We start from the raw sequence: 72,089 nt of genomic DNA, 5'->3' as shown, positions 1-72,089 counted from the left end.
TTCTGGTCGCTACTAGTAAGCCTGCTCATGTATTGGCTGTACGGGGTCAAGGATTGTTGAAGCTGCTGGAAGTGTGCCCCTTCTATTAAGAGGAAGAATCGGCAAGGTGTGCCAAAGTCCTCAACAAAGGTTGTTAGAAAGATTTAGTTTTAAACAAATATCTTATATCTAATGTTTTTACATTTTGAAAATAGGCCAGATTAGGTTAAAATTTGGATTCAGATTCAGATACGAATACAAAAATCAAATTCGGATAGGATTCAAATTGCAAAATCGATGATTTTTCGTTGTTCTAATTTGAATCCAAGTATGTGAATATCCAATCCAGTTCACTTCTATCCCTATCCGCCACTGCCAGCAAAGGTCTTTGTTTGATATTTTTCAAGAAAATTTGCTGGCATTTGACTAAGGAAAAGAAAAAAACTTGCATCATATATTGAACTTGAAAAGCTTAAGCAAGCTCACTTGGCCAGGCATCTGAAGGTCTTTCCATTTCGTTCTTATTCCAAAAGATTTCAGTATTGAACTCTTGTAAGAGTAAGAGCAATGATGAAAGCTACATTGAACTCTTATTAGAAAGATCTTTCCATCGTATAAGACCTAATATAAGACCAGGGAAAGCTGGCTCACGTCTTAGATTTCATCTTAACAACTGAAATGGTTGGTTGGAGGTTGTCCTGCAAACCTTGTTTACATCTCCTTTAGTTGGTGTCACGAGCTGGATGCCATCGATGGAAAGAGTATATATATATATATATATATATAAAAGAGAGAGAGAGAAATTTTCAGATATCTGACGCTGAAATGCTGGATGTCGATATTTTTCAAAAGAGGTGCTTGAGAGAAAAACCAGAAAAAAAAATTGATTAACGTTAGATGACTAAAATACCTTATCTATTTTGATTCTTTATTTTTCTCTCAATTATCCATCATCAAAAGTTAAATATTAATGGCTAATATGGTTAATCCTTACAAATTTAGTACGTAAAGGTGTGTTAGATAGCTTCAGATCTCAGATCCGAAGCTGATCTAAGACCTCTTTTACGTGGTACAGCAGATTTTACCACTATGTGAAAAAGAAGATTGGAGATATTTGGTGTATGGGCTAAGCCTCATCTTTGAGGTCAGATATATATATATATATATAAAGAAGAGAGAGAGAGAGAGAGGATGAAACCGTACAGCAGATTTACCACTATGTGAAAAAGTAGATCCGAGATATTTGGTGTATGGGTTAAGCCTCACCATTGAGGTCAGATATATATATACATATATATAAAGAAGAGAGAGAGAGAGAGAGGATGAAACTGTGAGTGAGAGAGAGGTTTCAAGGGAAAAAGATATAATAGTTTGGCAGATTAATTATTTGGCATATAATCAACTGCAAATCTTGATCATTCGTTTCTTTTGCCGGTTTACAACAGGTGGTAGGCGATTTCCTTCTTATCCGTGTTGTGGAAATCAGTTTACATGCTTTAAACAATTACATAAAAAATTATGTTAATTCTAAATTAGTTTTTATAAATTTATTGGGCCGTATCAGCTGATATGCGCTACTATGTATGGGCGGATCGACCGATTGTAGAAGAGGCCTGCAACAGGGCTCCGTTATGGTAGTTGAACTTGAAAACAAAAGTTACTGGCTTTTCCTTTTTCCTTGGGATGAAAGCAAAAGCAGAAAAATCTTTCTCTTATTCACAGAGTTGTCAGTTGTTCCAAAGAAAAACTTTCCTTGTTCAAGATATTGTAGTTAGGTTTGATTCTTGCAGATGCCAATAACTTCTCAAAGTGAAGAGTATTTTATTATACCGCCTCGCTGAAAGCTGAAGTCTCTGCTTCCTCCTCCCCCCATTCCTTCAAGAGTTGTTTGGTACCCATTACAAATTATTACTGTCTGTAATGGTTCTGTCCTGAAATTTGGAGTATGTTAATAATACACTATGTTAAAGGCTTACATGAATCTATCTCAATTTTTTAAGCAGTTTCATTGGACAATAACAATTTGTTACTAGTGACAAACAGCTTCTTATAATTCTGAAGCTGTTTTTGGTTCTTCGGATATGTCTCTATTATGTTTCAACTTGCATGTTCGTGTTCCCTTTTTGTGATAATATGAAAACTCGAGACAGAAGCTAGCCACTTACCATTTCGCACCTCATTCATTGCAAAGGCCAATAACTTGTACTATACTGCTGTGCCCAAGTTATTTTTTTTTTTTCTAACCACTTTACCATGTAAAATCGATGTATATATATATATATATATATATATATATTGAAATCAACCGGCTTCCCTTGTGATCAAATGGCTTACCATTGTAGAAGATACATTTCATTGCTAAAAACTGTGGCTAAACAGTTGGTTGTCATTAATGCATCTTTTGCAATAATTTTTAGTGATACAAAATTAAAAATTCCAAAGCTTCGTCCAATCACAACCATTGGATGCATTGCATGGAATGGATGTGATTAATCGGGCCCTACACGCTGGCATATGTAATCATTGTTGAAATACAATTTGATGAATTTGTAGGTCCCACTAAGAGTACATCTTCAAATTTTGTGAAGAAAATCTTCTTTTTTCATTGAAAGAAAAAAGATCAGGTGCGACTGTAGATCTCTTTCAAGATAATATGCAATCTTCTTATCCACTCCAAATCTAGCTCAAGTTATGCATATCTCCATGTAAATTTATATGAGACTGTATTTTTCATCCTCTAAATTTCATTGTTTAAAGTACGTTGTTTAAGCCAAATCTAATTATATAGATGATTTGCATTACCCACTTGATAATATTTGATCCTCAAATTCGTTTACGATCAACATGCTTATTGAATCTCTGTGTTTCTGAAACTGAAAACTATAATAACATTTTCCGTAGAATATATAATTACACCTCTAGTAAAAAGTAAGAAAATTATGATTTTCCTATTGAACGTGTGCATTTTTGTCTCAAATAGTATTCAGAAACTAATGGCTCTTATGACACCATAAATTTCAAAAATTCTACTTCTTACGAAAACAACTTGAATGAAAACAAGTTTTGTACTAAATAAAATGGAGTAATAGATGTTGAGCTTACGTCTAAACTGATCTTTAACATGCATTTTAAGTGGTTCTTATATCTCAAGTAATTTGGGATATAACTTATTCATATAGACGCTTCAAGGACATGATTAAAAAAGTACTTTGACATATATATATATATATATATATATATATATATATATATATATATATATATATATATATATATATATATATATATATATATACCCTTCCATAAGCATAAACAAAATCAATGTAATTAGCTAAATGGGGAGCACAGACTGGGTTCGTTCATTCAGGCCCCCTATCATGTGAGCTCAAGCTTGAGTACTGTTTTATCTAAGCATGTTATATGAATGAATCTTAGAGTTTACCGAGGCTAAAACCATTTATGCCCCATGAGTTGGTTTTAGTGAAGGCTTCGGCCTTATTAGAAGGCAAAGAAGCTTGAAGCTTCAAGAGAAGGCTTAAGCCTTTTGATAAAGGCTTATACCTGAAAAATATGAGCTAAATCAAGATTTTCTGAACTTTCGACTCAAACTTTTCAGTCCTTGACAAAATGGACAGTAGTATTACAAAAAAGAGCCTTCCTATGGATTCCAAATTAACAGTTAGAAAAAAAAAATCATGCCATTAAGTTTATTAATCTATGACCATTAACAGTCCATATTCGATAAGGAATTCAGCTCCATAACTAAAATAAAAATGATGACATAACCCTATAAATTATTTGTTTCATTTAGAGGGAATGAGTTTCTCTGCAGTTTTCTCCATGACTACGTGTCCAGGTTACGATTCTGAACTTTCCATGATTTCATGATTACATGTCCAGGTTACGATTCTGAACTTTTCATAATTTCACAATTCGAAAGAGAGCTGCGCTGCACATTGAGTTGAGCCAGCTCGTTAAACCTCAATTTGCTTATAAACCAGTCGAGCTCGAGTTCAAATGTATGCTCAAAATGTTACTTGAGACAAGTTCGAGTTGTAAGAACTCGATTTGTTTAAACTCAACTCAGCTCGACTATACAATAAATATTGAATTATAATAAAAAAATAACTAAACGACTAGCAACTAAATGAATTAATCTAGTTAATTAAGTTAAAAGAAACGATACATGCTTAACATAAGCGAGTTAAACAAGTCAAGTTTGAACTCAAGAACTCAACGTTGTATCGTCAAGTCAAGCTCAAGCTTGTGCTCTCGAGATGGACTTGAGTTCAAGCTTGAGTTTAGTTGAGCTCGAGCTGGCCCAACTCAAGCTCGACTAGACTTGTGTGTAGACCTAGTTGAAAGGGTACTAGACGTCTTACTTAAGCTCAAAAAAGACTTCGATCTTATTCACCAGCTTGCCACAACGTCCCAGATGTGCCGATAGAAACCAATTTTTTGTCTTGGGTTTCTCATATTTAATTGTTCACGTCTTATATGTAGAAGCTATACTCTAATATTTCAAACCTTATTACTTTAGAAGAAATTGAGGATTACACCTATTTATATTTTAACAAACTGACTTTACGCTTTCAAAAACATCGGTCACATGAATCAAGCAGCTTATGAGCCAACCTCAAACAAGCCATATTCATGACAAACACGAAGTCAAGTTCGAGTTTCTCAAATGGATTAACGAACTGAAGCAAATATTCTGTTTGGCTTGTCCAGCTATTTTACTGCCTATATACAGGTGCAACAATTGCTACATGCTAGTTAGCAATTTCATAGATCTTAATATGAAGTAACAGAACATAATAACAGAAATTAATATACAATCACCACACAAATAAAGATAATATAAATTACTAATATAGCTTGTATCTAAATACACTCATTGTGGCACATACTCCCCAAGCACACGGACAAACACACACACCCCACCTGCAGGGCAAACTAAGGAGACTAACAAACAAGAGCAGCAGAAAATCAAGCTCTTCTCTGAATGAAAGAATGACAACTATCTTCACAGACCTTGCTTACATACAAGACGCAAATGCCCTAAGCTAAGAAGCTCATGGAAAGTAAAGAAGTATTTTCTGTCATTTCCGCTCAGTGGACTACCATCACCACCACCACTATGAAGAACTTCTCATGCAAAAATTAATGGTAAGAACAGCAACCAACTCGTTTGGCATACAACCCATTAGAAGAGATCAACCTTCTTCTTTTGCATGTCTTGCTTCCACTTTGGCTGTTGATAGAATGCTTCTTTCTTCATCCCAAGGACTGACTCAAATTCCTCATCTGATAAGTAAGACTGCAAGGCAAACAAATTTCCACATTCAGCAACAAAAAATAAAAGGATGGACATGGATTGGTATCAGCCCTTATTGGGACCACAGTACACGTCCAGCAACTTGAGTTTGGCTCGAGCTCGATTGATTAAACAAGTCGAATTCAAGCCTAAAAGTGACCTCATGTAGTTAACTGGTCTGAGCTTGAGCTAGGTAAGCTCCACTTTATACTCATTGAATGTGGATTCCTAGTATTGCCACAAAAAGATGTTATTAGGTTCAACTGGTGCCTGTTTGGTGTTGTGAAAAGATGTTCCCATGTTCATACTTTGTTCCCTATGCACCGTGAGGCCAATGCTCAAGCTTCCTTAAGCTCAACCATAGCAAGCTCAAACTAACAGCTTTGAGATTGAACTGGGCCTGATAAGTCTCAAGCTGACTTCGATTTGCCTCAGCTAGGCTCAATATCAGCTTGTCAAGAGTTCTAGCCATTACAGAATTTAAGTAAAAAACCTTTCACAATGTTAAAATCACAAAGTGCAATCATAGCCACCTTCTCTTTCAATATCCAAGCAAAAACGTTTGGACCTTGTGCATGAAAATATCAGTTCAATTTAACTAACCTCTCTTCTTTTATAGTCAATTCCAGTAACTGGATTAGTTGACTTTGCCTTAAGACGCTCATAACTGAAAATGCTCCTGTCGGCCTCATTCTCCTCTACTGGATCTTCATGTTTCACCTCTGCATCTTCACCATTGCTCTCAGAAGGACATTCATTTGTTTCTGCAGTTCCCTTTGCACCCACTGCTTCTTGTTGATCCTCTGCTGTAGGACTACCACTTTGGCTCTTGCCTTCTGCACTTTGGAAATGCAATTGAGTCGCAAAATGTGGGAAAACAGAAGTGCACACTAGAAAACTAATTTCCCAATAGATGGGGACATTATAGGCCACTATAATATGTCAGGAATAATTGAATTTGAGAACAGCAATCACAAATTTGAATGTTTCGTTCAGTTAGGCAATATGAACATGACTTGGGATGTTGCAAAAAATATTTTCACAACGAGCTATAAATTAGGGGGATGTTTTCTGGGAGGAATAATCTTCCATGCGGTTGAAGAATGCCCCTTCAATACAATATCCTTTCAAACACAAACATTATTATCTCGGACATCTTCACCCTATTTGCCCCTTGTTAGGTAAAAAAAGTGAAGAAAACGATGGACCTTTAATAGCCTGTTTGGTTAACCTAAATATCCAGACATTAGCCTAAATAATCTTTTAGTCTATGTGATAATTATCATGTGTTCCAGAACAGGAGCCACCCATCTTATCAAATTACAGAAGCAGTTTGCAGACCCTATTGCTGCTGGGAACACAATCTTGGTAACCTGGCCTTTTTTCCTTTTTCTATCATGAACATTTTTATCTTTGTAAGTTCATTGTTCACTATGTCTACCAGACAGACTTCGTCTTAATCGCTTCTCTAGATTTAATTTTTTTATTATATGTTCATATTGCAGAAGTCAAAAGCTTCAGATGCTTTTCAATCAGAGAACTCGACACTCAACTTTGGATTTTTAAACTTCTAATCTGATACACCATGAGAAAGCTTATTAGTACCGGTAATTTCCAGGTGATTACCAACTGCCTTCTGTCCTCTATTATTGAGTATGTGTCTTATTCTGTAATACAATAATAGAAAATGTCATGCTTCTGAGTAGAATGTCTTAATTTTTCTCTCAGCCTGAAAGGCTGAAACTATTGTTTATAGCTTCGACTCTTAATTTTGGGCCTGTTTAGACAGAGGACACATGATTACACATAACTTGCACTTGCTTTTGCACAATATAGTTTCCAGATGTATTCAGGATATGACAAAGGGGTCAATATGACATAATAATTTCATAAATGGAATGCAGGATGCATGCCAAATATTTGCTGAAATGCTTTGATTACTAGTTGTTTGAAAATGTACAAAATTATGGCTGCCAACTTATCAATGAACATAAATATTGAAAAGAAAAAATTCTGAAATTTCATAAAATTTTCAAGCTTTTCCAAACGCTGCATTTTTTCCAGTTTAAAAAACTAGTTTTTAAAAACTTGGAATGTACAAGACCAGAAAAATGAATTTTGTTTTTACAAGCAAAACGCCCTAAGGGTTCAAACTTTTACTGTGAAGTCATCCACACCTCCACGGTACCCTGGATGATTCCTCCCACCATAAAAAATGCCCTTAAACATTTAATTTAATGAAGTAAACATGTTTAGATAACCAAGAACAACTAAGTGAAATACCAGACTCAGTAGTGTCCTGTGAAGTCTTGAACCGGGGTGGACTAGCTTCAGCAGCTGCCTTTTGTTCAGCAGTAAGAACAGATGATAATGCAGCTACAGCAGCTGCTCTTTGAGAACCTTGTCCCGGAGAATACCCAGCAGCTTTTGCAGACGAACCTTTGGTGCCACCGGATGGGTTAAATGCAGAATTGAGTGCAGCCAAAGCAGAGGCTCTTTGTGTTGGCCCCCCTTGATTGGTGTTGGATCTGTTAGCACCATCAGCTTTCTGCATGCAGGAGATAATTCTGTCAAGATACAGAATTGTTATACCGTAAGAGGAATTGGCACAAGAATACACGTTCATGTATACTGATAATAAGAAGTTAAGCCAATGAATCACTAAAAAGTATAAAAATCATCCACATCATTATTGCATACAATTTAGGATCTAAACACAAGTTGAACCAACAACATGATTGCCAGCCATAGAAAGGGTCATAATGAACGATTCCTCTATCTTGAAAAATGGAGCGAAAAGAATAAATAGAAAACCGTACAGGCATTTTTTGTGCATTGCATACGGCTCCACAATGGAATCTTCTCTTCTTTTACATCAAAGAAAGACACAAATAGATCTATCAGATCCAAATTATTGGACGATCCATTGACTACCCATCTCCTCGTAGGAACCAAAAAAAAAAAAAAAAACTATGATGGTGGGTTACAAAAGTCGGTTTTAGAAATTAAATTGGCCAAGCTGCCAATTCATTAAATTCAGTTGGTTGTGGATTGGCAAAATACGAAAATTTTGTTTCTTTTTTCATATAAAAAATGAATTCAAAATGCTTCAAATTATTACAAAATTGAAATGTAGCACTCTTGAATCGGCCAACTGAATCAGATCATTTTGTCAACGATTCGATAATGATTAAAAAAGGAAGATATGAATGGCTCGTAAGGTTGAAGCTAAATTTTCATCCTTATATAAACTACAATAGAGACATTTAGATACCGTTTGGTTGCAGGAACAAATGTTCCTGGAACACGTCCTTAAAACATGTGTTCTAAGAACAATGAGTTCTTGTCCATATGAACAAGTTGTAATTTTGTTTGCCGTTTGTTTGCTCGGATTTAAAGACCAATAGACAATATGTCCATATCTTACCTGACATTTGTTTAAACTTTAAACCATGAGACAGACACATTTAATACGTACTTTGCATATCACCCTCTCTCTCTTGCATAAATGAAATAAAAGACATGAAAAAGCATTTAAAAAACAAGTGAGCCAATAAAAATACAAAATTTTCACTTTTTCTCTCTCTACACATACAGATGGCCTAAAACCCACATAAGGAAGAAAAGAACTAATAAAAATATATAGAAACTGGATGACTCAATAAAAGTACACAATATATACATCTCTATCTCCTTTTTCTTTCCTTTTTTGTTTTCTCTCTCTTTACACATGCAAAACAACTTACAATATTCCACATGGTGAAGAAGAACCTAATAAGTTATTTAAAAAAACAGAATCAGAAGATAAAAATACACACACTCTCTCACTCCCTACATATAAAACCACCTAAAATCGACATCGTTAAACAAAAACCTATAAAATATGAATAAAAAATGAAACAATAAAAACACACCCACCTTCTCTCTCTCTCTCTCTCTCCACCTACAAAAGGCCCAAAGTATTTTAAAACATATAAAAAGCATAAAAGGCAATGACACGCAGAGCTCTTAGACATAGGTTGTTAGATGCATGTCATCTGTGCAGAAAGTATCAATTGGCAGTCTTTTCTCATCATGAAAATAGAAAAGGAGGAAAAGTGAAACAGGTGTGAAAGAAAAAAAGGAAATAACAACCAGAGAATAGCAACAACATAGATCTGGTGAGTTCCAAGCCTTCGTGACTTCTGTTTCAAGATGAAAGTTAAGGGAAAAGAGAAACAGGTGAGAACTTAGGATAGGAATGGACAGTCGCAGGGCAGAAGGAAATAGTCTTTATACCTTCACCAATGACCTCCGCTGGTGGATGAGTAACAACAGGCAGTAGCAGATGCCGATGAGGAAAACGGTGAAACCATTGACCACAAAACATTGCAAAATACACAGAAAAAACAGATATTGAAGAGGAGAAGGGTGAATGAGGAAGAAGAAGAAATTGACGATGAAAGAGACAAAAAGGAACAGCAAAAGAGAGAAGAAAGCTGTTCTCCACAGGAGGCAACCACAAAAAGAAGGGCAAGCGAATAACGAATATGAAAACTGCGATGAAGAAAAAAAGAAAGTGCTGATCTCCACAGCAGGGAACCGCAATGCATGAGAGAGACAAGTGGTTACCTCTGGCCCTAGAGTATAGTGACTACAGTGAGGGAGAAAGAAAGTGCGATTGAGGGTTTCGAAAAAGGGAAGCCCCACCACTGTTCCATGGGTGGGGTGGATTCAATGAAGAACGAAAAAATGAGCTCTTACCAATTTAAGCTTTTAATTATGTCCCATTGTGCTGACCAAAGTCTTTACCGGCCCTTATTCTTCCCTTGTCATTGACCTATGCTATCAACTTTTGCCTATTCTTCAGTTCTAAAGCAATAAGGTCCTCGTATTATGATCCTCATGAATTAGTTCACTAAATGTGGTATATCTGGTCTATCAATAAACTACTAGGAGGAACACTAGGAGGACATACAAGAATTCGCACAAGTAGCAAATGTGGGAAAAAAGAATCCATTGTATGGACATGGAGAATGTGAAATATATGTCAAGACGTCATAAGAAACAAATGTTATGATGTTCTTGGTTACATGAAGGTAATATGATTATGATTTAATGCATTTAAATATGAGCAAACCTAACACATAGTGGATTCTATTAGGGCAAAACACAAACACACACACACACACACATGGATGCACTTTTTAAAACTAAAAATTAGTTGATGGGCCATCAGTTGGTTTATTTCACTGAAAGACACTAGTCGAATCCCTTTAGCAATGCTAAACTCAATAACCTTTTTTTTCTATTTAGACCTAGATTGCAGCCTGTGCAATAATCCCAGGCTCGAATACCCTTCAATGAAGGGTACCTATACCTAACCAATACTGGTTAATAGGCAGAGAATACCTAAGCACATGAGAAAATTCTAACAAGGTGAAATAGACATGTAATTGTTCATTTATATTCTTACAATGGGCTTGAAATTTTTTTGAAAGACATGTTTATTATGGCCTTGATTGCATCATACACTACACCTAGTTTAGCCGCTGAATTTATTGCTAACATTATCCTGACACTATAACTTAGTATTAAATGTATTTATGTCATAATACTTCTTTCCATCAGGCTTCTTCAATGTGGAGCTTGGCAAATGTTATTAAATTAAAAGAAACAATTACCAAAATATTTAACAGATCAGTTTTTCCAAAACAAACTGTCATACCAAGTTCCCAAATAACTCATCTATCTGTTAATAAAACTGTCCATAATTTGTAGAAGAAAGAAAATTTACCTTTTTATGTTCAATCATCTAAACATAGCATGCAGGTTTCCCAGAGACAGCAAAAAGAAACAGCCAGGCGTGGGATAATGGCATATAATAACATCTGCTACTTTTGAAAATGGGATGCAAAAGATGCCAATAACCAATAGATAGCAAAGCATATGCATGCACAAAGACTCCACCACTATGTCACAAAAGTTTAGAAAAGAAAAAAGACAAACTACCTGCTAAGTGCTAAACCCAGCATTTAAAAGCTCATTTAATACATCAACAAATTTTCTGATGCTTTGGAGACAATTTAGGTCATCAAAAGCACAAAAAGATACAACCTAGTTTACCTCTGACCCATGGGCTCCAAGCAGTGTCAGCAGCTTTTTTTGAAATGAATTCCCTGAAACCTGCAGTATTATTAAAAAATATTAGGAAGGTGAACCGAATAACTAAGTTAAGTGTGTACACTAACATACGATTGTGCAAACATAATCACACATATTTATTTGTCCCCAAGGGAATGAATAGTGAGGAATTTAACAAAACATTATCTTGTCATATGACAAAAAATCAACATGGTGCTATAGATGAATATTACAAAATTGCAAATATTTATTTATCCCTGAAATCAGAAAACCTGACCAGAAATGAAATCAAGAGAACCAAATAGACACCTACGCAAGCTCTGGCAGGATCCCATGAGAAATATGCAGTAAAGAAGGATGGTTCATTCCCTTCTGTGACCCTGTAAAGTGGAACATGTGGATGTAACCCCTCATAAGCAGTTGCCAGCTCTATGTACTTCTGAAATGGTTTAAAGTCTTGTCAGTTGTCAGTAACATCATTAAAATGTCAAATTATACAATATTCAACTAATATCCAATGGCACACCTCGCCAGTTTCAAAGGCCTTCTGCTTGTCTTTAGAATCTACAGATTGGCCAACCCAAACAAAGACTTCCGCATGAGTGTCAAGTATCATCATATCTTCTGTCAAGAGATCATCTTGGGAAAAGTTGTAAACCTCTGAGACCTTCAGGTAGCCATGGATATAAAATGATAAGGACACCCTTAAAATTCTAAGCACATTCTAAACAAAGAATTATTAAATAAATTTCTTACCTCCATTTTCCCTGAAATGAAATCAAAACAAAAATTAAGAAAGAAAAAAGTGAAGTCAGGCCTGAATGTTCAATAACTTCACCACAGAAAGAGATGAAAATAAGAAAAGAGAAAGGCCTTCAGATATCACCATTTTAATAAATGAAGCTAGCAGGCAGAGAAGAAGGCTTTGACATTAAAAGAAGCATTTTTAGAAGTAGCAGCTACCTTTATTAAAAGAAAATGCATACAGGTGAGGATGTCTCCCAGTCTCTTGTGGGGGTTTCTTGCTTGTGTAGCTTTGCTTTCCACCGAGGGGATTCCAAAAGGTTGATGGTTCAGTTCCTTCTTTTGCATGCTTCAAAGTCACCCCTGGCTGCAAGTGAAAGGATAAATAGAAGGTTTATTGGAATGGACAGATTGAACTGGTAGGACATTAATATATTTATCCTCAAAATAGGCAATTAAAATTTGCACAAAACATGCATAAATTCATGCACCATATATGATGACAAGGAAACTCATATTTATGAATTACAATGCCAGTAGATTCAAAAAGAATAAATAAAGTTGCCACAATTCTCCAGATATACCACATCAAGTCAATCAGAATTAACACAAAAAAATCATAACAGCACAATATATTTATGATAAGTTGATAACACACCTTCAAGAATTCAGCAACCTTCACTCCTAATTGTTGCTGTTCAATAGTGCTTCCGTTTCCATTCCAGGTAAAAGCTGAAGACCCCGTTTGCAGCACAAAACAATCAGTGGTGCTTAAAGATGAAGCTGCCTGATCACGGAGTAGTAAACTAATGAGCATACAGAAACATTGAAATTCTATGCATATAATACGAGTCTAAAACTAATGTTTTCTTGCTTAAGGATCCATCCTGCGCACAAGTGAAAGGCTGGTTTTTGAAATCATCCAACTATAAGAAGGTCATCTCAGGTTTCTATGACAACATGGGAGACCACTTAGCATGTTGAAATGAAGAGGAAACAAATAACATCAGCCAGAAATGTAAGTATGATATGAAAGACAATGAAAGTGATCACAGCAAAAGTGATGAGTACATCATTCTTCACTGAGAAGCACCAAACAGGAACAAACGGATCCCATTTCAATAATAAGAATGTTATGTTCATGTTGCTGGACAAAACTGAAGTTACAACCAACTGAACCTTGTTTTATATGATAACGCAACCTATTTGAATGCCAGAGTGTGTGTGTGCATATATATGTATAGCCAACAACCTAGTTGAATTTTAGGTTGATTTTTTTTCTTTTTGTAAATCACCTGTTCAGCCAGTTTCTTGAAGAGAACAACTGCCTGCATGTCTGAGCAGCAGCACCAAGATTCAACATTGTACAACCTTGCAGATGTGATTCATGTGGTTGGTTTAACGGAGTTCAACTTTTGAATCACCCAAATTCAAAGTTTCTCAAAGTTTTCTCATGACGAAAAACAATGACTGAAATGCATCAAATGTCGTAAGCACAACAATTTTTTTTTTTTGGGTAAGAAAACATCAATAAAGACTGATTTATTTCATACACACATATACAGGACGTGGATTTCTCTGGCCATCCCAATGCTTCGGCCTCTCAAACACACAGCATCAGGCTGTGTGTGTAAGAGGCTGGATGGACAGATGGCTGAAGGATTTCAGTTCATATATATATATATATATATACATACATATATATATATATATATATATATATATATATATAGATGTTCCATTTACCAACTTTCCACAGCTCTAGTTCTAACCTGATTGATGCTTAACTGTCTTTCTCCACCAACAATAGTCATGAAATATGACAATAAAACTAGGTAAGAAGTTAAGATTATGACTAGTGCTTATTACCAAACTACATGTATGGTGAACCCAAGGACCATAATAGAGTTCATGCACAGGGTGCTGTCTTCAATTTCTTTTTTCCTTATTGCCACTTGTTTCTTGTCCTGCAACTGAAGATTTACAATGCAGTTCTTTTCATTGGTTTACTTCTAAGTCCTCACAGGGTTTTTCTAGCACACATGTTTTCCAATGACAAAAAACAAGGTGAAAGCAAGGACCAAGGAATTCTCTCACAGTATGTAAAAGTATGTACACACCGTATCAACTTGAACTGCCTTATTATTATGTGGCAACACTCCAGAAATTCGTATCAGTGCAATGCCGTCAGCAGTATATGTTTCATCACTCAAACCTTTATCTGCAATGAACTTTTTGTAGCCAGAACTAAGTCCACCCTGGCCACAAAAAAAAAAAGTGAAACAACTTCAACAGTAAGCAACTAGGAGTCTAGGAATATTGTACAGAGTTACTACAGACTAAACTACAAATGACAAAGGAAAAATCAAATACATAGATAGTACAAATAAAATGTGCAGGAATTAAAAACTAAAATGGGTAAAATATTGCCACACCTTCAAAACAACCATCGGTTGAAAAAGTGCAATGAACTGTGGTGGCTCTTTTCCTTGGAATATGCGTCCCTGAAAGAAGATGGTGTGATCAGCAAGTTGATGCCATAAGTCTTTGAGTGGTTCCAAGATTTACTTCAAGATAATACCTGAACAGGTCTTCCTTTCAGAGAGGTAGCCATTGTATTCGCCAATCGACTTGCAGTAACCTGATCCTCCTGTGAACATACCCAAATATTCTATTTATGTCCCATGCAAAGGGAATATACATGTTTGTGCTTATAGGTAATGTCCAAGACTCCAAAGTGGCAATTGACACAATTGGACTCATTTACCGAATCACGACAACAGTAAAACATCAAACTAGCAGAATAAGATACGAAAATTATGCTGCAGAAGATCCATAATACATAAAATATAACAACCCGACCCACCCCGCCTCCTACCAGTTTTGGTTCCAACCTCAAAAAGGCTAGGAACCAGGACACTTAACCATGTAGCTGACCTCCTTATATGTCTCCGAAGATTCCTCACAATCGATTAAACTTCTCAACGTAGGGCATTACAGAAAACGTCAAAAAATGTTGTGCGGCTTATTTTTTGGGAAGAGACCAAGCCAAGAATCATCTTATGGATTTAAAAATTTTCAATTTATCAACCTAGAAATTCCATAAATCTTGCAGCCATGCTGACAGAAACCAATGTTGAAATAAAGGATTGAAGCAGAATGCACACTCAAGTTTTAGCACATCCAAATTTATCACTGTTTTTTGAAAAGGACTGCCAGGATCTCCCAGAAATTTTAGTCACATCAAAACTATGTTCAAAACAGTATACTCACAAGAGAGAACAACTAGAAAAGAATAGGCAATTACAATACATTTTTTCAGACCATTAGGACTTCCTAATCCGAAGGTCTCCATCCCCATGATAATAGGCAATTCAAATTCATGAATTGATAATAGAAGAAATAGATAAAACAAAAATATTACCGAAATGCTGCCCTTTCCAAACCAACAGCATAAAAAGTATTCTTCCTTTTTGTCACCAGAGTGGTAGGTATAAAGCACAACATAACAGTCGCCACTGTAAAATTTACCAATCTCCTCTTTTGGAATTACAGTCTTGGCATTGCCATTTATCCTCCAAACCTGAAAGAAATTACAATGTCTGTATGACATTCAGAGGGAAAAAAAATAAAAGACGCAACAGCATAATGTTGCATAGGGTAATCAATGAAATATTTCAGAATCTCTATGCAATCAAATATGAATAGGTTGGGCAAATATATATGCCACCCAAAAACAATAATAAATGAGATGACAAGAATGAACCATGAGATTAGAACCTCTATTTTTCCATCCTTCTCAAGCAAAGGAGGGATTTCCTCATTTGCGGGAGCTCCCTTTGCTACACCCTTGACATCAACACCTTGCTGCTTCAGTAATGCTAAAAGAATTCAATCCAAAAATTAGCTAACATTGTCAACATTGCCAGGAAAAAAGCAGTTAATAAACAACAATTCATTCCTACCAGCCACTTTGCCTCTTCCATCCTCAGCAACTGCAGTGCTGGTTCCTGATGGCCATGATTCAAAATTACATTTAAATTCATGTGGCTCGTATCCTTGAATAACCCGAACTATGTGTGTAGCCTTTGGTAGTTTTCGGCTGGAGATGAATTCCTGAGTAGTTGGACAAACATTTCAGATGCATGGCCTACAGCTGTACAGCATAAAGATATAGTTTGTAGATAGGATGAGGCTCCAAAATGACAATAGCATAAGAATGAAGCTTTCACCTCAGCAACTTCACACCATGCCTTGGTTCTTTCTTTAAGCTGTGTCGCTCTCCCTACCCAAACATATATTTCTGCTCCACAGTCTAGTAGATAACACTTGTGATTTTCAAGCATTGACTTAGATGGTACACCTTCAATAAGCTCCAACTGGTCATCAGAAATGCTACACAAGACGATGTAGATTTCAGGATGGAACTAGTACAGTAGCAATTACATGACAATGAAGGGAAAAATTGTTCCAGAAAGCAACTGCAGATGGCAAGATGCTCATTTAATGCAGCATAATTCATGCTAGGCATCAGTGCCAGATATCTCTTTTCCTTATTATGTTCAAAAGATTAATGATTGATGCTTGTGAAATCAAACCCCTTTTCTGTACAAAAGGGCCAGCCTTTGAAATGAAGAATGCTGAAGGACCTCAAAGCATTGCTATATTTAATGCACCAGGTAATAACTATAGTAACTGGATGCTTCTCAGACATATCATGCTCTAAATAATTCTGGACCCTTGTTGGCTTATAAAACGTATGGTGTTACCTGTAAAGTTTTCCAGGTGTGGTCTCTGGAACATAATCATCATCACTGGCAACTTTCCTGCTAATTGGTGCGAAGCCACCAAAGAGAACCCAAAATTCACCTGAGTCTCCTTCAGCTTGAAGCTTTCCATCATCTATAGCAATCAATAGCATACCAGTTTAATGGAATTGTATACCAAAAGTCCAGGAAACATATGAACAAGACATAAAGGCTGACAAACTCACCAATAATTGCAACATCACACTTCCCTTCATGATATTTGTCTTTAAAATACTGGATTGCTTCCAAAGCCTTGGCTCTTTCTTGAATATTGGAGTTTGCGCCATTGAATTGATAGATCTTATTCTCTGTGTCTAGGATGAACACATCATCATGATTTAGAGATGAACGGGCAAAAGGTACCTGCAAGAACAACCAAACGCATTTATCTTGTGAAGTCCAAAGACTCAAAACTAAGGAGATGATCCATGGAACTTCAGAACAAGCCTTTCTTTACCTGCTTTAGTCGCACAACTCGCTTTCCCTTACAAATGTATAACCTTGTTTCAAATTGCTCAACCTCAGGCGGTTTAAAACCAGAGGCAACACCACCCTCCAAAGGAATAATACATGGTTTAAAGTATGATAAAAACTTTTCTGATTCATGGCCTTGCAATTCTCTGTGTTGCACAGCACGGCCTCCAAGAGCAGCATCAAGCTCCACCGTCTTTATTGCTGCAGTTCCAGCTTCATCCTAGTATGGTTTTGAGTGTAACAATAAGAAACAAGCATGAAAACTTTGGCAATGCAAGTCAGGAAGAACATACCTGACTTGTATCCTTTCCAAGCCAAAAGTGAATGTCATATACATAACTGCCTCCTTTGCCAGCACTAGTCTGCAAATGTTGTTAGACTGATATTAGCAAGGGTGTTTAGCCTTTAGGAAGAACTACCGGAAGAATGAAACTGTAAGCAACTTGAGGAAACATCAATTAAACTATAATTGGTCAAAAATGACATTAACTAGAATTGAACAAAAAAAGAGCCATGCAAAAGCTTGAAAAGCAGAAACGAAGTGATAAAAGCATATTATCCCAATAGAGGAGACCAATTGCGAGTCAAATTCTTCAATTATGTGCTAAGAGCAATATGGGACGGCATGTAAGTATATGCCCACCACAGCCTCAAAAAGGATAGCCACCAATGCCATTCTCGGCAAGGGTTTTTACAGGAGATTTTTTTCCAATTGGTTTTTTCCAGGAAAATATCAGGAGAACCTAGAAGGGGACAAACAGAGGTAGAATCAGATTGATTCCCAAAAAGCTCCTCGGATAATACCACAAGAAAGCATAAAAAACAAAAGACAGGCTATGAGATAACATGTTTGCTAGTTATTTTCATGTAAAAAATAGAAAAAAGAACTTTTGAAAACATAAAAAAAAAATCTCATACTTAAAAATATGAAGAAAGGTACTTCGCAGAAATCCTTCAGAAAATATCAACTATGTCTCGGTATATTACCATGTATAGTCACAAATATCGTTAATGGGTTCTAGACTGCAAGATTTTTCTACGGCATTAAACTGAAAATCTCAGGAAAATCTCGGAAAAAATTCGGCAATTTTCTTAGAAAAGAAAAAATCCAAAAAAATAGGAAAAAGGTAAATAAATAAATAACTAACAAGAAAACATAAAAGATATCTTGATAAAATAATAAAAATGATGTTTTAGCAATGATAGAAATGAAGAATTGAAACTAAATAATTTAACTTAAGTCTTAAACTTTAAAACAAAAATAATATAAAAATATGAAAAAATGTGAAAAAAAATGGAAAATTTAGGAAATTTTCATTTTCAAGTTCTTTCCAAGAAAAGGGGAAGAAACGGGTTTTTTTTGTTTTCATTGTTTTCAACATTTTAATCGGATCTTTTTCAAAAATACAGGTTTTCTACCACTATGCTATCATGATATCCTTTCTCTTTTGTGATATTTTGGAAACATCATATTTTGCTGAAATATCAGCTCACTTCGAAATGCAAAAATATTGAGACTTTTTCAGAATATTAGAAATGATTGTGCTACTCTAAAAAATAAGACGGCATAAGAGACCAGAGCTTTCATTTTCCAAGAGAAAGAATCATGGTGCACCATTGCCCTGAATGGTTCAGTAGTATATTGCATTTTCACATTGCTGTGGCAGTGGCTTTACAGGTCTTACAAGAGCAAACAAGAAATTTTAAAATATTTAAGAATTCCTCATTTGAAATACATAACGTAATGCAGCAAGCATTATGATCAAGAGATGGAACATAGTTTAAGCATATCACCTGCAAAATGATATAAGAGTCTCCTGTGTAGAATTTACCATATTCAGATTTTGGCACTGGAACTGGTTGGAAATTCTCAATTCTCCATATTTCCATACCACTTTAAGGTTTTTAAGGTACAGCAAAAATACATAGGAAACACATCATATGCAATATTCATTCTTTAAAATCAGTAGCATGCAAAAATGATAATCCTAAGCATAATGCTATAAAGTGTAAAAGGATACATCTTTTGACCAACAGATTGGAATGCAGGATCCAGATTCTTGGCAGAGACAGCCATTGCCCTTTATTTTGTTTGTGATATGTAGAGGTACTGTAGCTAGTGCAAAATGCAAATTTATCCCTGTCCAAAATGCAGAAGACCAGCTGCTGATGTCGCAACTGCTACAGCCAATACAAACCTTGCATGTTCACTGCAAAAGATGGTGCAACACGAAAATAATCAAATTAATCCATGTGAGTGAGTGTGCATGTGTTATGATTCTTAACTGCTGTTTATTTGTCATCTGGTGAACTTAAGTTCCTTTTTCGAAAATCTAAATACATAGATCATAGATGAGTGTGAAATGTGTTAACAAAGATTTTTGTCAGCTAATGAAGCTATGAAAGCTAATTTAAAACCATTACAATGTCAAATTTATACAACATCTTCATTTTTTCTCATATTTTAGTGTCTGTCAACAATAAGACCCTATGTTTGACCTAATAAATAAAAAACCTCAAATTTTATGACCATTAAGTTGCTTAAAGACTGAAAGGAGTAAGTCATATACAATGAAAAAAGTTATTTACTTTGATACCCATTTAAGCATTGGAATCAATTTAAGTTGTTAATTGTGATTATTTCCAATAGAAGTGTGCATAACAGAATATTGCAGTAGAATATGCTTATAATTTTCTTATGTTTATCCAATTTTTTTCACAAAGATATCCAACTCTTTTTTCACAAAGAGCCTTTTCTCCACTTTTCCTTTTTTTTCTCATCATTTAGCATTTTTTACCTTTTTTGTTAAATTTTTATGTTAAAAGATAAATTTGTGATTTTTGTGTTATGTCCCAACCTCTGAGTTATGCTACAGATTCCACAATTATATATATAAAAGTGAAAGAGGTGGGGAATCCAGGACCACTTAGGTTAGGGATAAAACAAGACGCTTAAAATAAATATTCAAGGTATTTTGTAAAATATAACTTTATATATTTGATCTTAAGAGTAATTTGATAGGAAATATATATTAATTCAATTACTTTACAAGTATAAATGTGCTTGCTTAATAATAAAAATTTAATGTCTTTTACAACATCAAAGTTTTGATAGTAGAAAACTCAACAGTTCTCATGAAAACATACTAAAATTAGCATTTGTTAACATGTTAGCATTCCATATTTTGTCTAAGTTACTTTTTAATAAGAATTTAACATAACATTGCCAGCATGTTTATATTTTCCTAAATACTTTTAGTAAGAATTTAAGTGGTCTGTGCCTTTTCCAACCTTAGTAGTCTGGGATAATACCCCTCTTCACATAGACGCACACCCACACACATAGAGAGATGCATATGCAACAACCCTTACCAGGAAGATGATTCCCATATAGGAATAACCAATATCCCATATCAGAAGTAATCTCACAACTTAACCTGTAACACTAACTATCACTTTACCTCCTAAATTCATAAACCTAAGATTCACATGAACTGGTCGCACATTGTGACAGGTGAATAACAGTCTATTACTCGAGATAGCAGCCCAAGGATTTGGTAACAAATAAAGAAGATTAGATTATGTGCAACATTAAAATTTCTTCTCAAAATATTATTAGCTTGTTATGCTAGAATTAACAATACAGTTTCTTTCAACAATCTTGATAATAAGTGCTCTATGATCACCAAGCAACAGAGGATATGGGACTAACATAAATGTCTTTTTTGTCTAGCACAAATAGGTATAGAACCAAGGCAGTATTATATAGATCTAGGCAACCCTATTAGAAGCCTACTGCTTAATGTCATCCTTATTCTACTTTCAGGTCAGCCACCCATTTGTTAAAGTGTCATGCTTTTGACTTTGTGAGTTTTAGCATTTGATGTATCTTCAATTGGGCTTGTCAAATTTCTGCAATATCATTGTAGGTTCTTTTAGGTAGTAACATCCATGTAGTCAGAAGTGCTGGGAACGGCCAAAGAAGTAAGTAGTGGCTAGAGCGTAGGCAGGACTACGTATTAGGCAATCCAAGGGGAGGGGAGAAAAAAAAATAATACAATTTAAGTTATTAACATGAATGCATTTCTCAAATAAAAGATGCATGACTATCAACCTATAATAATGAATGAACTAAACCAATCATACACATTAAACATGCCATTACATGAAAAAGACTTAATAAAGATTAAAGGTTATATGAACTAAAACTGTCAAATACACAAATATACAAATGCATATTAAAATAAAAAGCAATATAAAGAAGAATGAGGAAAAGAAAATCTGCCTGAAAACAAAAGAGATAGAAGTTCGGACAACAGCAGCAGCAGCAGAATAAAAAGGGAATCAAAAAGAAAAACAGAGTTTCACTCCTTCTTTTCATTTCCAATGCCCAATTCGGTTAGTGCTTCAGCATCCCAGACAATGGCCTGGGTTACATCATGTGGCAGGTTGCCTAGGAAGGAGACCTTGGCAGATGACCCAAGCCTGGCATGCCTATACGCACCCTTAAAACATACGTTCACACAACATATTCACTTTCATTCAAAAGGGAAGGGAAAGAGTTGGATAGCACCAGCCGAGCACATAAACAGGTTGCATATTATCTGGTTACCAGGGAATATTTTAAGTCCTTAACCACTATCCTGAACCCTTTTCTTCAAAATCCAATCATATCAGCACCGTATAACTGACATTTTACACTGCACAAGGGCTAGCAAATTTTTAAATATTTTATCGCAAGAGATTCTTAGTGAAAAAATAAAATCAAGTGCGGTAGTTTTTAAGAATTGCTTGAAAAATAAAGAAGAAATATCATATTTCCCGGTCATGTGAAACAAGGTCGTGCCGCTAGTCCTCAACAGACAAGAAGCCAGAAATGACACCTAGGAATGCCCATAAACACTTTCACGTCGTTTCTTTATCAATAAAGACAACATGCAATTCCCAGTGCACGTAGCATTATAACTGCAGCATTGCCTGCAATATGCATGTCTGAACGTTCGGCCAGGTTTGCCGACAACCACAGCGGCAAACAGTAGGCGCATTGCCCTATGATCTAGTCACCTACAAACCCATCAAGAATCAACTGTACGTTCAATGCATTCCCCAAAAAAATTATAAACCCACCCATTCCAATTGAAGAATCAACCCACAGACAATCCTCAACAAGAAAGTAAGAATCCACATCCATCAGACACCCGAATGCTATCGAATTCAGCCAGTGTCGTCAACTCGATCACGCTTGGAACTCCCAAAGAGATCCATCCGAAAGCTCCAAGAGAAAACAAGAAACCAGTGAAACTCCGCTAGGAAAATAAACTCCATTCATGACAAAAGAACCGCCAAATGGAAACCAGAAACCGCGTTTCTAGATGACGTCCCGAAGACCCGCAAACAGATCAGAAGGTCAGAAACAGAAAATCGCAATATCGACCGACAAAATTCACCAAAAGAGAAATCAACCAAATAAATCAAAAAAAGTTTCGGAAATTCTCACCGCGATCGACCATTTCAATACCCGAACACTAAGGAGAAGGTCGGGCCACCTAGATTTTCAAAGCGCCTGAAATCCCAAGAATTCTCTAGCTAAAGGTAGATAAAGTGAGTAAGAAAGAGACAGAGAGAGGGAGAGAGAGAGAGAAAGAGAGACCTGATCAGAGCAGCATCCGGACAGCGCAAGAAGGAACGGAGAGAGAGAGCGAGAGCGAGACTTTACGACAAAAGGGATGGGAAACGGTAAGTATATATATTTTTCCTTTATTATTTTTTTCCAAATTATTTTTAAATTTTACCTTAATTTCACGTCGCTGTTCAGTGAGACGACATTTGCTCGCAGGCGGTCACCTCAATACAGCATTTCCAGATTGGATATTCTACTTAACCCGAATCTTCGGGTTAAATGGGGCACCTAAGTTTAGATCCGAACAAACCCGATATTTTTTTATCCGAACATCCTGATTCAATTTAGCTGCCAAAGTTGTCATTTTTTCCTTCTCGACTTTCCATACACTGAACTTTTCGTATTACATTTTTTCTAAAATAATCATCAATTGTTAAAAAACAATAACTCTATTAACAAAAACAAAGTTAACCATAATTTTTGAAGACATAAATGTTTTTGCATTAACTTTTTTTTGTTTTAAATAAGGAGCCAAATAAACATACAACCTTTAAGACATTAAGGTACCTGGATCCAAACCCTTCTTAACCGATCCATCTGGCTCCAGAACCGGGGGTTGAATGCAATTGAACCATATCTAATTGAGTTATAGTTATCTAAGCCTGGGCCTAGACCCGAGCCGTTCAAATCATGAAGCGATTGGATAATTTGTATAAGTGATTGCCATCAAATTATAATAATGAGAAGTTATATAGGATCAAAAGTGAGAATTACTTTGGAGGAGGGGAAGCTCCGATGGATCCGGTCAGACACGCCACCGCCCATGAAGGATGAGGAACGGACGAAAGAGAACGTTGCCCCTATCTATTCTGTTGAATGGCATGAAACCGCACATATATCTGTTATTGGACAAATAGGGCCTCAAACTTTTTAACTTTACACAAAAAAGCAAGAAATTGGAAACTTCCTCCGTTTTAATGTTGCGTTACTATAATTACTGAACAGTTAAAATGCCAACTAAAAAATAATTTGAAAATATAGGCTACGTATTGACGAGATTCATGCACAACAATGATACCATAAAATTTCGGCCAATTTTTAGCTCGCCCGATATTTTTCCGTTCGAAACGAAAACCGAAAGGAACGGTCAAAAGAATTAGTAAATAATTGTGGGGGGGGGGGGGATTTGAAAATGGCAATGAAAGGGTCCCAGTCTTCCGTAATTTTATTTCTCCAAGGACAGAGGGTCCAATCACGATACTTCCAAATGAAATCTGCTTCTGAAAAATGGATCGGGTCTGGGATAGAATTGTGAACGAGTGGATCCGGTTTAGAGGATTTTATCAATTTTTATTCCGATCCTGAGTTTGCCTGACCCTGACCGAAACATAACCAGAATAATGTCCATACCCATAACAAATTGAATCTTAAACTGCTGGATCCAGATCTGAAACACCATATCCAGTAGGAAGTTATATATGGATCTGCTATTGATTTTGAAGTTTCCATCTATGTGTCAGTCATCTCTGGATATGGATCCAGAGGTCAGATAGGATAACATAGGAGCTAATTAATGAGAGGTGGTCCTAGATTTGGGGCATTGGGAAAGACCGAATTCAACAACAGGAAGTTAGGTGTTGCCACCGTAACGTCGCTGGCCCGATTAATGGATGCAGTCGTTGTGAGGAAACTTTCATGTTCCATGCTCAAAATAATCCAATTCAATCCTCGAGTTAGGTGCGAGTAGAGCTGCACAACAAGTCGAATTAACTCAAGCTCGACTCAAACTCGGCTTTGTGCTCGACTCATTTATAAACAAGCCAAGTTCTAGCTTGCAAAGATACTCTAAACGATAAATTAGTCGACTTTGAGTTTCAGGAGCTCGACTTGACTCGCAAACCGGTATTCTATATAATATTATCAAAACCAATTTCACAAGTTATACGAACTAAACCAGTTACATAAGTTAAATGAGTTAACGCTTAAAATGAGTTGAATGGGTTAAACGAGTAAAGTTCGAGCTCGATTTCATGTAATCGAGTCGAGCTCGAGCTTGTTATAAGGAGCTCGACTTGAATTCGAGTTTTTTGAGCCGAGTCAAGCTCGAGTTGGCCGTGTGCAGCCCTAGGTGTGAGGGACTGGAAATAACTATCTGCTTGTAATTAGTCATTTCATTAATATTCACCAATCTGAAGAATAGGTGCGTAGAATAAATAAATAAAATGAGCAGAGAATAATATATAAAATAGTTAAATATCAGAAAATAAATGATGTGAAAACCCAGTTTTTTTAAATAGTTAAAAGAAAAATATAAGATTTTTTTAGTAAACAAAAAGGGAAAAAGGAGGTCAAAAGACTAGTTTGAAAATGGGACTAGTTAAACACATTCTTCATATGTGCATGCATGCGAATGCGAAAGGAAAGTGATGACGCCCTACTACTATTGCTGATGCCAATGCAATTAGGACCCCAGAAACAAGAGAAAGTAAATGAAGCATTTGGAACTCCTTTTTCGGGTTGTGGTGACCGGTGAGTTGTTAACCTCCTGTTCACCGAAAACAAAATATTGCGGTTGATGAATGCTTGGATATGGCCCTTTTTTTTAAAAGAATTTATCCTTTTACTTTTCATGCAATACAATCAAGTCGACGAACTACAAAACTTGAAAAATAAGGAAAAATTGTTATATCAGGATCATATTAGATTTGACATGCTTGCATATTTTTGCTGAAATAGTTTATCTTGTCATGAAATTATTTTGGTAGCGTTTGTATGATACCCTACAAAAGATCATTTTATAAAATGAGGGTTTATCAAAACTTGTTTTTTTACTCGAAGTTTGAAACTTTTGGTGTTTGCTCATTTTGCGAAAAATCTAGGTGCTGTTGTTCACTTCCTTTTGTAAAATGTCATTTTATTAATAAACTCAGTTTTGACCAACACTCAAATACGCCACCAGTTTTAGGGTGTCATTCAAAGGTTTCCTTAAATTTCAAGGTTAATGCATCAACTTATCTTGAAGATTGGGACAAATTGAGATATTCTTGTGCATGACACCGTGTAGTGGCCCAACATATAAAAGAAATTATTATTATTATTTTTTAAGGCAGTGATACTTAGTTTTCTACGCATAAACAATTTTCACCACTATGCAAAAAAAAAAAAAAAAAAAAAAAGATTTGATGTCCTTAATATATGGCCAAAAGCTCATATTTTTTCGTATTTGAGATCCCCGGTAATCTCAAATCCCATCGGATCTCGGGTCCAAAGGGAGAAGTTGCTTCAATTGTAAAGAAATAGCACTTTGCTTCCAAAGTTTGGATTGTTAGGCTCATTAGCAAAGAAAGTCGCGTGTAGACAACGGGGGAATTTGTTTCCACCGAAAGCAGGTCTTTTTGTTGATTATAAAATTGTCCAAAGCCATCTTTGACATACAAAAATTCCTCAAATTCGTCCCCTAGCGCTTTGCTATTGTGTTTTAAACCAGACTTGTTGGCTGTTTCGAACAGAATCAACGCCAGTTTTCAAGTGCCATGCATATGTAAAGCCTTCCCTGTTTTTTAGTATTTTTTATTTTTAATTTTTAATTAATTTTATTACATGCATCGTTTAGTATGAGAAAATGGGTAACTTTTAATTATGACAAAAAAGGAAAATGTCGTGAGGACTTCGGCTTTTATGGGTGAGTAAAATGAACATTTCATCGTGCTTAAAAAGAAAGCCCAGGCTTTTATCAGAGTGTCATTGGATTCATTCATGTTTCGCTTTAACATGTGCTTCAGTGGTTTTCTTTATTCAAATTTAAAATGAAAACTGACCGCCTACCAACACTCTGGTCTATGATTATTTCAATTCTCGAAATATGCATGATAGGTTGTGACACGTTCTCGTTCCGCGTGCCTTGCCCATTGAGTTGAATGAATGACTGCCTTTACAACACTAATGTTTTAAAAGTGGTAGTTGAAATTGAATTTGGGAGTATGAATTGCTTTCCTTTCAACAGAATGACGTGCCCTTGGCCAAAGGGAATGGATGAGTCAATAGACGACATGACATGCACTGATAGAGCCACCAACGGTCAAAAACTTTATTTTTTTTATAGGAAAATTTCATCAGGTCGAAATTTCTTGTGGCTGATTGTTAGGGGCCGGAAAGGATAAAAATACTATTGGTGATATAAGAGAACTTCACAAAATTTGAATATGAAAAAATGACATTTTATAAATGAACAGAACATTGAGCCAAGATTGCCTTGAAAAGTATCAACATCTCTGTAAAATTTTGCGCCCCTTTATTTCAAATAACTTTTTACAAAATAGCTATCAGCCGTTGGTGATTTTACAAATGCATGCTTGATCCAATTATCTTAGATCCATTCGCCTCTATTGAAAATACTCTGGGTTTTTAATCATATCAACTCAAGCCGAAGTTGGTAATTACATAAGGTCATGAATTGGCTATTGATTGCTTCTGATTAATTGTGCAAAATTTAGGTGCATTTTTTATTATTAATTCTTTATACATGCCTTTCACATTTTGTGAGACTGTGTTCTTCTCTTTTTCACATTTATTATTCATCTATAAATGAGAATATACTTATGTGCTAAATTAATAAAAAATGACATGAACTATTGAAAGTATTAAACCTTATTGCTAAGGTGGTAAAAAATGATAAGGACTATTGAAGCTATCCACATTGGCAATTCGGACAAAAAAAGAAAAAGCCATTGAACATTATTTTAATTACATTTTTGCCCTTGTTTTAATTTGTTTAAAGTGCATTATTGGATAATAAGCATCATGCCTCTGGGTTGCCATATAAAGTAGGGGTGTTATATTAGTCTAAAACATATGTTGGAAACCAGCCTTGAACCTTAAAGGGTAGGGGGAGGTTTTTGACACTCACTCGATCTGTAATTTGGTGACTTACAAAGTCCCCCAATACAATTGCAATTTATTCGAGTGATAAACTAAAACTATACCCAAAAAAAATGGCGGTCGAGGGCATCCGATGGCCGGCAACCGAGGTATCTCCGGTGAGGTGCCATCGCGGTGACACCATGTCCAGGCGACTCTCTCTCTCCCTCTCATTTTATCTCTCTATCTCTCTTTGAGAACTGGAAAAATGAAACCCTTCTTTTTGTTCGGACATGAAGGCTTGGGTGCCCTATTTTCCGGCCAGAAGAAGAGGGATTCATTCAAATTCTCGGCCGTTGCCAGGGGTTTCAAGATCGGAACCCTTGGCCATGACCGTGTTTTTCTCAAATCCTCGGCCATTGCCAAGGATAATTCATTTTTCTTCTTAAACCCTCGGTAATAGCCGAGGGTTCTCAAAACCTCAGCCATTGTCGCGAGTTTTTTCTTTTGCCCAAACTCTTGCAGTGACCACCCTCGGCAACAGCCGAGGTTTTTTTTTTTTTTGTGGGCCATAGAAGAGAGAGAGGACAGACGACACCAGCAGGCATCGTCTGACACAGAAGGAGGTTTGCAAGGGTGATTGTGCGGCTCATGTGGGATAGCCCCCTTCTTTTATTTCAACAAAATCAAAATGGAGTGATATTTACAACAAAAATGTGGGTTCCACAAAACCTCAACTCATAGTGTTGGTTTTTTTTAATGGATCCCACATGTTATCCATTTCCTATACAAATCATTGGCTGGAATAGTAGTCAGGTGAGCAGAGGAAGCCATCCCTTGCAAATGGAAAGCAAGGTAGTTGTTAATCATCAAAAAGTTGTTTGAAATTTCTGCTTCCAATATCAATCGTTGGCCAAAACGTAGATGCACTCGAGGTTATTATCAATGTTCATCAAGTGCCCAATACATTCCAAAAGAACCTATATTACCAGCAAGCCAAACCAAATCAAAAGCAACCAAAGATGTCTCTTATGAGACCGGCCACTCCTCTTCTGCCATCCTTGAACCAGGCGGCAACGCTCATTTCCACCCATCTATCATCATAACTGACACCATTACTCCACGGAAGGCCAGAGCGAATCCAATTATGAATTTTGTTCAGTTCGGTTCATTTCCATTGGAGATTCCACCAGTACTCACTGCAGTGCTTCTAAAACTGAGTTGGCAAGTTGCTAATAGATGTATCGCCTTTATGCTTAATATGGTTGCGAGTTTTTCATATGAACTATATCGCCGTATGGAAACTGTCTTTCCAACATTTATCAAAAATTTTGTCTTTGAAACCTTTCTTGTGCCACTAAATTAGACCTTGCATTATGTTTTGAGGACACCTGTGTCAATGTTTAGCCCTCCCAAATTTGCCAAAAATACTAGTCCATATAGACCATGCTCCCTTGCAACTGAAGAAAAGATATTTGACATCTTCTATCTCGTGCTTGCAGATTTGGCACCTAGAAGCAAGAGATTGATCCTGCTTTTGCACAAAACCATCCGTAGGAAGACGACCAGAAACATCTAAATAAACAATACAGGTGGCTCTAATAAGTCATCTCTCTTTCCATACGAGCATATTGTCGTTGTTCTCAGGACATTTCTTTCTAACCCATTGCCAAAATTCATGCCGATTGAATTCCCTTTGGTCTCCATTTCTCCAAACCATAATAACATCTGATTGCACAGTCTCTAAGTGTAGGACAAGAAAAAGGAATGTGTAAGTTAGCAAGGAAGTGAGTAATGTAATCCTCATTCTCTTCCATGATTTCTTTAAGTGTGCTCCCAAGTGTGTGGAAATGAGATAAAGGGATCTTATCTATGAGACACTCTGGTCCCTACTGGTCAGTCCAAAATTTTGCCAAAGCGCCATTGCCAATCTTCTAGCCGACATTTCTATTGATCCTACTCCAAGCCTGCGGAACCCTACGCCAAGCCTTAGACACCCTTTTCCCCCTCATACTGTTGTCGATGAAACCTTTCCGCTCACAGTAACGTCCTTTAACAAGAACCGCCCAAGTTGGTCAGGTTAGTTTCATTAATGTTTCTGAGTCCTATACCTCCCCCTAATTTAGGGAGACATAGAGTTGCCCACTTGATACGATGATAGTTTTTGTGGTCTGCCGTAGCTCCCCATAAAAAATCAGCTGCCATTTTGTTTAGTTGTTTGCATATGGTAGCAGGAAGTTTAATCACCGTGCTCCAGTAGGATGGCAACATGGAAAGAACATGCTTAATTAAGTTGAGTCTCTTAACAAATGAGAGACATTTCTGTTTCCAGGGGGTTAGCTTTTGAGAAGAACGAAGAACTAAATCTCTACATTGCTCCTCTGTCACGTCAATCGTTTGGAGGGGAATGCCAAGATGCTTAGAGGGGAGCTGGCCTTGACGCCAACCTAGTTCCTGCTCTATTTGAGTTAGAACATGACTGTCTAAATTAAATGGGATAACTGAACTCTTGACATTATTCATGACAAGGCCAGAGCAAGAAGAGAAATCATCAATACATGCTTTCAAATTTCGAAAATTCTTGAGCATTCCTTGTATAAAGAGAATGATGTCATCTGCACATAACGTGGAGAAAGAGAGGGGGAGGGGGGGGGGGGGGGGTACTTCCATCCCCCATCATGGAAGGAATCCTGATTTGATTGATATCAACTTGTGGTTGCACACTGCGAGTGAGCATTTCCGTAACGGTGATAAATAGATAGGGGGAGAGCGGTCCCCTTGCCTGAGTCCTTTCTTGTTCTCAAACCACATTCCTTCCTTGCCATTGATAAGAAGCGCTGATTTGACAGTAGTAACAATTGTCATAATTTTATTAACTCACAAATCATGAAATCCTAAGTAGCACAAGGTAGCTTGTAAGAACTCCCAATTCACTCTGTCATAAGCCTTAAATCAATTTTAACACAAGCTGCTTTCTTCTTGCTGAAAAATGTGAACAATTTCTTGACTGAGAAGAAAGCTATCCAGAATGCATCTTCCTGGGAGGAACGCACTTTGGTTCCTGGAGATGATCCTATTTAAGATAGGCCGCATACGCTTGACCATAATCCGGGTGATGAATTTCAACATGCTAGAGCAAAGGGAGATGGGCCGAAATTGGTCCACCTGTGTTGCATCTTGCTCCTTGGACAAAAGAAAAATATGGGTCCTATTAACTGATTTGACCAATTTGTCGAAATTGAAAAACCCACGTATGGCCCCTGCTATTGCCTCCTACACAACACTCCATTGCTTTGGAAAAAATTATTTCCAAACCTATCTGGTCCTGGTGCGGAGTCCCTTTCAGCATCCATTACAGCCCACTTGATTTCATTCTCAGTAGTAACTGGTGTCAATAACTCATCATTTTCCTCAAACGTGATAGTAGGACTAGGCGCGATAGATTGAGGGAGGCATCCTGAGGCATGAGTGGTCCCTAACAAGTAAGCCAAATACTCAGTACAAGCTGTAAAAATGTCAAGAGTGTCCATTGCAAGACGACCCTCATGAGAGATAGTCTCAATCTTGTTCCGGCGTCTTCTCCCATTCGCAATCCCTTGAAAGAATTTTGTGTTCATGTCTTTATCCCTCATCCATTTTATTCTTGATTCTTGCCTTCAAAGTCATTCTTTTAACCATAATAGCCTAGAAAGATCATGCTTCAGTCTGCATTCTTCGTCTATCGCCTCAGGCATGCCACATTCACTTTGGGTTTGGAGGCGCTTGATTTTGATTTTCATCTCCATGATTTGGTTAGGGAGATTATTGGCTCCACTTTTGCACCAGACCTTTAACTTGTCTCTAGTGGCATCCAATTTATGTATAAGCTTGATCATGGCACAACCCCTAGTATCCATTGCCCAGACTGAAAGTATTAGATCACTATAACCTGCCATGTCCTGCCAATACTGAAAGTGGCGAAAAGGGGTACGTCCCCAAGTGCTGTACCTGCGCTTGGAGATGTGAAGCAAGATAGAGTTGTGATCCGAAATAGTCCTCGACTGCACTTCCAAGTGTAGAGTCAGTTCTAGATCATCCACCAATTCCTTAGATACATAGTACCTATCAATCATGGACATGACATTCTCTTGGCCCAAACTGTTGTTAGTTCAAGTGAATTTCATTTTAGGACAGGAAATTTCATATAAGGCTGAATGTGAAACAAAATTGAAAAGAGCAATACATGCTTGGAGAGTCAGGCTCCTCCCAGTTTTTTCATTGTTGTTTAAAACATCATTGAAATCACCCGTACAAATTACAAGCGCACTACAGTGGTTCACTACAGAGCATAGGCTCAAAAACAAATCCTTTCTGATTCTATAATCAGTATGCATATAAACACTGATAGCCACAAAATGTAAACCAAACTGAATTTTAGTGAAATTTAAAACAGTCCAATGCGGATGTGCATACCAATTTTGAAGGGTCACTTCATAAGGATCCCATAAAGCGATGATGCACACCCACAGTCCAAAAACATGACTGTTAGATACTAATTGCATCTCTGGAATATTGAATTGGAACTTCTGAAATTGTTCCATGTTAAGTTTGGTGTCGATTGCGAAAGCAATGGTTGTATTCGTATTCCGTAGAGTTCGTATGAACTCATGCTGAGCTGGAGGAGCTGCCAACCCACGAACATTCCATGCAAGGAGTTTCATGAGCAAGGGTGACCAAACCCCCTCCCTTCCCAGCTAACCATTTGGTCTTCAGATAAGTCATCATCATTCTCATCTTCCATAGCATCTGAAAATGGCCTAGCCTCAATATTGCCTACATCCATCTCATCTAAAGTTGGTCCTTCCTAAAACGCCCAGTGTAACCATGGAAAGATCTCGGCTTTCTTGCAGATACCCACCTGCCTTCTCGGTGCGGTCGCTCTTTTTTGGTGGGCTGGTTTGCTTTTTGATGCCATTCACCTCCCTATGCTTAAGAGTTCGTTTCTTAACCTTTTCTGTCATGTGGGAATTCTTGGACTCTATCAACATGTTAATGATGCTTGGATTTGCCCCAGGAGGCACTAAGGCTACTTGTGAGGCCTGGATATCTTTGCTTCCTTGCTGCGTGGAAAGCACAACTGGAATAGCTCCACCCTCTGCCCTGTTTTCATCCCCCAACTTATGTAAACCCTGCACCTTCCCTTCTATACAACCCATATCCCTCTCATCAAGTCGTTTGGCAGAACTTTCCCCATTTGCTTTCGTCTCAACCAGAAGCGTAAGCGCTTGAAATTTGTTTTGTTTGGTGGGAGTCTTTTTTTCCTTGTTGTATGGTGGACGTCTTCTTGGGGTTTTGACCGTTTGCCAGCCATTGGAGATGACCTTCTCCCCTTTCATGGGTGCCTCTCTCGCAGTGCAAGAACCATCAAAATAGACTGTGATCCACATTTTTGACAATATTCCCTGAGATCTCCAACTCAATCTCTGATGTCAGGCTGAACCCGAGTAGTATTTCGATTTTTATGTGAGCGAAGCCAAAAACACTGAAGATGCCTTGTATAATCATCTGCTTCATCCACATTTTTGACAATATTCCCTGAGATCTCCAACTCAATCTCTGATGTCAGGCTGAACCCGAGTAGTATTTCGATTTTTATGTGAGCGAAGCCAAAAACACTGAAGATGCCTTGTATAATCATCTGCTTCCACAAATGAGCCACCTATTAGGTCTACAATGTCAGTGAAGATCTGAGGATTCCACCATTCCGGTGGAGTTGAGATTCTATCGCCATGATATCTCTCATGGAGTTGAGATTCTATTGCCATGACATCTTCCCTAGAGTTGAGATTTTATCGCCATGACATCTCCCCTGGAGTTGAGATTTTATCGCCATGACATCTCCCCTGGAGTTGAGATTCTATCGCCATGACATTGAGATTCTAAATCGCCATGACATCTCTCCTGGAGTTGAGATTTTATTGCCATGACATCTCCCCTGGAGTTGAGATTCTATCGCCATGACATCTCCCCTGGAGTTGAGATTCTATCGCCATGACATCTCCCCTGGAGTTGAGATTCTATCGCCATGACATTGAGATTCTAAATCGCCATGACATCTCCCCTGGAGTTGAGATTCTACCGCCATGACATTGAGATTCTAAATCGCCATGACATCTCCCCTGGAGTTGAGATTCTATCGCCATGACATTGAGATTCTAAATCGCCATGACATCTACCCTGGAGTTGAGATTCTACCGCCATGACATTGAGATTCTAAATCGCCATGACATGTCCCTGGAGTTGAGATTCTACAGCCAAGAACATCTCCCCTAGAGTTGAGATACACGAGAGAGGTCGGATCCTCCCCCGACCTGAAAAGATGTTGAGGCCTTCGTGAACCTGAAATTTATGAATTTCAGAACCGTCGTTTATTAATACGGCGGATGTCTTAGTACATCCGAGATCGGATCCGAGAAATGTGGCCATCAAACGCGCCGTCATAAAAAAAAAAAAGTGTTTGAGAATTAGTAGTGAGAGTCAGACCCTTGAAATGTAAAAAACCAAATACGTGGTGCGCTTAAGTAAAACACTCAATCGTTAAGCGGCTCAGTTGAATGAAAAATTCCCCTTCGTTCTCTCCCTTCCGGCGTGTCCGTCTCGCTTCTTCCCTCCGTGTCCACCACTCTCCTCGTATCCCATCCCTTCCTCCTTCTAGTTCCTCTCGATCTCTCCCGTTCTCGTTCTCCATTATCTTTCCCTCCATCACCCTCCCTGTCTCTCTCCCTCTTTCTCTCTCATTGTCGAAGGGCCGGCCAGACGCAGCGCAGCGGCTGCCACGGTGAGCCGCCTGCCCCATCTCCGTCTTCTTTCTCTCTTTTTCCGTAATCTTCTTTTACTAGTAACCATTTTTCTTTTCAATTATCAACTTTGTTATGCTAAATTGCCAATTCGATCATTAGAGGTTTTTTTTTTATTAGTTTCACTTTTTCTTGTTTCTTTCGTCACTCGGCTGCGGTGAAGAGTGTGATCTCTCTCTCTCTCTCTCTCTCTGTCTCTCTGCTGGTTTGGATCTGTGGGACAGTAGGAGACAATTGATCCTCGCTTCCTTTTCGTCTCATTTTACCTGAACTAGTTAATTGCTTAATTAGCTAACTATTTAATCCTTTTGGTGCTTTAGCATGGAGGCATAAGGGAGGGAAGGGCTGCTCTCCTTGCGTTTTCTTTGTTGATGAATTGAGAGAGGGATAATACCCCCTCTCTGTGTCCGTGCAAGTGCCATCTTTGTGGTTGCCCAGGTGCTTATGCATACGTGCGTACGGATAATACGTGCTTGCCTTTCTTTTTTTGTGAGTGTGTGTGTTCGCATGTGTGCTCTTGAGCAATGTATGTGAGGGTTGCTTGGTTATGGATGAATGAGGTTAAGCAGGACCGTTAAGGATAGGCGGATAGATGTGCGTCGATTCAATAGTTGCATGTCCATGAATATGTAAAACATGGGTATGCATTTGATAATACGTTTGTTGGTGTGGTGCTCTGGGTTGTATGTTTGTGGGGTGCATATGCAACTATTTAAGCATGCATGTGCAGGAAGCATCTTCATTAGTGTGTAGGCGCAGAAGCATCATGTGTTCATGGTGCGTTGAGGGGCATGCATGTTTGATGGTGTGTGTGTGCATGGGCAATCAGTATATAGGTATGTAGGTGCCATGTTGTGTGCTATTCATGTGTTGCACGAGTTGCGTGTTTGTGCACTGATGCACGGACTTGAGGGAAGAGGTGGAGTCCTTTCTTCAATTGTTTGTTCCATATTTTTTCTCTTTCATTACGTTTTGAGGTGTTTTGGTTTGGTTATGGGCAAAGGCAGCCCTTTCTGCTGCTTCCTTGTATTGTTTTAATGCAAAGCTTTCGAGAATAATCCTAACATTTGACTCTTTTTATGATGCTAGTATGCATGGATCATGACTCTTAACGATATGCCGATTTGGACGGTCTATAATGCAAGACAGGTATAATTATCCATCTTCATTAACATCATAAATAAACTTGTTAAAACAATGAATGCTAGAGTGATTAAATGTGCAGTGTGAGTAGAAATATATTAAGTGAATATTGTTGCAGGGTGTGCGCAAAGAAGTTAAAATCATATGCTTATGACTGTTAAAAATGTGTATGTAATTGAGGTGCTGGGTTGGCATGCTCAGGATGTCTATACGTGATTGTTTTGTGTATTCAGTTCATGTTTCATGATTAATGGATGGATGGTTTTACCTAGTTTAGTTTGGCTCAAAAAAATGAATGAGGTGGTGGAGACATTGTTTATTTTAGTTTTCTCTACATTATGATAGCTAGCTCCTCCACACATACAATTGTGAGTCTCATGCACGTCTCAAGGTGATAAAATGCAAGTTTAGAGGGTCTGGTTGGAGTAGTGGTACTGGCATTATTTTATTTGGTGCTAATTGCTCCTTTGTGCTTTGGGAGGGTAGCCTAGTTATGATGATCAGTTTGTGATGCTGATTTTTTTGTTTTTTGGAGTGTCACCCATAGTGACATGGCGCTTTCAGGATATGTTTTGAATGGATCAATGTGAACATTTTCTTTTGTACGCTACCTACTTAGACATGTGAGAGTAGCACAAACATGACTCGGCATCATGACAAGGATGCGAGAGTTGAGTCAGTTTTTACCAGCAGGCAGCAAGACAAGGGTGCGAGCACCTAGATCAACCATAAAACACCTTTACTTTTCCTCAATCTTTTTTGTCATTTTTCTATTCTAGCCAAATGCTTTGGAAATCACAACACTTTAGAAATGTTTAGCTGCAAATTAGGGAAATTATGGAAATAATGGTTGATATTTATCATTAAACACTAAAGATTATCAACACAATATCAATTTTTCAAAATCTAATAGTCTGATTAGTTCAGGACCTATTGAGCTTTATCTAGTTTTCATGCAAGGATCCATGGGTTGATAACTTGATAGGTCCAGCCTGTTATCCAAGGTTAAGTCTCAGACTGGAAGCCAAGCTTCATATGCATCTTGCATGTGGAGCTTAGTTCAGGGCATAATGGGTTGATCCTGAAGTCTGAACCCAGGCCCATGTCGGGTTTCACGCAGCCTTTTACTAGCAACTATAGTTTGATCTCAATTGCTGATAGCCTGATACCTGGTTTTTGTCATTGTAGTTTTGAGATTTTCATTGATTAAATTTTGTATACTGAAGAAGAAAGGTTTTGGTATTAAAGTCTTATTTTGTAAATAAGGAATCTTTGCATTGGCTTTGCTTAGTATTTGTAACCAAGATGTCTAGGGCATTGCCTTTGATGCTTTCACATATCAACTTTAAGCAGGTGTTTGTTTAGCAAAGTTGGTTCTGGAGTTTCCGAACAATAGTTATATTTTTGAGCATCATTTAAAGCCTTAAAGGAGGGAGCTTTTCATTTGATTTCAAAAAATTCCCCTCACAATTTTGTGAATTAATAGATCATTGTTATTATTGGTTGCTAAAACAAGGTTAGCAAAGTCAGGTTGTTACAGAGCATGTGTGTCTGTGTGTAGACGTAGAGAGATGCCACTTCCAGGACAAGGAGTTACAAAGGGATGTCGAAAACGATTCCTATTTGTTCCTCTTCTTCTCCTTCCTTTTCTCTTTTCAGGTATGTGTCAGATCTGAGGTGCTTCTTCATCATGTTATACTTTGTCTTCTTTTTTGGCCTGATTCATTTCATGCTCTGTTCCATGTGTCGCTCTGTTTCTCTTTGGAAGCACAAATCCAGGTGCAAAAATTTCACGAGTCACAGAATGTGGTAGATGGAAGCAAACACCCTGTCAAGAAGTTCGATCATCTTGTTTTTGGCCCAGCTGCAGGGCGGGGCTTTCCTGGACGTGTTCAATGTGATGGTACTTCCATTTATTCGCTCTTGAGTCTTTTTGTTGCGAATTCCTTTCATTTTCTCCTTTTAAGACCTTGTGAAGTTACAATGTTTGAAGCTTTTTCTGAAGTAGAGCTAGAGAACAATTTATTAATTAACTTTCCTCTGCATTTTGTTGGCTCTCTTTCTGTCTTTCAATTTTATATTGGGTTCTGCAAGGGTCAGTGTTCAGTCAAATGGTTCATGATGGTCGGTGCTTTGAATGTGTTACTTGTTAGGAACTTGAAGGTATTCATGATTTGTTGGATTTGCTGTCAAATGGAGTTGCTTGATCTGAATTTGACTGGGAATTACTTTCTCATAAGCTCAAGTAAATGGATCCCAGTTGGTTTGAAAGTGTGAGACCATGTATCTGGTTTTTTTCAGTTTTGAGGAAAGTGCACCCTGGCCAAGAGACTCTGTTACCTGCCCAGTGGTGTAAACTCCAAGGCTAGTTCCCTTGCTCCCACGGCCCATGCCTGAATCCTGATGCCATGGAAATAAAAAAAGCGACTGCACTTATACCAGCCACTGGCCCAACTGGGCACGCCAAACCCTTGCTTTACTGAGTCTACTTCTTGCTTCTCAGGAATCAAGTCTCATACTAGTTTAAGTGATTCGGTACTTTTTCCCTATTTTGGCTAGTATCCAACCAATTTTTTCTGCTTGCCAGCTTTGAAGTTTGAACCCTGAAATCATATAAAGGTCTGGTTCTTGCTAATATAAAATAATATTGTCCACCTTGCTAGGGGTTGAACTCAAGAGTCAAGACCTTCAAGTTGAAGTCAATACACGGGAATGTCTCTCTTTTCACAACCTTGTAGAAGTCTCCTAATCCTAGCTTGTGTACCCCAAGGTAAAGGAGATTGATAGACAATTATGAATAGAGGTCCACAAGTGAGATATATCCCATTCTACCGCATCTTCTCATTTGGAAATAACTTTGTTTTGAATCTTGTATATTGAAGTTAAACTGAAGAATTATATGTAAAATTTGCAAACTGATGCTGATTAATGTTCCCAACATGAATACGACATTACATATAAATTTCATTCCCATCCTTCCTCCAGTTGTTATTGATTTTGTATATATAGGGTTAGATGTTATTACATTGCTTCCACAGCATATGTGCTTAAGGAAGCCTTCAGCTGTATGCTGAACTTGGATCTTGTCTGATTAAACTTCATTATCTTTCAGCTACATGAATTATGATATTGCCTAGATGCTCATAAGGTTCTGACTTTTACATGTTTAGTCTTATCTGACAGACATTTCTTTATAATTTTTGGATGAGCTTTTTCTAACTTCAGACTGTTTAATGTTTATTGAATATGCTTCAAACGATACATTGAGCTTATGCCATGCATGGGTACGTCTAAAATGTGAAAGTATCATTAGTGTTATCTCAACTATGAAGTATATAATCTAAGCAGTCAAAATCAAGAGTCCAGTTCAAGCTGCTTAAGCCTCCAAAAGATACTACTGGAAACCTATATCAGATGGGAAATAATGCTATTTCTGGCATGGGTTTGAAGCAATTTCAAAAACTTTGGTTTGGGGATGTATATAGAGACTAGAGAGAGAGAGGGAAATTCCTACATACAGTGGGAATCCTGGCTGCTTACAGCCACCAGATGCATTTTGTCGAGCTGCTCTCTCTCTCCTTCCCACTTTCTCTCAGAGCATGTGGCCTATGTGGATTCCCACCTGCCAAAACCTGACAATGGGAATCCAGGTTTTCTATATATATATATATATATATATATATATATATATATATATATATAATCTTTTGTCAATATTGGTGCATATTGACAGCAGATACACATCGTATTGGTAGATTGTTGGTGCAATATAGGAACTGATATGGCTTGCTTTAGAAATTGTCTAAAATGAGGCCAAATCAGCCCATGTCATTGGGTATGGATTGATAGACACCAATATATTAATTAAAATTTAATATTATATTTTAACTTATTTATTAAAGGTTGATAAAGGCCATGCATGTCACTGGTTCGCTTCGATTTTCTGGTTTCCAATATGAGCTAGAATCCTATATATATATATATGGAAGAATAAGATTGCTAAGGGCTAATAAATACTTGAAACATTAATATACACATGCCATAAAAAGATTCTCTGTGAGAAGGCCTTTTAGGAAAAAAATAATAAGTGACCAAATAAAAGTATACTAACGAATATTTTAAATAGGCCATAAAAAGTGAAAAAATTGGACCAGGCAAAGTTAAAAATTCAAGTGAAGATTAGAGGGAGCTTGGATTGGGTGGTTTGCAGATTCCTTTTGGGAGATGGAGCCTAGATCCAGATAGAAGAGGGGTTAGGGCTTGATAGGATCTAAATCCAGGTCTGAAGGTGATCTGAGATCATGAATTTCTGATGGGAAGTGATTCGGATAGGGAATCAACATCCATAATAAAATGGATTATGGATCTTGTTTGGATAATGGATTAATGCCAGGAATCCAGTGTCTGAAAAGATAAAAATTGATCTTTACATATCAGATTGAGGGAGTTGTGAGATAGAAGTATAGAATACACACTAGATCCGATTTTGAGGTCATTATGACAAAATGGTTGAAAATTTGTTAGAAAATAGCTAGAAAATGGTTGAAAAATGTTTGAAAAATGTTTTGGAGAATAGTTGGAAAATTGTTAGAAATATAGGTCGAGAATGAAGAATACAGTGTAATAATGTCCTTCCTTGAGAGAAGCATAATATACAATATCATCTATCACCAAATAGAAGATCGAGCTTTATTTCCCTGAACAAGCCTAGAAAATTTTTTGTTCTAACAATGAATACACTTTCTTGAGAGAAACATAATGTAAAATGAGGTCATCTTCACCAAATAGAAACCTGACCTTTATTTTCCTGAACAAGCCTAACGAATAAATTTCAAGGATTTTACACTTCTCCGGTATGCACCTTCCTCTTCCCTTATGTGAAATGCTTTATAGTTTATATGCTTCTCAGTATAAATTTGTTCCCCAAGTTATGAAATGCTTTTGTTTCCCCAGAATGCATTCTAATCAGATACAGTTATACTCACGTTTGGACATATTCTACACCTTGAGATTTGGGGCATGGACGTCCTAGATCAACCTTATTATTTTGATTGTAGGGGACGTTGGACTTTCTGGCACTCAAAAAAGGAAAATGTGTTTGTCCAACCATTTCTTTGCAGAGGAAAACTGTTGAAAACTAATGTATTCTTCTTTGCATATACCCAGCTCATTTGGAGTCTTCCTTTTTCTGGAAACCTGAACTAGTTCTTTTTTTTTTTATGATGACAATTACAGAGTCATTCTATTCATATGATTTTTTTTACCAATTTTATTCATATTATTTATTTTTACCACCTGCACATCATACTAGTTTATGAATAAGCTCTTTGAATTGAGGATGGCTTTTCTTTCATTCGTGATATGGGATGCCCTTTTTAGGGACTGGCATATTCTAGCTATCATTCTCTTCTCTTGTGTCTGCAGTATTGCACCTAAACACTTTGATACAACTGAAAGAAATTTTTGTTTGGTACAGGATTTAAAGCGATTAGCAAGGTACCAAGTTTGCATTCACCTCGTTTTCTGAAATTTCAAGAAAGCATATCGATTGTCACCTTTTTTGTGGCATATAATAATACTTTATTGAGGAAAAACAAACCCGAGAAGTTCTTAGAGAAGGTAACTGTTGGAAACACCTCATATGATAAAGCTGGAAGGTCATTGGCAATTCTCAATGTTTTCATCAATTTCATCCAGGTAACTTTTCTTTTGATTCATCAGTGATCATGTTATGAATTCTAATGTTATGCAGAACTGAATGCAAGCTTAGTTCGTGTCCAACTAGTTTACCTCACTATAGTTGAACTAAAAGCAAGTAAAATTTTGTTTCTTTCCCTCTAGCAAAGTAGTGCATTTATGTAAATATAAATGATGTAATAAGTGACAAGAACTTGGGCACTGAATGTTGAAAACCATGAGACTAAATAGATCCCCTGATTGAGATATTACAAACAGCAACCATTTCCACTTCTTGCTTCTGCATCACATGGAAGTGGTGCAATAGTATAGTTTTTTTACATAGAATATAACTAGTATCCACACTCATTTGTCTAAGCGAGACATGGACCAAAATATTATATCTGAATTTCTTGAAAGCAAATGGTCTTCTATTTTGTAAATTTGTAATTTTCATTGTTAGCTCCTGGGGTTCCTTTCTATTGTTTGGTAGTCATGCTATTGAAAAAATGTTTGATTTCAAGCCACGAGCTTGTTTCAATTTGGACGTATTCCATTCAATTTAGAACATAAAATCATAAACATGGCTTCCCACTGCCTTCGAGGTTTTTGCTTGCATCATACTGTGTAGAAGTTTCGTGGTTTTATAAAAGGAGCTTTCTCTTTAAGAGTGTTTCTTCTCCAAAAAGAAAGAGTGTATAACATGCCTGAAACACTGGCTGTCCTTACTATAGTAGAGTAAACAAAATAACATGCCTGGTAGATGCTGAAACACCCCTGACAGATTTAGTTCAGGGCCTTCAACGGCACTTGCTGTCCCTTATTATAGTACAGTAGACAAAATAACATGCCTGATAGAGGCTGAAACACCCCTGACAGATTTAGTTCAGGGCCTTCAACGGCACTTGCTGTCCCTTATTATAGTACAGTAGACAAAATAGCATGCCCGAAACACTCTATTTGAGAAATTTAGTGGGGTTCTCAATTTGAAGCAAACTTTTAATGAGCTGTATACCTCTCAGGTGCTGGTATACTGGTTTAAGCAAAAACGTGGAAGTAGTTTAGTCACTTCATCTTCTGGGTGTTAATAGTTGTACTTCATTCTTCACGACCTTTTTCTTTAATTCTTGAAATTCTGATTTGCACTAAATTGGACACAACATCTGTAGTTTGACATTATTATGTTCTTCTGTTCTGTTTAAAACTCAAATAGCTTGAACTATGTCAAGCATTCAGAAGGTATTCACTTTTAGTAGCTTCATTCTTGATTTCGGGAATAATTTGATTAGTTTCGTCATGCTGGCATCATGTAATTATGCTTTTTTCTCCCTTCTTCTTCCTCTTTCAACTTTAATGCTTGACAACATGTGGTGACTATAATATTGAACCAGATTGCAAATTGGCATTTCAAAACTTGTAATTGTTAAAGGTTTCTTGGTATCACCTGTTAATATTTGTCCATTGTTTCTTGAATTAATTTAGGTTTCTTGTTTGGTTTCTTGACATCCATTTCCGCCTTCCTCAATCCTCATTTGATAAAATCTTGCAGGTATCAATGCCCCAAAGTAATGTCATAATTTTAACAGATCCAGCTTCTGACCTGTCATATAACAGAAACGATGTATCTGTCTTTCCTATCCATGGGAATTATTCAAGGGAGAATTTGATGCTTCAGAGGATTAAAGCTTACATAGTAAGCATACTTCCATTTTAACTTTTTAAGTACATGATGGCACAGATCAATGAGTGACCAACTGTTTTCTTTTTTTTCTATTTTATAATGTAATTATGTAGTGAATATTAAAATCAGAAATGTCCTTTATATCTTTGTTTATTATTATTATTATTATTCTTTGGTTAAATGCATATTCTTAATACACCTTAAACTTGTAAGTTGAAAATTAATATGCTGACACCTATAAACTTATGCCTAGGGTTGACTTAGCTATCAAATTTTGCATTGTTTGCTTATGTTTCACATATGTAGCTATGCATTTCCCACTAGGACTAATTTTTTTTAATGTCCTTTTTTTTATGTTGTGAGGCTTTTCTTGGAGCAAAGCTTGATGAAATTGATGGGCAGAAACGTATCTCACATTTTGTATTCACTGATTCAGACGTGGCAATTGTTGATGATCTTAGATGTATATTTGAGAACTATCCACAATTTCATCTTGCTCTCACTTTCCGGAACAATAAAAATCAGCCTCTCAATTCAGGAGTAATTGCTGTAAGGGGCACTCGTGAAGGAATTCTGAAGTATGTCCATCTTTTCCTGTTTCTGCTGGTTATAATATTTGGCTGCTTTTATTCATGCTTTCATTTTATGTCTTTCTTGTTGAAGGGCAAAAACATTTCTAGAAGAAGTACTGAGGATTTATGTGAGCAAATTTAGTAAAGCTTCGTACATGCTTGGAGATCAACTTTCTCTTGCTTGGGTTGTAAGGGACCATGCTGCATTCAATTCTAAAAGATTTACCAAATCTGAAGCTTTTGTCGATGAAATAAATGGGGCATTTGTGCTGTTTCTACCGTGTCTGGTTTACAACTGGACACCACCTGAAGGTGCAGGACAGTTTCATGGAATGCCTGTGGATGTAAAGGTAAGGTGTGCCTTCTTTGATACATGTACCACATTCCATGTATATTTCACTAGTTCATGATTATCTTATATCCTTGCTGACACAAATTCCTGCCTGAATAGGGCCTGCATTAATTTAATGAACTTTTTTTGCTTGCAATTTCACTATATTGTTCAATTAAAAATGGTCCTAAAGAGGGTTGTTAAAATGACAAAAGGTTAGAGAATAAGACACAACTTCAGATGACTGGCTTAATTTCTTAGTCAGATCTTGATAAACTTCTTGATGTCAATCTTCCCGAAAACAGAAGCTGGTTTCTCTAAATCATGGACCTCTTAGCTAAATTGTTCCTTATTATCATCTATTCAGTTATATCATAGATTATGATAGTATGGCTTTTACTTGCCACTGCCTGGGTTAAAAAATTTCCTTTTAATGTTCTCTTCTGTTATAAATTTGAATGGGTCAGCTTTTCAACTTTTATTTCTCATTTGAAATAATATGGGTATCTTTTAAATATCACCTGTTCATAAGATGGAAAGGTAGGCTCCTGGAATTTGCTGAAAGCTGTTATTGCCTAATATTTTTAACTATCTCAGTTAAATGAAGTTGGTGGTTGTCTTAATAGTCAAAAGCATGTCTACGGACCTACCCTATATATATAGCGAGCGAGCGAGCGAGAGAGAGAGAGAGAGGGAGAGAGGATGCAGTGAATGTCCTATGTGAGCTCTTGATCTACATTCATGTAATTGAAGAGATCACATTGTGGAACTTAGTTAAAATTGAAATGTAATTGATGATAAATTTTAAAGAAATAAAGAAAAAGGTGCACTATCATAATTAAACACAAAGTAATCAAGAATGCAAACAAATAACTTAGTTCTATATATGTATTTGGCCACATGCAACGCTGGTGCCCATTAATGTCTCAAAAGTATTTAAGTACACTATCATCTCTGGAATGGCGTGTACTAACTACTAACTACTAAGTGGTCAGGCAACATATCCAAAATTTGTTCTTTTGGTGTTATGAGATGCATCTCTCGGCTTCTATTGCCATTGTATGTTCACAATAAATGAAGGCTGCATGGTCCTGCGTTCATTATAGCTACTGTCTTTTTCTTTTTCACTAGGTACTGCATTGTGATTTATCCACCGGAATTTTGCAATTCAATTTGTTATTCTTTGCAGATAGTTCATTCTTTTCTGTCATTGTGACTTTGTAACTGCAGTTTTGCAATTCATCTTGTTATTTGATCTTTTGTAGATCATTCATTTCAAGGGTTCAAGAAAACGGCTGATGCTTGAATCCTGGAACTTCTTCAATTCTTCTTCTCCAGTTGACTTCTCAGACATGATGTGCCTTATCTTAAAAAGTGGCAGAACGAAGTATGATTTTTAAGTTGATGACTGGTAACATTTCAGTTGTGTTTTTCTCTTCAACATTTTTTGAGCACACGTGTATTGCTTGTGGAGTTGTAAATTCAGTAAAAATAAATTGAAGCTTCATTCTTTAACTTGTCAGCTGTTACCGGTGCGGTTGAGACTGCACCTAAGATTGGCCCACTTTTCAGATGCTATTTTTTAACAGCAACCTATCAAAGGCATGCATTGCTTGACTACGTAACTGGCGCCTCTGACTCAGACATGGATCTGCTGTCACTGATTTGGCGGCAGGTTAATTAAGTAAACCGAACAAGTTAGGTCCCCCTATTTCTGCCATTATCTCAGAATGAAAAATGAAAATACATCGGAGTCCAAGCTGTACAATTACGAAATCATATCATTCAAGCGATATAAGTATTCACTGTAAGGATCCTTATTGCAAAATTTGATTGGCATGTATTCTGGGTATCACATGTTAAAATGTATGCTGGAATGCACGATATATTTCTGGACAAAAGCGGGATATTACTTTGGTTCTTGTGCTCCAATGGGGAGTTTTCTCCTTTCTCCTGTAGGTGCAACCAAACACGGAATGGGAACACAACATTCCCTATACAAGATTCATTGCGTCAAAACATAGATTCAATGTGCCCAAGTTGGCAATAGCTGTTTCACTAAATTTGATGGCATAAATGGATTAATCAAGTTTGCTTCTGAAAAAAAATCATGCTTTCGGTCCTTTTTTCTGGACATGAAATTATGATTTCTTAGCCCATGAGGTCTTGACGCATCATGAACCCTTGTTTTTAATATGTTTGACCTTACTCTTTGCTTGTCCACATCATCTGAATTCAGACTTGTTGTTTGTTATATTATTTTGAGTAAATCATAATTAGACTAACCATTTGATCGTATGCATGTGCTTAACATAGAGTGAGGGAGAGAGGCTGTAAAAGAAGGCTTGAGAAAGAGGTAGTGACTGAGGCCGTTACTGAGCAGGGGCACCATGCCTAGCAAAGGCCGATGAGCTCTGCCCTCCCCCTCAACGGAGACGTCGTCTCTACAGGAGGAGAAGGAACGAAGATTGTAGCTCTACAAGGGGGGATCAACTAGTCGTCGATATCTTGCTTTATTGGTATAGAAGGTGGAGGACAAACTGCTGATCTTGATCCTCTTATCCATCAAATGCCCTTGAGAGGATGTTTGGTAATAAGAACACTGTGTTCTTTGGAATGCAATATTCTATGAATGTGTCTATTTTGTGGAACACATTCATAGTGAATATAATGTCCCTGTTCCCAAACACCCTCTTAGAGAAACCTACTGGTGGTCCATAGTTGAATGTAGTGTGGAAAGTCTATCAAAGGTAGGTACCGGTATGAGTTCGCTTTTAAATATTTGAAGCATACACGTTGAGACCTCAATCTGCTGCTTAGGTGGGGGATCTTTTATGGTCTTCGTGAGGAACGAGCAGGAACTTGTGAGATTCTTAGGAAGGGAAGATGAAGGGTAGTATGCAAACCTTTTAGTGGTGAGTCAATGGCAAGTGGATATAGATCCCAGTGCATGAGAACATTAAAATGCCTATCTGGATTAGTCTCCTCAATTTCCACTTAGACTTGTGGCACACACAAGGGAGAAGAGGCCAAAGTCCCTTCCCTGCTCCCAGGGGGCGCCTAGGCCGTGGCCCCACCTCAACTAATTGAAAAAAAAAATTTACATTACAAAAATTGAAAATTTTACTTGGGTGATGTATTTTTTAGATTCAGGTTTAGTTTGGCTCTACTCGAATAAGTTCGTTAAATCGTTTGGCCTGTCCCTAAAAAAAATCCTCGCTCCGCCCATGCCTGCTCCCAGAATCTAGGATTGCTTCAGGATCTAAGATGAACTTATAGCTATCCCTTCAATTTGAGAGTACCGTTGCCACCATTTGTAATCCAAAGGATTAGTATTGATGGAAATTAAACTGATGACTGAGCTTTCTCCAGCCCATCATCCCAATCAGCTACATCATGCCCCTTAAGGTTTGGAGTTGTGCTAGTGGGGGTCAACCCTTTCACCAAAGCAAACACTAGAATAGCTTTTGCTAAATTGCCTGCACAGGTGGAACCAACATTACAACTAGTGTCCAAGATGGAGTTGAAATATGGCAACAACAATGAATGTTAGTCTCTCTGGAAGTTCAATACAAGTTCATGTAGAGCCAGTGCCAGGGTTCTAGAAAATTTAACCCCCCTTTGGGTCTAAAATGTGGAAGCAACTTGTTTACTGGTAATGATACCATTGGTAACCTCAATCTCTCAAATGGGAAAAGAACTCAGGTAATAGAATGGAAGACTGAAGAAGCCAACAAAAAAGGTGCCCCAATCGCTCTAGGCACACCATGTAACACGGTGCAAGAAGTTGGGGATCCCAACAGTGAGGAAATGGAGAACCCTACGCTGAGGAGCTTCTTGGGACTCTGAGAGAGAGAGGAAGATGATGGAAAATTTAGCTCATATGAAGGTTTAAAATTAAATCTTGACACTAGTAGTCGATTAATTATGCACTTGTTAGCAAGAATCGATTGGATGGGGATTATTTAACAATGAACCAGTGATTACCTCAAAGAAGATTGCAAGATTTGATGGCTATGAGAACCAGACTTAACTTGCCCACACAAGTCCCTAACTTCTAACGAGGGCCGACACTTGGAGGACCCCCCAACTATGCATATAGATGAGAGAGGTACAATATGTATAATAGAGAATAACAAAGTGGGTTCTCGATCAAAATTTGAGGAGAATCACCTCTTGTTCACAGGAGATAACAACCACAGGTCCACAGCATGGCTGCCAAGAGGGAACTCATCACCATCCTTCAAGAGATCAACCCTTCGACTGTCTTTATTGGAGACTTAGTGCTTTGGAAGGCAACTTCAACATGATGTTTAGATGATTCCCAGTGTCATCTTCATATCCGATATTAACTACGTAGGGGCCAGGTTGATGTGAGACTGGAAACTAGAGATTATGTTGCTTTTTGATATGCTCATTATCTTAGAATATTCACGGAATATTTTTGGGTCAGTTTATATTGAAGAGTTTGCTGCAACATGAGTGGTAGCAACTGGGCGGCAAGGTGGTCCGACTCCTCTAAAGATTCAGGTTCGAGTCTTGGAGTGGTCACTGTCACGTTCTAGTGTGCTCTACCTTTGGACCGTAAAAGGTCCCAAAGCATGCTTTGTAGACAACCAAGGGAGCAGACACACAGGGAGGCATTGGCCTCTCTTACGGGTGGTGGAATAAACCACTCACCCTTGACTGTCTTCAAGACTCTAACATGTTATGGAGGTCAGAAACTAGACTTTCTATTCTTTATGTAAGATCATGTTATGATTTCAATAAGGTGATCCTTGGGGATTTTAATGCACAGGATGCAAATAGGAAAATAAGCCACCTTCCTAATAAAATGGAAATCTTATAGTGGGTTTAATCCATTTATAATGAATTGGAACTGTCAGTAGATCCATGTTCAGAAGAAAAGTTTTACCTGCTTAATTAAAGAGTGATGAGACTACATATATAGTTGTGTTACTTAGCTTCTTCCTCTTGTTGTCAATGCTGATTGACAAATAGGTGGGCTGGGCAGTTCATACACCATGAATGAAGAGCTCTATTTACTGAGTGGAAACCCATAAAATAAATACCCATGAAGAGGATTGACCTGAATACTGTAGGGATTGTTGGTAAATGTTGACTCGACAAATAATGGCTTCCCTTTCACGTTGATGAATACTATTCTTCATTGCAGATATAACGCAAATCACCAAATTTCTGTTTAGTTTCAACCAATTGCATTAGAAAGGATTACTTTTTTACGTCATAAACACATTTTGGTAAACATTCCATCCAATCATTTGACGCACTAACTCAAGTCTGTGGTAAATTTTAAAAAATTTCACTTGTCCTATATAAAAATCTTGTAAAATGATATTTCGGCCTCAGTCAAAATTTAGAAACTTTAATTCGGGTCCCCTCATAAAAAATATTTGACTCTGCCCCTGAAGTGGTTGGTCTTTGGTTTGAGTGGCATGAGTGCCACCTCTTGCTCTTGCCCACTTGTTATGACTCAAGGGTCAGGAAAGTAGCTTCTGGGTTTTATAATTTCGGGGTTCTATACTACCAGGCCAATGATAAAGTCTCTCAACACGGGCTTGGTCTTCTCAAATAAGAAATAAGAGAAAAAAAATCTCATCGGGTAGCCAACAGACTGTGCCTTGTGAGTCTGGTCAAAGTGCTCTGGATCTGGATCTATGATGGCTTTGTTTGGCATACTTTGTGCCTCCAAATTTTCCCCCAACACCACCAGCGTTTGCTAAGAGCATGTCACATTGATTATATCACCGTCAATTTTTCTTTTTGGGAACAATGAACCCTCTAAAAAGAATACCCTAAGGCTAGCATTAACTACCATGCAAACGTTGCAAAGAGAAAACCACTAAAAAAAAGGAAGATCTAATTGGATCATATCGATATTACCATCACCATCATAATCAATAAGTTAGTTTAAAGGGCCTCACTTTTTTCTTCTTTTTCATTTGGGAGAGTGATCATTTTTCCAGAGAGAGGCTGTAACATCCCCATGTGCCCCTCGCCCCAAAGGTTCGTAAAGCTTACGTCAAGATCTTTTTTTAAGATCTTGACTCTAGTAGAGTACTGGGTGGCAAGGTGGTTCGGCTTTTCTAAGAACTCAGGTTTGAGCCTTACAGTGGTCACCATCACGTCCCAATGCGCTTTACTTCTAGACTATAAAAGGTCTCAAAACATGCTTTGTGAAAACACAGGGAGCAGACATAAGTAGACAAGTGACCTCTTTTAAGGGCAGTGGAATGAACCACCATTAAATTCAAAAAGAAAAAGAAAAAAAAAACTCTTGAAATGATCAAGGTCTAGAGTGGTAGCATTTAGACTTGGTCTGCCCCAGTCTTTTGCTTTGGCTTGACTTCTTTGCAACTTCCCTTTTGTTATTAGTGATGTAAATTTCCCATCTCCCACTTGATATTTGAAAGCTTTTCCTTCAGTTGGTATATACAACACATTCAACTAAATTTCAAAAGACTTTCTAAGCCAATCTTCTTCTTAGCCTCAACTTCTTTACAAGTTGCCTTTTGCCACCAACCTGGCTCTTGATGTAAATGTCCTAATTCCTACTTATAGTACAAAAACATTTTTTCTTTGGCTTGTACCAACAGTATATTCAAGACTTCAAGTAATTTTAAAACACTTTCTTTGCCCAACTTTACAGCTTTCCTTTTGCTACCAGTCTAGCTTTTGATGTGAATTTCATGGTTCCTTCTGCTTTAGTGCAAAGTTTTCTCCTTCATTGGTGCATACATGAGATTCAAGTAACTTTATTACACCTTACACCATTGTTGATTTTTTCTAGAAATAAGTAAGCGACATTAAATTTATGCCAAGTGGCATGCCTTGAGCGATGCCACTCGTTCAGGTCTTACCACCTAACCATAAGCTTAATTTGCTCCAACAGCCAAGAGTACCAAACTCATGCTCTTGCTGATCTTTAGGAGCTCTTTTCTATAACAAGGCTGCTAGTATCTTATGGATTACTTATAAGCTAAGTCACACAGTTACATATGATCTGCCCAAGTACCTGTGTCGGTGCACGGTCGCAGCAATACGGGTATGTGGGTACAGCTGTATTTTTTAAATGTAAAATTTATATTTTCAAACTTGGTTTTTTCTTTAATTTTGATTTTTTCTTTCTTTTTTATCCTTTCTTCCAAGATTTTGTATTTTCCTCTCTTTTTTTAAATTTTTTATATTTTTTGTAAATTATATATATATACACTCACACACGCTTTGGCATACCCATATCTAAATTTTCTATAAAATTATTGTACTTGTACTCGTTCCACCATACTCAAACCTGAACCCCTACCCATACCCATGTGACTTAGTTTATAAGAAGGTGTTTCTTTTCTGCTTGCAAAGATTGACAAGAATGAAATGTCCCATTCCTAACCTCGCAGGAACCAGACTCGAAGCCAAAGGGGGCCTCGCTCCCGTAAAAAAAATTAAAATTTTACATGCAAATTTTTAAAAATTTCAGTTATCCTACACGAAAATTTTGAAAAATGATATTTCAGAATTATGTCTTTGAAGCAAGTGCTTTCCATAACTTTAGACATAAGAAAGTGTTTTGACACTTTCTAAAAATAAAAAGGGAACACTTCATATCCCACTTCATGAAATCATATGATAGAGTTAATTGGGATTTTAGAAAACTTTCTAGATATTTTTTCGGGTCTCGAATATTGTGGGGATGAACCCTAGCTTCCAAACCATGGTCTTTTGCCAAAAAATGAGTTGGTGTGATGCATGCATGTTTGCGAATCTTTGGTCTTTATCTCTTGTGCAGTATAAAGGGTCATTTAACAATGAGAACAATAACAAGCTGTTCTATGTATCTGCCTCAAAAATTGGAATAACCTCTAAATCTACGAAAGATAATATTTAGAAAAATCACTATCGCCAGTCGCGACAAATGTAATGCATGTTCGAGCCCCCACAGTTCGGATATTTGAAAAAACAAAAATGAGACTTAATAAATGCTGCAAAAGAAAGTTTCCAACAAAAAAAAAATGAGTTTTTGTTTATCCATATGTTGCGAGGGTCGCATATATGAATAGTATGTTCGACTCCGAACACATAACCTGCCTAAACCATCTATAGGGCACCTCGCCGCGAAGTCCATATAGAGTCGATTCTATTGACTTAACCCAGGCTGGGTCCGGCCAGGGCTCGATTGGGGCGCGGGCATGGCCCCACTTATCAATAGATCAAAAGTCATGCAAGGTGAGCAGATCAATTCTAAAGGAACTTCATCTGAACTCAGGCGCCTACCTGAAAAATCCAACTAACATGTCGGTCAAGTCATGGAAGGCTCCAAATGAGTTGACCCAGACCAGGAACAAACCCTTGGCTCCAGTTTGTCTCTAGGTGAACTCAAAGTCTTCAAATGCACAGACCTCTCAGAAAAGTAGGGTTTGAAAATCAGGTCTTGGTTTTCCATGAGAAGAAAAGTGCACCAAACTGCATTGAAGTCATTGGGTCAATAGTGTGTGTGTATATATATATATATATATCTAGAGAGAGAGAGAGAGAGAGAGAGAGTCATTCTGTTGCTTCCAAAATTATGGGCTTGTGAGTTGAGCAAGTCAATGGGAGGGTGGTTGAAATGAAGTGGGTGGTTGATGCTGACAGCACTTGATGCGCTCTTTTTGTCCAATCCAACCTTATGTTATGGAAATGAAATTAACAATAATTGAGCATATAGTATGTCACTCTTTCTCTGTTAAAGTATTTTTTTCTCTCTCTCTCTCTATCTTTCTTTCTTTTTTTGGAACTAAGGAAGCGTTTGGATGACAAACTCTTTCAACCCAATTTTGTGAAAAGTTGGTTTTTTGAAAACCAAGTTTTTTAATGAATTTTGAAACTTGGTTTTATTTGTTTGGGTGGCACACCTAAAACAATGTTTTCCACTCTTTTTTACAAATTCAGGTTTTGTCAAATTGAGTTTTTTTTTTTTTTTTTTGAATCCAGGTTTTAATGATACTGCAAACGTTTTGAAATTTATGATGTACTGGTTATCTAGTTTTGCCCCAAACTCGCCTTGTTTAAGTTACAACGATTCAGGTGTGCACAGGGTCTATGAGGTATGTTGACTGACAAAATATGAAGATTATGTGGACTTTTGGTCTATATATAATAATCATAAGTCTTCTAATCAACTTGATCAATGTCTACAAAGTACTTTTTTTTTTTTTTGAAAAGGTAAAATACAATTTGTCATCCTACTTTTTATAATTATACACATGACACCCTATAAGCTATCAGTCAGATTAACTACACGACTCATAATATATCTATATATATATATTATTTATAAAAATAACTTGAACTCAAACATGACTGATATTAAATTGGTTTATGAACACAATAGGATGGTCACATTTTTATTTAAAATTAACACACATTTAAAGAATCTGGTTTTTATCACTCACCTAAGCCGTCCACACAGAAAAGTTTGTTAAGACTAGACCACTTGTGTAAGAGACATAAACTGAACCCATTAAATTAATTTATTAAAATAATTTTTGCAATCTAACCTTATAAATATATTCTTAAGAGTGATTTAGTGAGAAATGTACGTTAAGTTAGTCCCTTTCTTAAATAATGTTTTCTTAATAAAAGCAACAGAATGACCCTTATAACATCAAGATTTTGATTGTAGAAAGATCAATTTTTTTTGCAAAAATAACTCAAACTAAAACATGGTTTATATTAAATTAGTGTTTATAAACACATTAGAAAGTTCACATTTTGTTTAAAACACTATTTAATATTAATATAAGAAGTCTGCTTTTCTTTTATTGCTTACCAAAGTGGTCTGGTATCTACCTATATATATATATATATATATATATATATATATATATATATATATATATATATACACTCCAGATTATTTGGTTTTTGTTATTTTGGATTTTGTAATCTTTTTTAAAATGTTGTCAAGTTTTCCTGTTTTTAAAGACTTGTTTTATTTTATTGAGGCATTCAAGTCATCTGTTTCTAGAAGAACACGCATGCCATCCACAAATCATCCAAAACGTCAACACATTTTTTAAAATTTATAAAAGAAAATGGGAGAAGGGGTTGGATGGAGGCTTCAACCTGATGGAAAACCCATGAAAGGACACTATTCATTTGCTTTGGTTATTATTATACACATTTAAACAACCTTGGTAGTAAATGATTCATTATGAATTTAATTCAAATATGTGATTCATTTTCTTTTAGCCATTGAATACTTAAGATGGTTTTTATATGTATCTCACCTCGTCTACTTCTATTGGAATTCAAGTGTTCAAAATGTTCATCAACTTCGATGAATAAAGTGCATACCTAGACTCACTATGTAGTCGCTTCAAAAGTGATAAACCTCATTCCGGCATTTTCAGCTCTTTTCTTTCTAAATAACAACAACAATAATAATAATAAGTATTTGTAGATAATATTAATGAAAGCCTCCTATAGTTTTAAAAAAAGATTACTTAAAACTCTTTTTTTTTTATCACCTCAAACAAAAACCAAGTTCCAAAAAGTGAAAAAACCAGGTTTTTGACAGGAAAACTCATTAAAAAAAAAAGGTTTTCAGAAAACCCAATTTTTCAAGGCGACATCCAAACAAGTTTGTCTTTTCCCTCACGACTCTCTCACTAAGGACGAAAGTTACTACAACTAGCTATCCTTTATTTTATATTCGAAGTGTTTAATTAGTACTGTATTTAGCACATGCAATACATAGATAATAATTATTGTATCATATATAGCCTACATATTTCTGAATTACTGTAACAAACTCGTTTAATTCTTCTTCATTATAATATTCTTTAAACTATAATAGTATAAATGTGATAGCCATGATTTTCTGATGTATGTCTAAGATTTTATGACTGGAAAAACTTAAGGCATTAATTTTTCATTATTTATCATATCCAATATATGCAGTTGGATTTGTGAAATATATACATATATATATATACAGACACTTGAACTCGCATTCGAACTCGATTTTAGTGCAATAAAAAAAGTTTACATCATATGGGAATCGGAATTTTAAATTCAGAATTCGAATACGATCTGAATCCGATCTTTTAATTAACAATTGCACCCAAGCCCAAATACAAATAACATTACTCTGTTTAGAATATTTATTTAATCTGAATTCAAATATGAATCCAATCATATATTTATTTAAAACCAAAACCGATCTCATGCCATTTTAAAAATGAACATGGTCGAATTTCTCAATCGAATATTGATTTTTTTTTTTTTAATTTCCCACTTTTCTTAAAGCAATTCGGTCTGATCTACATTTAAATTTGAATACAGTCAAATTTCTCGATCAAACGTTGGTTTTTTTTTCCTTACTTTTCTTCAAACAATTCGATCAATATGGATGTAAATCCAATCCGTAGTCATTTCTACATCTATTGACATAGACTAGTAAGTCTTTGCCTAACTCCTCCCCACCTATCGGTCAAAGGAAAGGAAAAGAAAGGAAATAATATCATGACGCCGATTTACACCGATTAGTCTTTATGTTGCAGCCAACCAAGAAGAAAAAAGCAAGGAAGAAACATTCAATGGGTAGTTGAAATCTTGGTAGCCATTAAATCTCAGCGGCTCCACATGGATCTCACATTTAATGAAAATATTCAGCATACATTAGAAGGGCGACACTTTGTTTGGTATTTGTTGTATGTTGACCTTCTAGAGAAGCCACATTTTCATACTTTAGATGACTTTACCTTTGTGCCCACATTATAAACATGAGGGGACAAGCATGTCTTGAAAGCAGGCTGGAGTTGTTTTCGGATTACTGAGATATTTGGATTTGGAAGCCAGCAAACGGATCGGATCTGGATCAGGTGACCGCATGTACGGTTGGATTTGGATAGAGTTCAGAACAAAATATGGTTAAGGCTGGACTTGAACCAAATTAGGACAGTTAAAAAGTGCCAAGCGTGATACTAAATCTATGTGGATTGAGCTTCTTAGTAAGAAACCATGTGAGAAAGCGAATAGGTTATTATAAATTGGCTCAAGGGGCACAAAAACCGGGTAAGAACATGTTTCATATTTTAGGGGTTTGAGGTTCGAATCTTGTGGTCGTCATTATGCTTCTGCCATTTGGACTTTAAATGGTGGCAAACAACACTCGAGTTGAATGATGCACCATAGGTTCTCCCAAGATCCGTAACACACAGAACCTTGGAGGTGTGATGGTATGCCTTTGTGACTTTGAGGTTTTATGCATAGTCACGGAAAACACTTTTTTTTTAAAAAAAAAGTGAAACATGATAAATTAATTGGCCATTTAAAACTAAAAAAACACTTTTAAAAAAAAAAACGTTAAAAACGAGCCTTTTTTCAGCTTTTTCATTTTTCTCAGCTTTTTCATTTCCTTTTTTTCAGCGTTCGTGTCCCATTCTATGTGGGTTTCTTTCTTTTTGTAGATTTCTGCTTAAACCAACTTGAATAATATGTCTTGTAAGTATTTCTAGCTAACAATTTATTAAATAATCACTTAGTTTTTAACTATTTTTATTTGTCGCCCTTTGAAGGGGAAAGTAGTAGTAATTCAAACCTTTTGATTTGTGACGGCGATGACCATTATTTCCAACCCTTTTGAATCTTTTCAATTAATTATTTCTTGAGAACATGTATGCTAGTATTAAAAAATAAAAACAGTTTTGGACCTAATATTTTTTCAGAAAGTGTTACTAATTTCCTTAGAAACTGTATTTCATTGTTAAGAAAAAGGTTCAATTGGATTTAGGGAGAGATCAGAGATACGACCACAATGGCCTAATGTGAAAATCTGTAAACATGATTCTTACGATAACCCACAAAAACCAGATCCAAATAGTTTCACATCGTATGAATCAAACAAAAGGAAATGAGGCTTGACTGTTCAGCTATTGCGAGGGCCCAATAATTCTTTTTTCGCCGGTATAGGCTTGTTCTTTGTAGTACAAAGTAAAATAATCAACTTAAGGGACCAAAATGATTCTTCAAATTGAATAATATTCTAAATGTTGTTTTTTATGCACGAATAAAACAATCAGTTTATGGCATCAAGGTTCTTCAACTTGTAGCAACTTTTAGTCAAATGAAAATTATATAATACAGAGAAGAACAAGCCTGTAAAGTTTCTTTAATCATAATTTCATTGTTAAATATGTTAACGCCTCTGCTGCAGCCAGTGCTACGCGGTCTCATTATGTGGTGCCAATTGATTGATTGACCCAGTGAATGATATTTTTATATGAAAGATACCATTCAATCGAATAGTATATAGGAATCAAAGGGGGCGTTTGATGGCCTCAAATTTTAATTATAGAATTTTTAATTCTAGAAACAAAATTCCATCTCACATTAGAATTGGAATGAAAATTTCAGTTCTAGTTTCTCTTTATGTTTGATAATCTGGAGTTTTGATTTTAAAATTAAAAGTGATGCATTTGATAAACTAGAAATTAAAATTCTAAAACTGATTAACTAAAACTAATCATAACCTCTGGCCTAAAGGGAGATGAAAAAATTTTAAAATTTTGGAATCATAATTCCACTCCCTTGAGTGGAGTCGCCATTCCAAAATCTTGATTCTGGAATTTCCAGAATCAAAATTTTTTGCTTGATAACAAAATTCTTCCTTCCTAAAAAAACGAGAATCATAATTCTGGCCTCGTCCAACACCCCCCAAGTATTATTTACAAAGACGACTTTGGCCATTGCCATGGTCCGACTCCCATGGACGCACTTAACCCAGAATATGGAACACCATCGCAATCACATGATGTTGAATATGCATGAACATCACAATCGTGCCCATGATTGTGAACATGCATGCAGGCATCGTAGCCGGAGATGAGATCATCGATCCATCACAGTTGCAGGAATGTAGGAAGGGATTACATCTTCTGGAATAGAGACAAAAGGAAGGATCAAAATGTAATAAAAGTTTGTTCCTCCACTGGATACGCTTGTAACCTTGTTGACCTCAAAATAAAATAAACCAGGACGCAATAAATAATAAATACAGGCAGAAGAGGCCCTGTCAAAATCAACCTCCTATATAAATGAGGAAGGTTGGGGGACGAACACGAGGAACCAAGCTAGAGAGAGAGAGAGAGAGAGAGAGGGACAGAAGGAGGACAGATCCTTGGGCTGGGAAATGATGTCCAGCAAGATGTCAAAAGAGGTGACAAGACAAAATCTCTTCGCAATTATGCTTTAATTCCTGGTACCCAGTTCTTGTTTTATGCTGGAATTGTGAATATGTTTGTGGGCAGTTGGAGTTATTGAACTATGTGTCTTAATTTTTTGTTTTCTCGAGGAATTGTGACCGGTTTACATTTCTTCGTCTGTTCACGCTAAAAAATCTGGAGTTTTTAAGAGCTTTCCGTGGTTTAATTTTCTTTAGTGACGGGCTCCGTAATATTGAAATGGTTGGTTTTCTTCTTCTTCTTTCTGTTGAACGGTTTGTTGCTACAAGAACAGATGAATCAAAATTGAACAGGGAATTGACGAAAAACAGCGGCAGCTTAAATATTTTAGCTGATGCTTCTGTTGGTATTCAAAATGTAAAAATTATTGAAATTTTTGGACGGGGAACAGCACATGAAATCAAGGAACTGACAAGCTTGTAAGCTTCAAGAATTTAAATTCAGTGGCGTATTGCTGCCCATTGCTACTGTCATGCTCGTTGATGGTTTCTGGACAAATACCTTCTGGCCTGCGGTTATCCAATTGAGAAATAATTCCTTGATTTTGAAGTTGGTAAAGCACTTTCCACGTAAAACTACGGATCTCTTTCTCTCTCTGTAGGAAATGGGACATCCATGACTCTCCCTCTGCGTGCCAATGTTTTTACCACACTGTGCACCCGTATTAGAACTTGGTCGATTTTTTTTTGCCGCAACGTTGAATGTCGCAAGTTTCTTCACTCTTCTTTAGCAACATTTAGGAGCTATCCACAGTTATAATGGAACTAGAGTCATGTTCATACCCTGGAAAGAAACTTTTGTCCTACCAGAAGTTGTAAATAGGGTGATAGGGTCCTTACCTTAGCTATAGCAGTTGCATAAAAGCAAATCATCCAGAGATGGAAATGATGCAAAATATGCAATGGCTCCATCCAAGATTAGAAGATCTCACTCTTGAAGAATGGAAAAAATTAGGAACTCAAGTCAACATTACATTTGTTAATTAGTCTTGCCTTTTAGCCGGAAGCATTGAGTAAAAGTAGTTATAAGGAATTGTAAGATCATCTTTACTGGGCTGAGTCGAGAAGTGAAATAATTCATTAACAGTTTTCATATCTACATGAATTAGGATAGAAGAATGTGGGTTGTATTACCGATTGCTGTTGTACGGCATTGTTGAATCCATTTCATGCACATCGTACATGTATTTGACATGTCGATTGGTGCTATACTGTTAGATGGAATGGTTGAACTCTTTCTTAAGGGGGATTTTCAAATTTCCTTTTTATTATATAGGTGTTTGCTTTTATGCCTCTTAGGCATTGGATGCACATGATGAGTATTCTTCAAGAGGTTTCTCAATGATGACCTCTTTCTGCCATCCGTTCTAGTGTTTGCACAATAGAGCAACAGTAGCTATCATAGCTTTGGATCATGGAAGCAACAAAACCTGCCCATAAAATGATGATTCAGTTTCTACGTTCCCAGGTCCACAAGGCCATCATCTCTCATTCTCACAGCTTATAATGGGGTGTTTTGCCATGTTTACTCACACCACCTCCATCAAACTATCGAGATGCCTTTATGAGACAGTAAAAGTGTATAACTTGCTTGCAATATCTTCAGGACCACTATCACTCGGTTTTGGAATCTCCTTTCTATGTTTTTTGTTTTATTCCTTTCTTTTATGCAATTTGATTTGTTAGCTATTATTTCATCTACCGTTCTCAAATTTTCATCACCGATAGCAGCTATATTTTTAATATGGGATCTGAAAGGGAGACCAGTGATATTGAACTTTCTCATAAGAATTTATGAAGGTCTTGATAACTCAGTAAAGTAAATTTAAAAGAAATATTAAATAAAAAAAATAAAATGACACTAACATAGACGTAGAAAAGAAAAGATTACAATTGTGAATGATTTCTAAGGTTGTCAGAACAGTTTTTGTTTTCATAAAGTTCATCTGTTTTTATAATATGAGATTTATGTGTCATCATGCGTATTCGACCAAGTCAATGTATAATGTGCCAATTGATTATTTAATTCTTAGAGCTCCAGTCTCTTGCCTGATCTTGAGTTTGGGTACCAAGCCTTCTAATGTCCGACTTCATTAGGTTTGATTCTGCTTTGAATGTGGACAAACAGGTTCCCTTTACAATAAGAGATTCAGATCTAAAGTGTTCACGACAAGGTGAACATGGTTCTGTGTTCTCTCTTAATTCTATGGGATCAGGAGGTATGATGCAGGAGCTTTTCACACAATCAACAAATAGAGGACCGGATGATCATCTGCTTGAGTTTTCTGAGGCATTAAGGAGTAAGTTGCGTTTTGTGCTTTTGTGGTGATTCATCATCTGCAGTTTGAAAAGATCAATTCACTAGATGCTAAAAGATCCTTTTTTTTTTCCTGAATATCAGCTGAGACTTTCATTTCTTGTTCCGGGTCTTAGTTTTTGACAATTGGTTAAGGAGCTTGAGTTCTATCTGGAGAACTTGAATGGCTTAAGTACGATCAGAAATTGGCATAACCAATTCTCATCTAGGTTGAGAAAGTTCCTTGCCATAGTCAAGTATGCTAGGCTTTTACTCCTTAGATCTAGTCACTAGATTTTTCTGCTTTTGGATTAGGAAGTCTCATCTAATCTGAGCTGTTGTTTAACAAGGCCTGGAAGAGGCTGTATCATATTTTCCTTGTTGGGTTTCAGTTAGTCCAGTTTCTAACCTAATCTTCTAAAGCATTTGGTTTCCTCAGAACCAAACACTACTGAATAAGGGACAGTGAAAATTATAGCTTTTCAGTCTTGTTGAGTTGAAAATTTTTCCTTCCTGTATGTCTTTTGGACACCTTGTCTGTGGTTTGAAAGTGAATGACCTGTTGCACTTGAATCTTAGGTCTCCCTGTCCAAACTCCATTTATTTATTTACTTAAATTACAGCATTATTGACCCTTGAAAATTTTATAAGACTAATGGATTCACTTAACAACATGAAGTGGTGGATTCACTTAATAATATTAGGACATTGATACGAGGTTAATTGAATAATGAAGAATTAGTATTTGTCAGTAGTTAACATCCTATAATGCCATCTCAGTAACATTTCTTGTCTGCAACAGGAGATGGGTTTGAGTGTTGTATTAACATCCTTCACATTGTAATGTGATTATGTGTTCTCCAATTATAACTATACCAGATACCTAAGTTATAATGCATATTAAAAGTCATTCTCATTGCCGCAGAGTCACAAATATTGCTAGATTTTTAGTTGCTCACATTTTATTGCCAAAACAGAAAAGGATGTTTTATCATCATGAGATTTTCAATTTATCACCAACATTGGTTTCTCATGATAATATCACAGTATTATCGCGAGGACAGACTGTGTCTCTTAGAAAAAAGAGGTTTTCCTAAAGCACATGTTTTTTTATTTTTTAGAAGTGGCAAAGCTGTAAAAAAATAAAAACAAACTTTTAAAGTTAAAAGCTAAAAGAAGCTTGAAACTCTTGTAGTATGAAAGTTGAAACTCTAAACTTTGACTCCTGTTGATGCATTATTATATTCTTTTGTGCAGCAGATTGCCGATAACTTGGTACTAACCTATGGTGCATATCATTAGTTTTGGTTGTTGTATGTTACATGTTACGAACTATATCTGTGACATTAATATATGAAGTTCATTAATGAAGCATATAGGATAATGTTTTTAGTTCATTGACTATTCCAAGTGGTAACTGTAAAGTTGCATTATACATGAATCTGGATTGCAGCTAGTTCCTATATGCTACAACTTGATTTATACATAATTCATCAGTGATGATACATGAAACTAGATTTGTTGTAACATGCTGAAGGAACAATGTGATGATACAACTTGATTTCTTCTGTACTTTAAAAGTTGTTACATGGCAATGCATGTGATGAAGCATATGTAATACAACTACTGATCCAACTGAAGAATGCATGAGCAAGAATGTTCTTGTATGTTCTTTCACTGAGTATTATTAGTAAGGCATTTTATTTTCCCCAAATTTGGCTTCTCAAGCTGTCTTATGAATGCTTCTCATAGACAATTCCATTTTTGTGATACTGCATATTGAATATGGATTAGTTAAGACCATGAACACTAAAACTTGGTTGAGGGGAACTATACATGAACCTGAATTTAGGTTGAAATTTGGTTGACCATGGTTGTAAAATTTTGCTTGGGAACATGCGATTTATACTGCAGTATACTGCAGTAAGAATGACGACTTATTATTCTATGTTATAAGTGCTTGCATCAGTATCCTGATCTCTTGCCTGTATTGCGGTCTGTTTTTGTTCCTTATCAACTATCTCCCATGGGTGTGGTGAGTAGGCTGTTGTACCTGAGTCAAGTGCACAGTGGGCTCGTTAATGGTAGAAAGTTATTATACTTCATGCTCTAATTCGTATATTTTTGTTTTGTCTTTGTACAAAAGGCTCCTTTATAGTTTATACACATGCACACCCTTATTGCACTAATACAACTCTGCACAACACTAATCTGACGTAGTTTATCAATGAGCTGAGATTCTTATGTACTAATCTTGTTGGCAGAAACTAATCTTGTTTCCTTTCTGCCAATCTTCAGCTATTGAGAAGGCTTTAAGAAAGGTAGCTGAAGAGAAAGCTGCTGCTAGAGAGGAAGCTGCTGAATGGAAGCGTAAATATGAATTGGAGAGAGCACGCAACTCTGAACTTATTATGAAAGGTTGGCAAATGGCCAAGATAACTTCTGTTTCTCTCCCCACAGTACATGTATTTGGAGAATTACAATTTGCAACATTTCTCTCTATGGTAATGGTTTTTCTTTTGCTAAATGGTTAAAATCGAATAATCTACGAAAATATTTCTTTTTCTTCAAGAGGACATAGAAACCTTCACATTTGTGCTGAATGCTCATTGTTCCATAATCTACTTACATTGGCATGGCATAAAAGGTGTCCCCACTAGCTCAACATTGTAAGAAGTTCTCTGGAAGATTGCATAGATGGTAAGAACTGTTATTAGGTACACTAACAACTTGACAGACTAGTTCCTGTATATGTCTATACTCTATATTTATGTAATCAGTCACTGCTCATTGCTTAATCAGCTAGAAGAACAAATTCGTAACTTTTCTCATCATTGTTTACTCGTAGATTGTTCAAGACAATCTGGAATGACGAGAAAGACTTATCTTCATTGGTAATGAAGACAGTTCCTCAGATGGTGAATGTGCATGTGAAGTGACTCTATGACGAAGTAGTTTGAAAGTGCTTAAAGAGCATAACGACTAGATATTCTGACTTCAGAAAGCAATATGCTGCATGTGCAATTGCCTAAAAAAAACTTCTTTTGCATGGTGTTTTTTTTTTACACCAAAAATATTGTGTTTGATAAAGTATCACAGATTCACATCACATTCCTGTTAGACTTTCATTGACTTAACTTTTTAGGGAAAAAAATATAGTAAAAATGTTTGTCATTTATATGGTAATCTGGTATATCTTCATACCACTAGTGGTGGATTCCATTTGTTAAATACTTAGAAGCTTCCAGAAATTATTACAAGTAATCAAAAACTGGTTGGAATGAGAGGATCATGTCCTATGATGTACAATACTCCTGAATGAATAGTTGATTTGAGATGGGTGGAATGAGCCTGAAAATTTGATTAACACCAGAGGAATGAAAGGAAAATGATCCAGTTCCAACTCCATGCAAATGAACTTTTGGCAGCATGTATGTGATAATGAAGTGCTTCGCAACTTATTTTATGCATAAACTAAAACCTTCTGCAATCTTATTTTTCTCTTTAGAATGATGCTTCAAGTATGGGATATATTTTTAGTTATTGTCGGCAAATGCTAATCAGATAAGTCATTTCTATTTTTAGGTGTTTCTTTTTTAATATTTGTATGGCTGGAAATATGACCAATTGGGATAGTATACTGCTTCTTATATAATCCTTGCACTTGATCTCATCAACATCTGAATCACAAAAGAGCCACATCCTGGGACTTTATGGAAATTTAGGGAAGATCTTTTGTTGAATTTTATAAAGCCATTCATATTAGAAAGCAAAACCAAGAAAGGCTGAGAGTTCTAGCCAACATTGAAAATTGATTGTAGAATATGAAATCATGGTAGTTTTGCTGGACTATAAGCAGTAAAGTTGACTATTGGTTGTATAGACTATAGAGCACTTTACGTGGACTCTGTTTCTTTTTGTCTCTGAATTGTTAAGTTCATGCATGTTGTTCATATTGTGAATGGTTGTGAAGCCATGGCATCATGGTGCATTCAATTGCAGGGTTGTCCTCTGATAGCCTTCACAACTCAAAATGTGAATGGTTGACAAAATCACCTGATCAAACTGAGGGGCAGAACTCTGATAATGGTCAAACTGAAAGATGTTGTGGGAAGCATGGGATATGTACACATCAGTTTCTCAGGGACGAGTCTCCTGAATCTGATTGTAAAGTTGGTACAAACAAAGTTACCCGCAAGGTACATATCTGAGATAACTTCCCATTGTTAATGTTCACTAAATCAAAGTTTTAGGCAATGCTAGAAAGCTCAATTGTTCTTTGAACTGTTTTGCTTTAAAGTAATAAAATTTTTGAAGTTAATTAAGTATAAAAGACTGAATAGTTGTGAAGACATTATGGTCCTGCTAGCAATGATCTATGCATGGTCTGAGTATTATTGTCAGCAATTTGCACTCTTTTCCCATAGCTCTTCACAACTCATAGGGAAATAATCATCTACTATTAATATTTTGCTAACTGAAAGTCTTAGGTAGCGTTGGAAACTTCAGTTGTTCTTGGAATTGGTTTTTCTTTAAGAATTGAAATTTTTGAAGTTACTTTGGTACAAAGGGCTGTATTGTTGTCTCTCTTAGTGCTGTTTTACACATAATCTGAGGCTTGTAGACAATGCTTATGCATGTAGAGTGTGTGTTTGTGCAGGTGTCGTGTATGATTCTTGTTGTCGTTTTCTGTTTTTTTATGTGTAATTCTGTAACTTTAATGTTCTTTAATTACAAGGGACATTACCATGAAAAACTAGCTGAATAGTTCTATTCGGGCTATTGGTACTTGTGGCGGCAATCATCATTGTTGAGATACTACATTTCTAAAATATTGGTGTTTTGTATATCTGTATGAGCTGGATTGGGAATCAACATAAGGGCACTTCCTTGAATGGAATTTCTCTGGAGAACTAATGGTATCTGATGTCTTTGTTGTCAATTAAACCAAATACCTGCATGTCTGATAGGCTTGAGGGAGGAAGTAGTGTGTTGAGAGTGGAGGGAGGGAGAGAGAGAGAGAGAGATTTTATGGATTTTTTGTTGTTAGGTCACACACACACACACACACACACACAGGACCATTCAAGTCTGCCATGTACGACATGGTGAAAAATTTAAAAACAGTCACTATAGGGGCATTAGCAACAGTTTGTGGTGCAGTGACGGTTTCTGGTGCTTTTAACAACAGTTTATGCTTTTTTTAGCTACAATTTTTAAATTTTTGACCATCCGGCAAACATCGAGCACATGGCAGATTCAAAGTTTTGAATATATATATATATATATATATATATATATATATATAGAGAGAGAGAGAGAGAGAGAGATTTAAAAACTTTGGGCCCTTTTTAGTTACACTATGAGCATATCCCAAATCTCTAATATAGTCTGTAAATAACAGAGGATTTCTGATGCAGGCATCGTTCAAACTTGCATGGGGATGTAATGGTGATAGAAATGGTCAGCATAGGCATGATATTGTCTCTTTTGACAAGGGAGATATTACAACCGCAGAACGCAGCAGTAAGCAGGTGATGGTTGTTTATAGTGATTCACTTGTAAATGCCAGCTTCACCTTGTATTCTGATACTTATAACTATATTTAAGTAGTAAAAGTAAAATTCTTTTTTCCCAATTTAGCATCTTCACCTAAGGGTGCATATAGCTTCTGGATGTTTAAATTCTTTCATGCTGTAATTGCATTCAAGGTTAAAGAAATTCATGTTCTCATCACTGTGAGTGATACAAGTTACTGCCATTGATTGTTCAGATTGCACTGAAGTGGGAGTCACAACCTCAGACTGTAGTTCTGTTGACAAAACCAAATTCAGTGACTGTTCGTATCAAGTGCGCTGAAATGGTCAGGTAGGTCTACAGGAGTGCCCCATGTCTGGTCATCCTGAAGATATGTTTTTGTTCATGATATTGGTCCTTTATTTGTCAGTTAATGTCTCTAGTTTTTGTTGATTTATTTGGTTTGGATTGTGAAAGAAGTTTGATAATCCTTCCAAATCCAAGGTCAGTTTGATACTTCGATTTGCATCTGGTGTTTCATCTTTCAACTAATTTTTCCATTATTTTTTTTCCTGTCCTTTGCCTGTTTTGGTCACAGATGGTTGAAAGACATTAAAAGGTTAGATGTTATTGTGGAGCCAAGAGTTAGGAAAGAGCTTCTGGAGGATAGCGCTTTTTTTGATTTTGTTCAAACATGGGAACATGGTGAGAGATGAGAACTGGTACCGTTGTTTTTTTTCCTCTAGCAATTGCTCTGAACTTTCTGGTGATACATTGAGAAGGTTCTATAGTAAATCTCATGGAAACAATGTTTGTAGCTCCTCTATGTTCATCTTGAAATTGTCTGAAACATTTTTATATTTTCCATCATGTTTCTGCAAAGAAATCTTTTTTTTGCATTTTCAGCAAGATACAATTGCTTATGTACAGAACTATTTTACTTATCTTGTACATGCTATTTAATTATAAGATACATCTCAAATAAGAGTGGTATAGTAATGGAATACTCATTTCAATCCCTTCAGCAATGTGTATACCATCCTATGCTACATGCCTTTCTGTGTCCCTCACAAAGTGGAGTGCTTCTGTTTGCAAAGTTCCACTTCTGTATCCTGAATTTTACTCTCAGACTCTGACCCAAAAGAAAGGTTAACAGTTTTATGTATTAAAAATAGAGTTTGTTAAAAAGGAAAATATGGTTTCAAGTCTATATTATCAGTTTCCCATATGTTATTCTACTTTGTTATATGTATCATATTTCACTTACGACCAAGCTTGCGTATGATGTGGTTGATGCTTCCTATTTTCAAGTCATTTTACTTCTTACTAAGACATTTGAGCACCATAATTAGTAAAAATGCCAGTGATTGTTGTTAAATGAAGGTAGTTTGAAGTTGTCAATAACTAGCTTTTTGACAGTCTTTCACACCTATCATGCCATAACTGCTTTGGCACGTGTCTGTTCTTGCTTTGGAATCTTGAAAAAATAGAACTCTTTGGTAAATCTGTTGCACTTTTACTTTTACTTTAGGTTCACTTATTTGGTTTATTGCCATCGTATTTTCCTATTGGCAGGCCTAGGCATGTCTTAGAACAAGTGTTGATAAAACGAGCTTCTCCTTTTTTCCACAGATGGTGAACTTTCAGATTTGCATAAGAAAGTTGACCTTGTTGTCACACTTGGAGGAGATGGAACAGTCCTCTGGGTATGCTTCTTCTTCATTATAGTTCATGATTGTATTTTCCTAGAATGTTTGATCAAATTTAAACTGCTCATATTTTATATCATGTCCAATTATTGATGGATTTCACTCTGAGATCCAATATGCTTTCTTCCTTAGGCTGTTTAGTTATTGCAAAACTTACTGTTTGGATATTAATGGGAACTGGATCAAGTATGTCAGTGCATTTGTATTTGGAAATCAACTTAAGGGATTTGGGTTTTCCATGTGCAGGCATCCTCACTATTCAAGGGTCCAGTTCCTCCACTGGTGTCATTTTCACTAGGCTCTCTTGGTTTTATGACGCCATTTCGTATCCTTTTTTGGTGTTACAGACAAAATTAATTTATGTAATAGTGTATCTTGAACATTGTTTTGGCAGCTATTTGTTATCCTTCTTTTTCCGGTATTTGTCAATGCAGGAATCGTGGTTTTCTTGCATGCTTCTTGTCGGTTGTCCTCATTAGAGTACAGATTTGCATTACCTTTGACATGATGGAAATAAATGATGAAACGTCTTATATTTAATGTAAATAGATGTTATAAATATCCTAAACTTCTATAGACACAGGTCATGCATTGCCATTTATCAGACACTAGTTGTTTTCTGGACATCAATGCCTAGAGAGGTTGTCATAGCTCATATGCCTAAGATTATACAATAAATAATTTATTAAGAATTGCAAAAAAAAAAAATTATTTAGTACTATATGATAAAATAAAATGTTTAGAAACCTATGATCACAGTTGAGTTGATGCATCCTATTGGCAACATTGATTATAAAAAAAGAAAAAGAAAAAAATTTGTCTGCTTTTAAAGTTATGGGCAGGGAATATATCTGATAGATTTTTTTGTGGAATTAATTGATTATGAAAATAATAATGAAAATTGATATCAACTAGTTTTCTATCATTAATGATCATACTCGATATCCTAATTTACATATACTGCTAAAAATGGTTATTCAGTCACCAGCTGGACTTGTGGTGAATGAAACTCTCTCTCTCTCTCTTTTTAGCTGTGATGATTCAACTTCTGGATCTATTGTATTCAACCAGCATGACATTTGGAAATTCAGTTCTTGTCTTGTCTGTACTCTTTTATTTCCCATATACTCTTGCATAGGGTGTTCTTTGACTTGTTACAGAAATCGAGCACTACAAGTATTCTCTTGATTCAATTCTAAAAGGCCCTATAAGCATCACATTGCGACATCGACTGCAGTGCCATGTTATAAGAGAATCTGCCAAAAACGACCCAGAAACTGAAGGACCCATTTTAGTTTTAAATGAGGTCACAATTGATCGTGGCATATCATCCTTCCTGACAAACCTTGAGTGCTACTGTGATGACTCGTTTGTTACTTCTGTACAAGGGGACGGGTTGATCTTATCAACAACATCAGGAAGCACAGCATATTCCTTGGCTGCTGGAGGTTCAATGGTCCATCCACAGGTACTTTCTATAACCTTCGATGTGCTTACTTTTTATTATCAGTCTGCAGCTTTTGTTGCAATATGACTATGCCTTTATTCTTACAGATTTAGGGTTTGAACTGATGTCTTTTTGGAGTTCAGAATTAGTGGCCATTTCTAGTGAATTTTCTCCATTCTCTATGAACACATCTCAAATAGATGAAATATGATGACGTGCTACAATAGCCTGTCTAACTTGAGATATTGCTGTGAACTGCAGGTTCCTGGCATACTTTTCACACCAATATGCCCCCATTCATTGTCATTCAGGCCTCTAATATTACCAGAGTGTGTGACTGTTAGAGTACAAGTGCCATACAACAGCAGGGGAAGTGCTTGGGCATCGTTTGATGGCAAAGACCGTAGGCAGTTAGGTGCAGGTGATGCACTCATATGTAGCATGGCCCAGTGGCCTGTGCCTACAGCATGCCAAGTTGATTCCACAAATGACTTCTTGCACAGCATCCATGAAGGTCTGCACTGGAACCTTAGGAAGAGTCAGTCCTTTGATGGCCCTCGTGATTCATGACGTCTTTATATGCTTGTCTCCATGTAAATATATGAAAGCTAGTCTGTGTTATTGCTGATAAATTCTTGGATTATGTGGGGGCCCACAGAGCTGGAAGCTGATGTTCATCGCGTAGCCCCATCCTCAGTGTAATAGGTTGGTTTCATTACCTCAATATCTGAGAAAAAGTAGTAAATTTTGTCATAGCTGTTACTGGAATAATCATTCCTCAAATTGTTGTATTTCCAAGCTTAATTGACAAGCAAGATCATTGCCTCATTCTGCTTCTCTTTTCCATTGTTATTTTGTGAAAAGTACTTCTACATACATCGATACACACAAGGTTCCGTCCCAGTCATTGATTGCGAAAACGTGGTTACAATGTCTGCTATATGTCTCTCCGAGTCTCCATAGGTTCTTTGTCCATCTTCTGATTAGCCATATGCGGTTGCGTAAGAGAATTTGTCAGGTCCTTGTTAACATACAAGATGATTAAATATATGTCAGGTCCTTGTTAACATACAAGATGATTAAATATATCCAGCTGTATTTTGTTGAGCTGATCTTGCATCAATCCCATGACTGCGTCCTGCACTACTGCCACTTTGGTTCAGTCCAGTTAATCACCATTAGTTGCTAGGTCCATGACAGGCAAAGGTGCAGTCATGTTCATAATCGTCAACGTGATGCATAAAGAAAGTGTTTCCAAGCTACCATCGCAATTAGCTTCCTGCTCTTCCTGACCATGTCCTGATATACAAACTCTACATGTTGAATACGAGTACCATCCTCCTGTTTCATGTCTGGTGAACTTTGCGAGCTCTTGCAATTGGATATATTTTAACCTGTCTTAAAGTCCAAACCATGCTTGCTTTGAAAATGGAAAGAAAAATCATGATGGCAATAGAAGGAATCTGCTTTGGCCTAGTTGAAGATGATGGCCCTGGGCTATTGTTATTATTAGTATTATATTTGTTTTTGTTGGTATTCTTGTTTGGTCTTTTTTTTTTCCCTCCATGCAATTGAACGACTAACGAAAAGGACAATGTGGCTGAGATACCCAATGAAAGCCCTTTAAGAGTTCTTTTCAATTTCCTGTTGGAAAGAAGGGATTATTTGAACCAAAAAGAAAGCAGAAGAGAATATTATACTAGGTACTCAATCAAGAGCTCGTGAATTGGTTTTTTATACTTTTTCTAGATGACGCGAACTTGCGTTCGTGCTTGGTTTGCAACAATAGCTGGCTTGTTTCAAATTGATTCAATCTTTTCTTCCTAAGTGGATCTGATATATATATATATATATATATTGTTAGAATATGTTGTTGTGGGAACCGGGTCCATATCTGGACCCGGTTCTATGGGGCGCGGGTACCGAGGCGAGCTCGGTACCCTAGGCGGCTTCTCCTCTCTCCCTCTATATATTGTCCTTATGTGTAAGTGTTGAAGTGTGTGGAATAACATTTTTCTCTCTCCTAGGGTTGCGGTTGTGCACCTAGGTTAGAGCTTCTCCGTGGTTTTTCACCTCTCTTTGAGGTTTTCCACGTATATTGTGTGTTCCTTCTCTTTCTCTCCATCTTGGTGTGTGTTTCTACATGGTATCAGAGCCAACGCGTGAGAGATCGTTGGTGTGATCGTCGTGTTTCCGCCGTTTTTTTGCCGCTGCTGTCTTCTCCGTTTTTCTCTGCCGCTGCTGCGCCGTCGCTCACTGCTGCGCCGCCGCCGTCCAGCGCTGCCAGCTGCGCCGCCACCGTCCAGCGGCGCCGCCATCGTCCGGCGCGGTTGTTCTCTGCTGCGTTGCCGTTGTCCATCACTGCCGTTGCCCACTTCAGCGCCGCCGTCGTCCCGCGCCACCGCTGCCCATCACCGTCGCCGTCCATCGTTCCCAGCGTCGCCCAGGAACGTCGCCGCCTGCCTTCCGTAGCCGCTGCCTCATTCCCGTCGCCTCTGCCTAGTTCTCGCCGTTGTGCCTCTTGTTGCTGTGTGCGTGTTTGTGATGGCAGACGCGATGGGGACTCGAAAAGATGCTGTTCTTGACGCGGGCAGCGCTTCCAAGACTGAGAACGTGCCGATCCAGGTCACCTCCATCCGTCTGACCAAGGACAATTACCTATCTTGGTCTGCCGCTCTCGAGATTGGGATTACTAGCCGTGGGCGTCTCTCTTACAT

General features: G+C 36.9%; 3 protein-coding genes across 11 annotated transcripts; 2 read left to right on the top strand and 1 right to left on the bottom strand.

Annotated features, from left to right (window-relative positions):
• Positions 1-4,806: 4,806 nt before the first annotated feature.
• LOC116259875 (villin-2-like) lies at positions 4,807-23,167 on the bottom strand. Of its 2 annotated transcripts, XM_031637847.2 has the most exons (24): positions 23,096-23,158; positions 22,943-23,008; positions 19,467-19,655; positions 19,240-19,339; positions 17,739-17,807; positions 17,429-17,665; positions 17,157-17,334; positions 16,933-17,065; positions 16,396-16,558; positions 16,129-16,279; positions 15,944-16,044; positions 15,588-15,746; positions 14,745-14,813; positions 14,599-14,667; positions 14,284-14,421; positions 12,822-12,950; positions 12,383-12,530; positions 12,176-12,186; positions 11,946-12,086; positions 11,733-11,858; positions 11,402-11,461; positions 7,580-7,844; positions 5,900-6,132; positions 4,807-5,299 (listed from the first exon to the last, which is right to left on the bottom strand). In XM_031637847.2, the coding sequence occupies exons 3-24, from the start codon at positions 19,520-19,522 to the stop codon at positions 5,186-5,188; spliced, it is 2,850 nt and encodes a 949-aa protein (XP_031493707.1). In that variant the 5' UTR covers positions 19,523-19,655; positions 22,943-23,008; positions 23,096-23,158; the 3' UTR covers positions 4,807-5,185. The 2 variants fall into 2 exon arrangements, with proteins under 2 accessions (XP_031493707.1, XP_031493706.1); XM_031637846.2 differs by lacking the exon at positions 22,943-23,008 and having other exon boundaries at positions 23,096-23,167.
• Positions 23,168-34,506: 11,339 nt separating this feature from the next.
• Positions 34,507-46,825, top strand: LOC116259805 (uncharacterized). Of its 6 annotated transcripts, none has more exons than XM_031637731.2 (10): positions 34,507-34,739; positions 35,848-35,907; positions 37,432-37,560; positions 37,670-37,804; positions 41,378-41,598; positions 43,127-43,270; positions 43,622-43,836; positions 43,922-44,180; positions 45,427-45,548; positions 46,478-46,825. In XM_031637731.2, the coding sequence occupies exons 3-10, from the start codon at positions 37,473-37,475 to the stop codon at positions 46,557-46,559; spliced, it is 1,266 nt and encodes a 421-aa protein (XP_031493591.1). In that variant the 5' UTR covers positions 34,507-34,739; positions 35,848-35,907; positions 37,432-37,472; the 3' UTR covers positions 46,560-46,825. The 6 variants fall into 6 exon arrangements, with proteins under 6 accessions (XP_031493591.1, XP_031493590.1, XP_049935745.1 ...); XM_031637730.2 differs by having other exon boundaries at positions 37,463-37,560; positions 46,478-46,824; XM_050079788.1 differs by having other exon boundaries at positions 37,463-37,560; positions 46,545-46,822.
• Positions 46,826-58,265: 11,440 nt separating this feature from the next.
• On the top strand, positions 58,266-70,200 carry LOC116260742 (probable NAD kinase 1). 3 transcript variants are annotated; one of them, XM_031639193.2, is made up of 11 exons: positions 58,266-58,379; positions 60,532-60,703; positions 62,998-63,117; positions 64,702-64,898; positions 66,120-66,233; positions 66,473-66,567; positions 66,815-66,921; positions 67,849-67,922; positions 68,172-68,250; positions 69,086-69,393; positions 69,634-70,200. In XM_031639193.2, exons 1-11 carry the CDS (start codon positions 58,353-58,355, stop codon positions 69,940-69,942), a joined length of 1,602 nt encoding a protein of 533 aa, XP_031495053.1. In that variant the 5' UTR covers positions 58,266-58,352; the 3' UTR covers positions 69,943-70,200. The 3 variants fall into 3 exon arrangements, with proteins under 3 accessions (XP_031495053.1, XP_031495055.1, XP_031495054.1); XM_031639195.2 differs by lacking the exons at positions 58,266-58,379; positions 60,532-60,703 and having other exon boundaries at positions 64,673-64,898; XM_031639194.2 differs by lacking the exons at positions 58,266-58,379; positions 60,532-60,703; positions 62,998-63,117 and adding an exon at positions 63,148-63,203 and having other exon boundaries at positions 64,673-64,898.
• The last annotated feature ends 1,889 nt before the right edge of the window (positions 70,201-72,089 follow it).

Source organism: Nymphaea colorata, chromosome 9 (assembly GCF_008831285.2).
Source record: "Nymphaea colorata isolate Beijing-Zhang1983 chromosome 9, ASM883128v2, whole genome shotgun sequence".
NCBI classification, from domain to species: Eukaryota; Viridiplantae; Streptophyta; class Magnoliopsida; order Nymphaeales; family Nymphaeaceae; genus Nymphaea; species Nymphaea colorata.
This window is presented reverse-complemented; position numbering and strand designations above follow the sequence as displayed.

Bases quoted from the DNA above. Each gene is read 5' to 3' on its own strand.
- LOC116259875 (XM_031637846.2), bottom strand. From the start codon at position 19,522: ATGGCTGTCTCTGCCAAGAATCTGGATCCTGCATTCCAATCTGTTGGT. The intron at 16,559-16,932 runs GTAACACCATAC...CGTCTTGTGTAG, and splicing joins ACACCTGGAAAACTTTACAG to CATTTCTGATGACCAGTTGG. The intron at 16,280-16,395 runs GTGAAAGCTTCA...CCAACTACTCAG, and splicing joins CATGGTGTGAAGTTGCTGAG to GAATTCATCTCCAGCCGAAA.
- LOC116259805 (XM_050079786.1), top strand. The intron at 44,181-45,426 runs GTAAGGTGTGCC...GATCTTTTGTAG, and splicing joins GAATGCCTGTGGATGTAAAG to ATCATTCATTTCAAGGGTTC. The intron at 45,549-46,477 runs GTATGATTTTTA...TGCTTAACATAG, and splicing joins TTAAAAAGTGGCAGAACGAA to AGTGAGGGAGAGAGGCTGTA.
- LOC116260742 (XM_031639193.2), top strand. From the start codon at position 58,353: ATGATGTCCAGCAAGATGTCAAAAGAG. The intron at 58,380-60,531 runs GTGACAAGACAA...GTGGACAAACAG, and splicing joins CCAGCAAGATGTCAAAAGAG to GTTCCCTTTACAATAAGAGA. The intron at 66,568-66,814 runs GTAGGTCTACAG...TTTTGGTCACAG, and splicing joins AAGTGCGCTGAAATGGTCAG to ATGGTTGAAAGACATTAAAA.